The 72,089-nt window shown below is 45.9% G+C and overlaps 1 long non-coding RNA gene and 2 pseudogenes across 3 annotated transcripts; all 3 read left to right on the forward strand.

The window, feature by feature from the left end:
- The first annotated feature begins 4,837 nt into the window (after nt 1-4,837).
- LOC307070195 (phosphoethanolamine/phosphocholine phosphatase-like) lies at nt 4,838-6,984 on the forward strand (annotated as a pseudogene). Its single transcript has 3 exons — nt 4,838-5,571; nt 6,441-6,511; nt 6,969-6,984. The product of its transcript is annotated as a phosphoethanolamine/phosphocholine phosphatase-like (transcript).
- Nucleotides 6,985-26,128: 19,144 nt separating this feature from the next.
- On the forward strand, nt 26,129-27,774 carry LOC307058700 (putative ATP-dependent RNA helicase DDX28; annotated as a pseudogene). Its single transcript has one exon. The product of its transcript is annotated as a putative ATP-dependent RNA helicase DDX28 (transcript).
- Nucleotides 27,775-27,853: 79 nt separating this feature from the next.
- LOC307054998 lies at nt 27,854-32,827 on the forward strand. Its single transcript, XR_013810963.1, has 2 exons — nt 27,854-27,889; nt 31,857-32,827. It is a non-coding gene; the product is annotated as an uncharacterized lncRNA (long non-coding RNA).
- Nucleotides 32,828-72,089: the final 39,262 nt, after the last annotated feature.

The following is a 72,089-nucleotide window of genomic DNA, read 5'->3' on the forward strand; positions in this document are numbered from 1 at the left end:
GACCCCCAGTCCGGAAGTAGCACAGACATGACCCGCAAGTGACACTCAGACTTGCTTCTCCCACGAGCGGCTGGGGCAGTGGAAGGCTCGGCCGAGGCAGCTGAGCAGGCTGGGTCTGTACCCCACGACTGGGCAGGGCAGAGCGTGCTTGAGCCTTCAACTAGCCTCTGTGACAGATGCAGGGCCGTGACCATCTTTATTTCCCAGGGACCATCTGCTGTCTCCTCATTCTTGGGGAGGGTGAAACAAAAACAAACTTTGTGAAATTTCCTGAGCTTTTGTGTGTATGTGTGTGTATTACGTGAGTGTGCACAAGCATGTGCATGTGTGTACTGTCTGTGAACAGGTCTGTGTACATCCGAGTGCATGTGAGTGTGTTTATGTGCAGGCAGGCACATGTGTGTATGCACGTGTTTTTGCATGCGCAGCACGTGTGATTGTGTGCCTGTGTGTGACTGCAGTCCATCTTTGCATGTGTGTGTGTACATGTGTGTGAATGCTGGTATGCTTGGGCATGTACGTGCACATGTGTGTGTACCCATGCGTGCTGTGGGGGTATGAGGAAGGCATGGAGTTGTTGCTTTCTGGTGCCGCCTTCCCCCACCCTCCCTTTTGCTGTTGCCTCAGCACTTTGTGGTGAAGTGTAGAGACTCAAAAGGAGGACCACTCCCCGCTACCGTGAGTGATCTGCCTGCTCATCCTCATGGTCATCCATCTGACCAGTAAACATCCCTGAGCCTGTGCCATGTGCTGGGGCCTGGGGTCCACAGTGAAGCAGGCGCATGCTCTCAGCTCTGCTCAGCCCAGCCGGGCGTGGGACAGAGGAGCTGCAGGCCAGGTGTGTCTGTGGAGGGAGAGGTTACCTCTAGCTGGTGGGTCAGCGGAGGTGGCATCTGAGCTGAACTGAAGGAGCGGGATGGACGGAGCTTGCTCTAGAGGAGGGTGGGGGCAGGGGGCAGGGGAAGGGGCTGGGTGCCTGGCTCGCAGGGAGGACGCATCACAGAGGGGCTGCAAGGGTGGCCAGACAGCTAGCTTTGACTTCGTTTTATAGACAGAGAGAACAGTTTTGGAACCAGAGTGACAGGATTAAGCCCACATTTTTCCTCTGGTGGTGGCTGAGGGGTTTGATGGTAGAAGAGAGAAGCTGGGCCGAGGAACAGGGGTGACGGTAGGGGCTGTGCCTCTGCCAGGCTTCCAGCCTCTTTGTGGTGGTCCCTTGGGTCCACAAGGTTAGCACGCACCTTGTGTGAGGCCGGAATGGGGCTTCCTCTTCATTCCCTCTTTCCCAGAAGTAAACGCAACACAGTTTGGAGTTGGTGAGACTGAGGGGGCCATCTTGCAGGAAAGGCAAGTGTCAGCGTTGGCTGGGGTGCCTACCCGGGGTCAAGGGGGAACCCTTAGCCAGACCCGCAGACCCCAGGGAAGGACACGGTGTGCTCAGAGAGGCAGGGATAATCAGGAGAGCCAGGTGTGCAGAGAAGGCTCGGCCAAGGGGGCCCTGGGGGCTGAGGCACTGAGGGAGTGAGGGGAGGGGTGGCCAGACAGCCGTGAATGAGGCCCAGGGGTCGACGGACCAATGGTCGTGCTGTGTGCAGGGTGGACACACAGGGCCCGAGGCTGTTCTGTAGGGAACGTCTCCCGGCTGCAGTGGGCTCTGGAAATTGTCTGCGGGTTGCCATGCCTCCTGGGGCTCTCCGGCCCAGGCCTTAGCCGGGAGCTGCCTGTCCAGCCTACCCCGGCTCCACCTCCAGACTGCGCAAGGCTGGGCGGGCGGGATGGGCTCCTCGTGTCTCAGTTGCCATGACCTGTGATGTTTCCTTTCCAGTTGCCAGATTCATTATAAGGATATATGTACAGTTTGTTGCGTTGTTTTGCACCACCCGTTGGCTTAGGGAAGACCTGCCCTAGTAGGTTGGCCTGCAAGGTGTGCTACTTCAGAGCCTCCATCTGACATACTCTTCCCTGTCCGAAATGCAAACACAGCACACACTCCCTGCCTGGTTTGGGAATGATGACACCTCACCTCTCGCCCCTCCTACCCTGTCCTGCCCACAGTCCAACCTCAAGGACACTTTGGTTCCCCATCTGACTCCCGACCCCTCCAGCTGGCTGGGGACAGGCAGCCTCATGAGACAGTGTGCACAAAGCTTTCTGGCCGGGCTGTGAGGATGGGGACCAGGTCCCACCTGTGCCAATGAAGTAGGCGTCTCACCTGGATTTGTCTCCGGGTTCTTGAAGGTGGACTGAAGGTCAGACAGTCCAGAGGCCAAGGGCCCCAGAGGAGGGGGGTGTGGGCGCAGGTAGACCAGGAGCAGCTGCCCCTCTGGTCAGGAGAGTCCAACAACCCAGGGCTTTCTGGTTCCTGGGGGGAGGAGAGGGCAGAGGCAGTGGGGCCCCAAAGACAGGTCCTGCTTCACCTCTGGATGGAGCCACTCAGGTGAGCCCAGGTTTTGAGGAATTAGAGTTAAAGGATGCAGGCTAGAGGGTCAGGGTTAGAGGATCAGGTTAGATGGTCTGAGTCAGGGTCAGGGTAAGGGTTGGGAGTTTACAGGTCAAGGTCGAGTATCTAGGGGCTAGGGGTTAGGAGCCTTAGGGTTTAGGATTAGAGATGAGGAGGTTAGGGTTAGGGAGGGAACAGTAGAGATTTGGGCGTTAGGGTTAGTGGGTTAGTGTTAAGCACAACTGGCCCACGGCCCCCCTAACCCCACACCTCTGAGTCCTATAGGATGGACAGGACTTGCCCGGGGTCACTCACGAGTGTGGGGTTCACCTGGGCCGCTGGTTATCTACCCCCATCCTGGAACCTGAGAGCAGAAGAACGAAACGTCTGCTCTGGTCACTGACTGTTTCAAATCCACCTCAACCTCAGTCAACGACTGTTAGGGCCTCAGCAGCCCACAGGGTTTCCTCCTACCATCTGAACTGGAAAGAGTAGTGCTGGCCCCACTTGGCCTGGGCAGCCCGGGTCCAGCTCAGGCCTGACTGAGCTCACTCCATGGTCATGTTATGAATTTATACAGAACTTGGTGCAGCGACCTGCCAGCCCCCAGGTGCTGCCTCCTGAGGGCTGCTGGGGCCCTCCTGGGAGTGCAGGCATCCTTTGTCCCATCTGAGTGGGCATCAATAGACATCAAGTCTCAGGACAGCCCTTGACCTCTGACCATCCAGGCAGTCATCTGTGGTCCTCCAGCTCAAGCCAGTCCGGTCCCTGTCAAGTCTCTGTGGCCAATTACTGAGCTGACCTTGCTGCTGGGCAATTGAACAGCTACCTGGGCAGCACAGACAGCCCTTTGGGATGTTTCAGTTACTAACATCCTTGTGGTTGAGAAAAGGGCCTCCCCCTCACAGGCCCATAGCCTGCCAAGCGAGGTGATAACCGTCTAAACATTTGAGTGTGTCCCTGACACAACAACCATACAGCAGACTATGGCCTTGCAATCCTTTGGGCTTCCAGCTGTAACAAACTTTTGATATTCATACTCATTAAGAGTCAGAGATACGGGAGCAACTGGGCCACCCAATGGCCACACTGAGGCTGCATGGTCTTGGAGAGCCACGTGCACCCATGTGGTCTGTGAAAGCTGCCAATGATGGATTCCATGATACGGCATAATCCTTGAGCTTCCCACTGCTTCACTGAGCAAGAATTTCCTAACCACCATAGCATTTAGTCTCTGCTCTTTGTAAAGGAGGGAGGAGACTGGATAAATGAGCAGTATTGTTCTTGGGGGATGGGTGAGTCATGTGGCCAGGGGGCAGGTGTGACTCCTGGGCTCCCACCACCAGAGACATCAAGGAGGGCTGTGCCTTTTGCAAGAGGAAGAGGTTCTTGCTGTTGTGGACGGACAGCAAGAGCACTGGATGGGTGGCTGCAGCCCCTGACCCTAAATCAGCCCCTTCCTTCCTTGGCCTTCAGATCCCACAGCTGTGCAGTGGGCCGTCAGTGATGTGGAATCTGCCGCTTTCCCCAATCCAGCATCTGTTCTCATGCCAAAGTCCAGAACCTCAGCTTTCCTTTGGGAACTTCTTACCTGTTTCCAGTCCAAACAGTTCCAGAGGGCTGATGTACGTTCCACCCACCTTGAAGATGGGCATATGATCCACATTTAGCCAATCCCATGTTCCATCCTATGGGTGCTCTGATGGGTTCAAGGACGATGCTATGATCCAAACCAGGCCAATGACGTTTATTTTATTTTATTTTTTGGCCATACTGTGCACGCAGGATTTTAGTTCCCTGACCAAGGATCAAACTTATGGCCCTTACATTGGGAGCTCAGAGTCTTAACCACTGGACCACCAGGGAAGTCCCATCCCCTCATTTTCAAAACTGCTATGGATTTAAAGCACACAAGATGGTTGTGATATGAGTGGGCTTTTCAGTATGACTTCTTTGACTTAGAATGTTTTCAATGTTTATCCATGTTGTAACATGGATTATCAGTGTTTCATTCATTTTTTTAATTGTGGTTAAAAATACATAACATGGGGATGGGGGGCAAGTGGAGGGAACGGCCCAGATGCACACCATTCACGGACCCTCTGGACTGGAAGGACTCGTGAGAGCCGGAGCCCAGAAATCCGGGGATGGATAAGACGCAGCGTCCTCTCCATTTCCCGTGAGCACCCCTTGCTCCATCCTGCGCCCAAATACCTCAGCTAGGCCCTCTCCCCACTCTTGACACTCCAGACTCAGCCGGGACAGACCTCCGCAGCTGCCGCTCCCCGCCCTGCAGGAGAAGCTCAGAGGCCCTGTCCCCCTTTCCTCTGAGGGACTCTTTTTGGTGACCACAGAAGGATTTGGTCGCTCAGGACAAAGCTGGTAGAGGACAGCGGAATGGCTGCGCCCGGCGCACCACGCTTCCTCCTGACCTTCGACTTGGACGAGACTATCGTGGACGAAAACAGCGACGACTCCGTCGTGCGTGTGCCGCGGCGGGCCAGCGGCTGCCTGAGAGCCTGTGTGCCACCTAGCGCGAGGGCTTCTACAACGAGTACATGGAGCGCGTCTTCCAGTACCTGGGCGAGCAGGGCGTGCGGCCGCGGGACTTGCGCGCCATCTACGAGGCCATCCTCCTGTCGCCCGGCACGGGCGAGCTGCTGCAGTTTGTGGCCAAGCAGGGCGCCTGCTTTGAGGTTATTCTCATCTCAGACGCCAACATCTTTGGCGTGGAGAGTGCGCTGCTTGCCGCCGGCCACCACGGCCTGTTCTGCCGCATCTTCAGCAACCCGTCGGGGCCCGACCCTTGGGGGCTGCTGGCGCTGCGGCCCTTCCACGCGCACAGCTGCGCTCGCTGCCCCGCCAACATGTGCCAGCACAAGGTGCTCAGCGACTGTCTGCGCGAGCAGGCGCACGACGGCGTGGCCTTCGAGCACCTTTTCTACGTGAGCGACGGCGCCAACGACTTCTGCCCCACGGGGCTGCTGGCAGGCGGCGACGTGGCCTTCCCGCGCCGCCACTACCCCATGCACCGCCTTATGCAGGAGGCGCAGAAGGCCGAGCCCAGCTCCTTCCGCGCCAGGGTGGTGCCCTGGGAAACCTCCACCGAAGTGCGCCTACACCTGCATCAGGTGCTGAGGACGTGGCCTGCAGGGGCCACCCGGGCGGGGAGGGGGTGGGGCGGTGGGGGTCGGGAAAGAGAAAGCTAGTTTTATTACTCCCTTTCCCTTTCGTTTTGGTATATCCCTCCAGGATTTCCCGGAATCCCCGGTTGGTCCATTTGGGGACTGGAGGAGGGAGTTGGGAGCTGTCCCCATCTGTGCAGTTAACCGAGCTCAGCTGCCTCCCCCAGTTCCACTGCAAGCGAATTCTGGAGTCTGGCCGCAGCAGCGTGGCACGCATATCTGTTCAGGCAGCAGTGTTTCCACAAACGTTGTCCTCTCAGTTGGGAGGACGGGGTTCCCTGTCAGGGTAGAGAAGGAACATGTCCCGCCACATTGTGGTTAACTGTTGCCTTGGGCTGCGTGGCCTCCCTCCTCCAGTCTTCTGTCCAGAGGACCTAGGCCCTGAAATGTACCCCCCGACCTCCCCCGCATCGGACTCCCCACAGAGAGAGGTGTTCCCTGCCGACGTTCCCAGGCCTAGATCTTGCTTTACCTACTGTGACCCTACACTACACTCCTTGCCCCCCGCCCCCCCACCCTGTCAGCATCCCCACAGGATAAAAAGCTAGAGGGAACAGTCACCTCCTGTTGGTGGAAAGAGGTAGCACACTGTTCCGGGGCTCAGGTCTGGCCAGCCAGGGACCTCACAGAGCCCGAAGATGTCTCCTTGCACCACAGCCTCGTCTATGCAGCAAGAAACCAGGGACTTAACCAAAGTCGCCCCACTGACTGGGCCCTTTTGAGCCCCCCTCCTCCCGTATGGAAGAGAAAGCTATGATGCTTTAAAGTAGCGCCAGTGGAAACCCAAGGCCCACCTCCCTCTTCTGGGGTTTCAGAGCTGTGAAGGAGGTGAAGGGGCGGAGGTGAGCGAGGTGTCTCACGCTGCCGTCTGGGGGATGAGGGCGAGGTGAGCTCTGCTCTCAGAGAGCCCCACCTAAGTGAGGGAGCTGGTCCCCACTCTTGGAGGAGTGCGCAGCCTGGGGAACCAAGACTGAATACATAACAAAGCAGGCAACAGGCAAAAGAGCAGGGTGCGGCCCACCTTCGCAGAGGGGCACAGGGGTCTAGTGTGGAGGGCTCAGTGAGCACCGAGGAGATGGGAGATACTGCTGCTTAGGGTAGGCAGAGGAGGCTCAACTAGTGGGAGCCTTACAGGTGGGTTGCCTTTCAGTCCCTCGGCCCGCTAGCCCTGCAGGGCAATCATCAGGAGGTCATCAGAATTTTATTCAAAGTTGGCACTTGCAGCTGGAGACCCTGTCTTGCATGGCGTAAGGGTCCCCTGTGGGTAAGGTCACCAAACTCCTTGGCTTCCAGTTCTTTCCTGTGTCCAGCAGGCCTCTGGGTACCTCCTCTGTCTTTACCAGGACGCCTTCCCACTGAAATGGGGGGAAGGAACAGACACAGCTCACAGCCCAGGAGGCGTGCCGGTCTGGTCCAGTCTTGAGCAGGCTTTGGTGTGGGACTCAAGAGGCTCACTCAAGGCGGTGCTTGGGTCAGCATCCCAGAGATCCCAGGCTGTCAGCAGCTGGGCTGCACATAGTTCCCGGGGAAGAATCCAGACCCCTCTGAGCCGATGCCCTCACAGCAGCCATCGGAGTAGTGGCGGATGATGCAGATAATGGTGCCCTCAGAGAAGGAGAGTTCATTGTCCTTCTGGCGGGTGTATGGGTACAGTGTCATTACTGCAGGGCAGGAGGAGAGGGGTGCCATGAGATGTGCATCCTGCCCTGCCATAGGGATGCTTGTGCCCACATACTGGACTCTAGGGGGCAGTGTGGGGAGTGGGGCAGGAGATGCCTTCTTCAAAGCCCCAGGACTCCTCCCCAGCTGAGCTAATATTCAGTATCAGGCCAGCTGCTTCCCTCCTCTGTGGGGGTGCGGTGGGGTGGAATAAAAGGCTCCACAAGCCATCCCCTCCACTCCAAGAAACTTCAGTGTTTGAGAGCAGGGCCCCAGGATCTACCCATGTTTTGTAATCTGCTTTCAGCCCCCGTTCATCCTGGTCTTTCCACAATGTCTCTGGCAGGTGCTGGAGGTATTGCTCAGTAGATGCTCTAGTAGGTGTTCAGTAAATACAGTAACATTGAATAGTGTAGACTTGGTCGAGTGAGCCTTGGGCAAGTCACTTAGTTTAACCTCTCAGGCTCAGCTTCGTCTGTTAAATGGGAGTGTGAAGATCCTAGGAGGTTAAGTAAAAGTGAGAAAATGGATGAGAAGCTTCGACTCTGGGGTCTGGTATAAAGCAGGGGCTAAATTATGTTAAAACCCCCCACATAACATTTACCATTTAAATCATTTTGAGCATACAGTTCTATGGCATTAACTACATTCACGTTGTTGTACAAATATTCTCAGCATCCACCTCCGGAAGTTATTCATTTTCCCTATGGAAAATTCTGTATCAGTTTCTCTTAAATTTTTGCCAACATTTGTTATTTTTAGCTTTCTTGATTGTAGGCCTTCTAGTGTGTGGAGGGGTCGGCGTTGTGGTGTTAACTTGCATTTCATCACGACTAATGACGATTAACATCTCTTCATGTGCTTGCTGACCATTTGTATGTCTTATCTGGAGAAGGGTCTTTTGAAGTCCTTTTTCCATTTAAAACATTGGGTTGTTTCCCGAGTCCCGCCAAGTGCTCCTCCTGGCGGCGTTGGTGTCGATGAGTCCAGCCTGGAGCGGTCTCCGCGCCGCAGGGGCCCGCGCCCCGGGGCATCGCTAGCTGCCTCTCAGGAGAGGAGACGCCCGCCCCCCGGCGACCGTGCCTGGAGCGCCGAGATCCTGCTGCGCCTAACGGGGCGGGTCTTGCTCGGCATTGGCTGCGGGTCACCTGAGCGCGGCGGCAGTCTGCGCGCTTCTCCCGGAGGAGAGTGTCCCGGAAGTGGGCGTTCCGGCGCCCGTGCCTGGAGCGCCGATATCGTGCTGCGCCGCGCGGACGCGGCGCTGCCGGGGCGGGTCTTGCTCGGCATTGGCTGCGGCTCACCTGAGCGCGGCGGCGGTCTGCGAGCCTCTCCCGGAAGAGAGAGTCCCGGAAGAGAGAGTCCCGGAAGTGGGCGTCCCGGCCAGAGCGCACCTGGCGCGGGGCCTTCTTGGGGCTCCTCGTCGTCGGCGCCACGCGAGCCGGCGGGGGTCTAGAGGGCCAGCGCCCGGCGGCTGGGAACGACCCGTCCCGTGGGTCCCTGGCACCCCAGCGGCATCCGAGCGCGGAGCGGAGGGAGTCTAGGGAGCCAGCGCCCGGCGGCTGGAACGACCCGTCCCGTGGGTCCCTGGCACCCCAGCGGCATCCGAGCGCGGAGCGGAGGGCTGCGGGCCGCAGGTGAGGGGACAGGGGTTGGTGGGGGTGGGTGGAGGAAGGAATGACGAATTACACCAGAGCTGTTTGGTACAAGGGCAGAAACAGAAAACTCAGACGTACCACTGCAGAGGCCATGGGAGTTAAGTTGTAAATGCTGCTGGCTTTCAGTAGCCGGCAGCCATTCTCTTCCTGTAGCTGATGGGATACAAAGCTCTACTGGGTTGTTCTTTGCACGGGATAGTCTTGCTTTGCAGAAATTCAGCTCATAGCCATTCTTGTTGTGTAAGGGTAAGGTCGGATCTTAACAAACGGCATCGCGAAACAGAGGAAAGCTTCAAGTGAGCTTTATTAGGGGGAGCTCCCGGGCGAGCTTCACTGGTCCGAGAGAAAGGGGCCAGAGAAGTCGCCCCCGGGCGAGGGCTGGGCAAGATTTTATAGGGAAAGAAGGGAAAGGGGTGTGGTGAATCTGGGAGGGCGCAGGGAATTCCTTATCTGGTGGTCTCTTCCGGTGTCGTGGCACTATCTGGTGCAGGTTACATCAGTCTTGGGACCGCTAGTCCCGTCCCTCGAAAGGCGGGAAGGCTGGGCCGGGTGGAAAGCCCCCAGGTCAGTTCCTGGAACTGGGTGGTCCGGAATGTCTCTAGGTCAGTTTCTGGAACGGGGTGGTCCGGAGAGTTTCGGTCTGATGCAACCTGTGAATCTGATTGCGTTCCCCTGCCTCGGGCCAGTTGGCCTTACATCCCGACATCTTTGGTGTAATGGGGCGGCTTTCCGATCTCTGGCTACTTCATGCTGAATGGGGGCGTCGAAAGGGGAGTCGGGCGACCAGAGGTCCGAGGCTTAGGGGAGACCAGTGGGGTTTTCTGTAGGAAGCAAGGTGTAAGGACCGAGGAACATTTGGTTTGTGGCCACCCGAGAGACTTCCTCCATGCGCCGGCGAAGGAACCTAAGAAAACAGGGGGCAAGCATGAGCAAGATACAGATGAGAATTAAGGGGCCTCAGATTGGTGTTAGCCAGGTACAGAGGGTGGATCGCCACCAATCGGGAATTGGGGAGGCGGACTGTTGGTGTTTGCGTTGGAGTTCTTCTCTTAAGCGATGGAGGGCGTTTACAGCAGCATTCCTCCTGTAGGAAGAGGCAGGTACCTCCTTTGTCGGCCGTCAGGAGATCCAGGGCTCGTCGATTCTGGAGAGCGACTCGGGCTATGGAGGTGATTTGGCCCTGGAGAGAGGAGATGGAGGCGGCGGAGGCTTCAATGGCTAGCTGGAGTTTATGTTCTAAGTCGCGGGATGTTGAAACACTATGGGTTAGAGCTCCCCCCCGCCCCCCCCGAGGCCTGCAGCGACCAGGGAGGAGGCGAGAGAGATGCCTGCGACCAGAGGAAGAAAGATAGCTCTTTTTTGTCGGGTAAAGGGCGGCGTGATTAGCGAGGAAAATTCGTCTTGGCTATACAGTGTGAGTTGCGGGACGAGAGTAACGGGGATACATGGGAAGGGGGAGGAAGAATTGATCTCTTTTGTGAGGGAACCATTGCACCACAAAAACATGCCTGGTGGTGCTTCAATTGATGTGTTTACCGTGAGGGATGTGTTGCAAAGAAACCCAGTATCAGCTAGATTTGGGCGGCTGCCCTAACAGTGAGATTTTTTTGAATCGAGGAATATGGGGACTTTTAACGGGGAAAAAGGTGGGTTTTGGGATGTGTAGGAAGTAGAATTGAAGGGCTGGTCGAGTGGGACAGCAGCCAAGGATGGACGGCCAAGCGAGGCACATAGAAAGCAGTCGGAGATGTTACCTATTCCTGTGTGGTTGAGTATCTGTAGTGTTTGGTCAGTTCGGCTGCTGCTGCTAGGGCCCGAAGGCATGGTTGCCATCCCTGAATGGTTGGGTCTAGCTGTTTGGAGAGGTAAGCCACGGGGCGGTAGGAAGGCTCTACAGGCTGGGCAAGGAGTCCAGTGGGTATTCCGGCCTTTCATCCACTAAAATGTGAAAAGGTCGTTTTGGGTTGGGCAGAGAAAGGGGAGGAAAAGATATCAGAGCGTTACGGAGGGTGAGAAAGGCCTGTTGAACGGCGGAAGGAGAGGTGAGGAGTCCTTGAGGGGTTTCCTTAGCGGCTAGATATAAGGGTTTAGCGAGGAGAGCAAAGTTAAGGATCCAGTGTCGGAAAAATCCTATAAGGCCCAAAAAGGAGAGAATTTGTTCCGCTGTTTCCGGAGGCTGGAGTTCACGGATAATCCGGGTGCGATCGGCTGTTAGATCTTTTGTGGTAGGGGTAAGATGGAGCCCCAGGTAGGTTACAGAAGATACAGATAACTGAGCCTTGTCTGGGGAGACCCGATAACCGCGAGAGCCAAGGTAATTGAGGAGATCTGCAGTATGTTGTCTTGAGAGGCTGAGAGATGGGCTACAAAGGAGGTCATCTACATATTGAAGGAGTGTGCTGGGGGTACCGGAGCAGGAAGTGAGGTCCCGTGCCAGCGCCTGACCGAAGAGGTGAGGAGTGTCGCGGAAGCCCTGGGGAAGAACCGTCCAGGTGAGCTGACTGGAAGTATGAGTATCCGGATCTGTCCAGGTAAAGACGAAGAGGAAATAGGAGTCGGGATGTAGGGGGATAGTGAAAAAGGCATCTCTGAGATCCAGAACCGTAAAGTGGGTTGTGGATGGGGGGATACGGGAGAGCAAGGTGTATGGGTTTGGTACTACTGGGTGCAGAGGAATTATGGCCTCATTGATTAGTCGGAGGTCCTGGACCAGGCGATAGTCCTCAGAGGCCTTGCGGACAGGCAGGATGGGGGTGTTTCAGGGAGAGTCAGTGGGGATAAGGAGTCCCTGGCTTAGGAGTCTGGTGATAAAAGGTTGTAGGCCCCTAAGGTGAGTCTCAGAGATGGGAAATTGGGGCCTTGATGGAAATTTGGAGGGGTTCTTTAGGCGGATGAGGACGGGGGAATGGTGTGTTGCTATTATGGGCTTAGAAGTATCCCAGACTTGGGGATTGATGGGGTTGGTGTGATTGGAAGAGGGGGATAGGAGGGGGAGGGTTCTAGAGACAGGCCGAGAAGAGGAAGCAGGAGTTGGGAGGAGGGGACCTTAGGGTCAAGTCTAACCAGCTGGAGGGAGGCCCCTAAGTGGAAAAGGACATCTCGGCCTAGCAAGGGAACTGGGCAGGATGGTATGACTAAGAAGGAATGAGTAACAGGGAGTCCTTCGATATGACATGGGAGTGGACCGGTCTGGAGTGGGAAGGATGGTTTGCCATCAATACCCATGACCGAGATCTGGGAAGGAGTAACTGGCCCGGAATAAGTAGGCAGGACCGTATAGGTAGACCCCGTGTCCACCAGAAATGAGATGGACTTACCCGCTACCTGTAGCGTTACCCTGGGCTCGGTGAGGGTGATGGGGGTCTTCGAGTCCGGGTGTCGTCAGTCGTCAGCCAATCCCAGCAGTTCGAGTGGTAATGCCGTTGGGTCAGCCCGCCCCCCACGTGGAGACGCTGAGGGAGGGCCAGTCGTAGGGCAGTCGCTCTTCCAGTGGCCCGTTAACCCGCAGCTGGGACAGGGCTTAGAAGGAGGTCGGGGATTGGGACATTGGCGAGCCCAGTGGCCTTCTTTTCTGCATTTGAAGCAGGCCCCCGGCAGGGTTGCCTTTTGCGGACCCCACGGATGCTGTGATACATGGGAGATGGCCGGCCTTAGGGCGGCTACAAGAGGTTGGGTTTGGAGGGCCACCTTCTGGTGCATCCGAGCCTGTCAGCTGGATCCTGCCAAATCCTCACGGCCATTGTAGACTTTAAAGGCCATCTTTACCAGATCTCGAATAGGGGTTTGAGGGCCATCTTCTGCCCGTTTTAATTTCTTTCGGATGTCCGGGGCTGATTGGGTGATAAAATGGGTGGCTAGGACCGCTGCCCCTGCCGGGGTGTCGGGATCCAGCTGGGTGTAGAAAGTTAAGGCCGCGCTGTAAGGCGATTGAGAAAGACAGCTGGATTTTCGTTAGGTTCTTGGATTATCTCTTTAGTTTTTCAAAATTGACTACCTTATGAGCAGCAGCCTGCATGCCAGCCAGGAGGCACTGGATCATGAGGTCGTGTTTATGACGGCCATCTTGGCCATCCTGATAAGTCCAGCCTGGATTGGTACCAGATACAGCAGTCACTCCGACAGGCATGGAGTTGTCGGTAAGGTGAACCTGATCTGCATGGTTTCGGGCAGCAGTTTGAATTCTCTTTCCCTCTCATCAAGGGTCAGAGTAGAAGATAGGATCACAGAGATATCATACCAGGTTAGATCGTAAGCTTGAGAGAGGTAGCGAAATTATTTGATGTAGCGGGAAGAGTCGGCTGAAAAGGAGCCTAATTGCGTTTCTATTTGAGAGAGAACTTGGAGGGAAAAGGGAACATTAACTCTAACTAATCCTTCCGCTCCTTCTACCTCCCTCAGAGGGCAGAGGAGATTTGGATCTTGGGAGTCGTGAGAGCGTGTATGTGCACTAATTGGCGAAGCAAGGGGCGTGGGAGGAGAAAGCGCTGAGGGAGGCGGGGGAGTGGTTGGATGGGCCGGAGCGGCTGCGGGATGAGGAGGGACCGCTTCAGGGTTGGGTGGAGGCTGGAGAGGAGCTCTGGAGGGGGGAGAGGCGAGAGATTCGGGTGGGTCTCCTAGTGGAGAGGAGTCATCATCAAAGGAAATTAGGGGCTTGGATGTAGGAGATGTCTGTTTGGCAAGAAAGATCTGGGAAGTGGAACAATCGACTTAGAGGGAGGGGCGGGAGCGTAAATACCAGAAGGCCTGAACCTAGGGGACCTCGGATCGTTTGCCCATCCTGCGGCAGTAATTATCTAGATCACGGAGGATGTTAAAATTGAAAGTCCCTTCAGGAGGCCATTTGGATTGATTGTCTAGAGGATATTGTGGCCTGGCCACAGTGGAATAGAAAATAAGCCGTCGGCAACGGAGAACTTGGGAGAAACTGAGGACTGTAAAATTGGCTAGGAGACACCCCAGGGGTGTCTTAGAATCTGGTTTCGATTCTGAGGTTCCCATGACCCCCAGTCTGTCCCTGAGTGAATGGAGAAGGAGAGAGGCGTGCCTGGTCTCAGTCTCCAATTCACGGCAGGTCGGAGGGCAGTCAGGTGATTGGGACGTCTCCACAGTTCCATAGACCTCACTTGCTATATGGTCGGTCTTTTGATATATGTATTTAATAGGTATTTGTACACGTATGGTAACCCTAATCTTAATTTTTCCATTCACCCCACCTATCCTTTTAGATAAGCATACTTCTAAGTCTGTGAGTGTCTTTCTCTGTGGAAATATGTTCATTTGTGTTAGTTATTAGTTAACACCTATAAGTGATATCATAGGATATAGGTTTTTGCTTTCTGACTTACCTCATGTTCTGTGATTATCTCCAAGCTCATCTATGGTGCCTCACATAGCAGTGTTTCATTGTTTTCCATGGCTAATATTCTGTTGTATAAATAGACCACTTCTTCTTTATCTGTTCATCTGTTGATGGACCTTTTGGTTGCTTCACTGTCTTGGCTATTGTGAATAAGGCTGCAGTGCAGATTTTGCAGCCCGGGTCTTCTCGATTCAGGTCTCAGGTGAGAAGCCCAGTGGTGTGACTGCTGGATTGAATGGTACCTCAATTTTTATTTTAATTGCAGCTCCCTTCTGTTCTCATTATTGGCTGTTACCACTTTACATCTCACCAGAAGCTAGAGGGTACAGTGTTCTCTAAAGCCCCTTCAATATTTATTGTTTGCTGATGGCCAGTTGACTGGTGTGAGTTGAAACCTTTTTGTAGATTAGATTTGCACGAGTCTAATAATTACTGAGGTTGAGCTTTTATCCATTTTCCTTTTTTTAAAAGAGAGTGAGCCAAATTAACCTCTTCATATTATTTTCTTGAAAAATTTGCAGTTTTGAATTTTTTTGGCCATTCCCTACCTCCGCACAGTTGTTTAGGGCAGGTGTCCTTTACAGCCCTGAGTCCTTCTGAATGTTAAGTGACCATTAGCGGTGGGTTTAAAGCCGCTCTTGTGGGAAACGGCCACAAGGCGGCAGCATTTCTACATTGCCAACTCTGGGTTTTTGGGCAACAGAGCTTTCCTGGAAATTGTGTTAGTAAGCAGCAAATTAGAGTGGAATGTGCCAGCGCAAAGCGCCAAGAGCATATATATCCTAAATTGTTGTTTGCTTTTTAAATTTAATTTTTATTAATTATCAGAGCAAATTTGATAAAAATGTAGATTCTCCTAGGTGTACAGTCTCTGGTTCATCCTATCAATGTATCTGTCTGTTCCTCTTTGGATCCTTTCCCGTGTATGTTATTATAGAGTGTTGAGTAGACCTCTCTTCGTATTCCATAGGTATTGTGTGATTATATATTTCACATGTATTAGTACATGTCTGTTAACCCCCATATCCTAATTCATACATTCCTTACACCTTTCCATTTGGTTAAACATAATTTGGTTTTCTGAATCTATGTGTGTCCTTCTCTTGGAAATTATTTCACGGGTATCAATTTTTAGGTAACACCTATAAGTGATGTCATAGGATGTCTGTCTTTCGGTTTCTTTCTTACTTCATGTTGGGTGATTATCTGTAGATCCTTATATGGTGGTGCCAACGGCACTGTTCCATGCTTTTTCATGGCTAATAGTCCATTGTGTACATGGACGACTTCTTCTTGGTGCATTTTTCTGTTGATGGATATTTTGGTTTCTTCCAGGTCTTGGGATGGTACATGTTGCTGCAGTGCAGGATTGCCAGCCTGTGTCTTTTTGATTCTGGTCTAATCAGGTGATAACCCTATGAGTGGGCCTACAAGACCACATGGTAGCTCCATTTTTACCCCTAAACGCACCTCCAATCTGGTCTCACTACTGGCTGTTACCAGGTTTCATCCCACCAGCAGCTAAAGGGTACACAGTTCTCTAAAACCCCTTCAGCATTTATTCTTTTAGACTTTTTTTGCTGATAATCATTCTGACGGCTGTGAGGTGAACGTTTTCGCACACTGGACTTGCATGGCTTTATTAATTCCTGATGTTCAGCCCTTTTCCGTTCCCATTTTTTTAACAAAAAAAGAAGGGAAAAGAAACAGAAGCCAAATGTGCATGAATTATGCCTCTTGAAACTGTCGGTTTGAAATATGGACGTCTTTTGAATTTTTTGGTCTATATATGACCCCAGGATTTGTTTTCAGGGCAGGTGTCATTTACAGGCCTGAAATTATTTTGAATATCAACTGACCATTAGCGCTGGGATTAAAGCTGCTGTTGTGTGAAACGGCCACAAGGTGGCAGCAGTTCTCCTTTACCAAATCTTGTTACTAGGGCAACAGAGCCTCAATGGAAGTCGTGTTCTAGGTTATAACTTAGAATGGAATGTACCAGGAAAAAGCCCCTTAAGTTTATGTCTCACTACTTCTTGTTCGTTGTTTTTATTTAATTTTTATTTTTTATCACAGCAAGTTTGATTACAGGGTTTGGCTTGTTCTAGGTGTGCAAGATGTGGTTCTTTCACACATAAACATATGTCTATTCTTCCTGGGATCCTTATCCCATGTACGTTATGACAGAATGTTGAATAGTCTTCTCTTGGTATTCCGTAGGTCTTTGGTGATTATATATTTCACCTGTGTTTGTATACGTCTGTTAACCCCAATATCCTAATGTATCCAATCCTCACACCTTTCCATTGGTGAACCATAAATTTGTTTAATGAATCTCTGATAGCCCTTCTCTGTGGGAATATCTTCACTGGTATCAATTTTTAGGTAACACCTATAAGTGATATCATACGATATGTGTCTTTCTCTTTCTGACTTACTCCAGGTTGTGTGATTACATCTAGAATCATCTACGGTGCTGCACAGGGCAATCTGTCCTTTTTTTCCTTGGCTAATATTTTGTCTCTACTTGTACCAGTTCTTCTTTGTCCACTCATCTGTTGATGGACTTTTTGGTTACTTCCATATCTTGGCTATTGTAATACTGTGCAGTGCACATTTGCCTTCCTGTGCCTTTCCAATTCTGTCTTCTTTGGTTATAGGTCCAGGAATGGGCCTGCTGAATGATATTGTAGCTCAACGTGTACCTTTTAAAGGCATCTCCATTCTGTTCTCATTAGTGGATCTTTCAAGGGTACGTCCAACTGAAAGTTGAGGTTATGCATTTCTCCACAAACACTTCAGCATTTATTGTTTATAGGTTTCTTGCTGATGGTTATTCTGAGGTGTACCAGCTGAAACCTCTTTGTAGCTGAATTTGCGTGTGTCTCATAATCCGTTGAAATTAAGCTTTAAGGCATGTCCATTTTATTTTTCAAACTGTGATTACAGCTTAGCTCTTCAAAGTGTTTTCTTAAAGTATGTGTCACATTTTGAAATTTATTGGCCATTACCTCCCTCAAGGCATTTTGTGGGCAGGTCTCATTTACAGCCATGCAGTACTTGTTCACAAGAAGTGACCATTAGCACAGGTTTTAAAGCTGCTTTTGCAGGTAACGGCCAGAGGGTGGCAGCCTTTCTACGTTCCCCACGCTGGTACTAGGGAAACAGACCTTCCTGTCAGTGGTGTTCCTCGGTTATAAATTAGAGAGGAATGTGCCCGGATAAACCCCCAAATGCTTACGTCTCCTTACTTATGTTTGTTTTTAAATTTAATTTATACTTTTTATTGGAGTAATATTCCATTGTGTACATGGACCACTGCTTCTTGGTGCACTCCTCTGTTGATGGACATTTTCGTTGCTTCCAAGTGTTGGCTATGGTAAGTATTGCTGGAGTGCAGACTGCAGAATTGCCAGTCTGTGAGGTTTTGATTCTCATTTTCTCAGGTGACAGGTCCAGCAGTGGGTATGATTGATTGCCTGGTAGCGCAATGTTTCCCTTTTCAAAGCACCTCCATTGTGTTTTCATTAGTGGCTCTTACCACGTCCCCCTTAGAATGGAGGGTACGCACTTCTCCACAATTGCTTCAGCATTTATTGCTTGCAGCATTTTGTTAATGGCCATTCTGACTGCTGTGAGCTGATAGGTTTTTGTAATTTGGGTTTGCATGTCTTTATAAATTCCTAAAACTCATCATTTTTCCAAGCTTTTTTTGTTTGTGTTTTTAAAAAAAAGGAGAAAAAAGTATGCATACAATAAACCTTTTCAAATTGTCCTCTTGGAAGGTTGCCCTCTTTTCAATTTCTTATTCAATTTTCGACCCCAGGATTATTTTGGTGGACAGGTGTCATTACAGAACTGCAAGATTGGTGAATAGTTAGTGACCATTAGCAGTGGGTTTAAAGCTGCTGTTGTGTGAAATGGCCACTAGGAGGCAGCATTTCTCCATTCCCCAATCTGGGTAGTAGGGCAGGAGAGCCTTTCTGGAAGTCGTGTTCCTAGGTTGTCAATTAGAATGGAATGTGCCAGGAGAAACCCCCATACGTTTATGTCTCATTACTTCTTGTTGGTTGTCTCAATTTTTGTAATCGGGGTAATTATTAGAATATTGTTTGTCCTAGGTGTACACAATCTGGTTCATTTGTACATTTTATATGTCTATTCATATACAGATCCTCTTCCCATGCAAAATATTACACAGTGTTCCGTAGACCTCCCTTGCTATATGGTCGGTCTTTTTAACACATGTATATAATATGTATTGGTATACATAACACTGATCTTCATTTATCCATTCCCCCCACCTTTCCTTTTAGATAAGTATATTTTTTTCCTACATTTGTTATTGTCTTTCTCTGTGGAAATATGTGAATTTGGGTCAGCTATTAGATAACGCCTATAAGTAATATCATAGGATATAGGTCTTTTGCTTTGCAAATTACCTCATGTTCCATGATTATCTCTAAGCTCATTTGTGGTGCCTCAAAGAGCAGTGTTTCATTGTTTTAAATGGGGAACGTTCCACTGTGTACATGGACCACTACTTCATTATCCATTCACCTGTTGATGGACATTTTGGTTGCTTCACCATCTTGGCTATTGTGAATAAGGCTGCAGTGCAGCTGTTGCAGCCTCTGTCTTCCCGATTCGGCACTTCTCAGGTGAGAGGCCTGCTGGTGGGTCTGCTGCATCGAATGGTAGTTCAATTTTTGTTTTTCTAACGCAGCTCCCTTCTATTCTCATGATTCACTCTTACCACTTTACATCTCACCAGCAGCTAGAGGGTACACAGTCCTCTAAATATCCTTCAGTATTTATTGTTTGTAGAATTTTTGCTGATCGTCAGTTGACAGGTGTGAGTTGTAAACTTTCTGTAAATTAGAGTTGCATGAATCTAATAATTCCTAAGGTTAAGTTTTTATTCATTTTCCATTTTTTTAAAGAGAGTGAGTCAAACGTACCTCTTCATACTCTCTTCTTGAAACATTTGCCTGTTCTGAAATTTTTTGTCCATTCCCTTCCGCAGCACATTTTTTTTAGGGCAGGTGTCCTTTACAGCGCTGAGTCCTTGTGAATGTTAAGTGACCATTAGCTGTGGGCTTAAAGCTGCACTTGTGGGAAACGTCCACAAGCCAGCAGCATTTGTACATTTCCCACTCCATTTTTGGGCAGTACAGCCTTCCAGGAAATCGTGTTAGTAGACTGCAAATTAGAGTAGAATGTGCCAGGGAAAACCCCCAAGAGCTTATATCTCCTTTCTTCTTGATTGTTTTTAAATTTAGTTTTTATTAATTATCAGAGCAAATTCGATAAAAAAAATATTTTGTTTCTCCTAGGTTTACAGAATCTGGTTCATTATATCAATGTATCTGTCTACTCATCTTTGGAGCCCTTCCCGTGTAGGTTATTACAGAGTGTTGAGTAGACCTTTCTTGGTATTCCATAGGTATTTTGTGATTAAATATTTCATATGTATTAGTACATGTCTCTTAAGCCCCATATCCTAATTCATCCATTCCTTACAACTTTCCATCAGGTTAAACGTACTTTCATTTTCTTAATCCATGCTTTTCCTTCTCTTGGAAATAAGTTCGTGGGTATCAATTTTTAGCTAACACCTATAAGTGATGTCATAGGATGTCTGTCTTTCAATTTTTTTCATACTTCAAGTTGGGTGATGATCTTTAGGTCCTTCTATGGTGGTGCAAACGGCACACTTTTATTCTATTCCATGGCTAATATTCCATTGTGTACATGGACCACTTCTTCCTTTTACATTTTTCTGTTGATGGACCTTTTGGGTTCTTCCAAGTCTTGGCGATGGTAAACATTCCTGCAGTGCAGGATTGCCAGCCGGTATCATTTTCATTCTGGTCTGCTCAGGTGATAGGCGCATGAAAGGACCTACCAGATCACATGGCAGCTCAATTTTTACCTTTAAATGCACCGCCACTCTCTTCTTCCTACTGTCTCTTACCAGTTTATCTACCCGCAGCGGCTAGAGGGTACATAGTTCTCTAAAACCTTTTCAGCATTTATACCTTTGTACACTATCCTCCTGGTGATCATTCTGATGGCTGTGTGGTAAAGGTTTCTGTAGATTGGATTTGCAATCTTTATTAATTGCTGACGTTGAGCATTCCCATTCCCTTTTTCTTAAAGAAAAAAAAAGCAAGAAAAGACAAAATGTGCGTAAAATATGCCTCTTGACTGTGTTTTTGAAACGTTGACGTCTTTAGAATTTTCTGATTGATTTACGACCCCAGGATTTTTTTCTTTGATGGTAGGTGTCTATTACAGGCCTGCAATTATTTTGAATATTAAATGACCACTAGCGCTGGGTTCAAAGCTGCTGTTGTGTGAAACGGCCAGAAGACAGCATTTCTCCTTACCAAATCTGGTTACTAGGGCAAGACAGCCAAAATGGAAGTTGTGCTGTAGGTTGTAAATTGGAACGGAAAGTGCCAGGAAAATCCCCTTAAGATTATGTCTCATTCTGTCCTGTTCGTTTTTTAATTTAATTACTATTTTTGATCACAGCCAATTTGATTACAATGTTTTCTTTGTTCTAGGTGTGCAAGATGGGGATGTTTTACACATATACATATATCTAGTCTTCTTCAGATCCTTTTCCCAGGTAGGTTATGACACAATGTTGAGTAGTCTTCTCTTGGTATGCCGTACGTCTTTGGTGATTATATATTTCACATGCGTTTGTATATCTCTGTAAACCCCAATAATGTAATGTATCCAATCCTCACACCTTTCCTTATGGTGGACCCTACGTTGGTTTAATGAATCTGTAATTGCCTTTCTCTGTGGAAATATCTTCATTGGTATCAACTTTTAGCTCACACCTATAAGTGATATGATAGGATATGTGTCTTTCAGTTTCTCACTTACAACAACTCGGGTGATTACTTCTAGACTCATCGATGGTGCTGCAAATGGCATTGTTTCATTTTTTCCCCAGCTAACATTCCATCTCTACGTGTAGCAGTTCTTCTTTGTCCACCCATCTGTTGGCGGACTTTTTGGTTACTTCCATATCTTGGCTATTGTAATATGTGCAGTGCACATTTGCTTTCCTGTGCCTTTCCAATTCTGTCTTCTTTGGTTATAGGTCCAGGAATGGGCTTGCTGGTTTATATTGTAGCTCAATGTTTACCTTTTAAAGGCATCTCCATTCTGTTCTCATTAGTGGCTCTTTCCAGGGTACATCCCACTGAAAGTTGAGGGTATGCATTTCTCCACAACACCTTCAGCATTTATTTATTTGTTTATTTATTTTTGTTTGTTTGTTTTGCGGTACGCGGGCCTCTCACTGTTGTGGCCTCTCCCGTTGCGGAGCACAGGCACCCGCGGCATGTGGGATCTTCCCAAAACGGAGTACGAACCCGCGTCCCCTGCATCGCAGGTGGACTCTCAACCACTGCGCCACCAGGGAAGCCCCAGCATTTATTGATTATGGGTTTCGTGCTGAAGGTTATTCTGAGGGGTGTGAACTGATACCTCTTTGTGGTTGAATTTCCGTATGTCTCATAATCCCTTGACGTTAAGCTTTAAGGCATGTCCTTCTTATTTTTCAAACTGTGATTACAGCTTAGCTCTTCAAAGTGTTTTCTTAGAGTCACATTTTGAAATTTTTTGGCCATTACCTCCCTCAAGGCATTTTGTGGGCAGGTCTCATTTACAGCCCTGCAGTACTTGTTCACCTGAAGTGACCATTAGCACAGGCTTTAAAGCTGCTTTTGCAGGTAACGGCCAGAGGGTGGCAGCCTTTCTACGTTCCCCACGCTGGTACTAGGGAAACAGACCTTCCTGTCAGTGGTGTTCCTCGGTTATAAATTAGAGAGGAATGTGCCCGGATAAACCCCCAAATGCTTACGTCTCCTTACTTATGTTTGTTTTTAAATTTAATTTATACTTTTTATTGGAGTAATATTCCATTGTGTACATGGACCACTGCTTCTTGGTGCACTCCTCTGTTGATGGACATTTTCGTTGCTTCCAAGTGTTGGCTATGGTAAGTATTGCTGGAGTGCAGACTGCAGAATTGCCAGTCTGTGAGGTTTTGATTCTCATTTTCTCAGGTGACAGGTCCAGCAGTGGGTATGATTGATTGCCTGGTAGCGCAATGTTTCCCTTTTCAAAGCACCTCCATTGTGTTTTCATTAGTGGCTCTTACCACGTCCCCCTTAGAATGGAGGGTACGCACTTCTCCACAATCGCTTCAGCATTTATTGCTTGCAGCATTTTTGCTAATGGCCATTCTGACTGCTGTGAGCTGATAGGTTTTTGTAATTTGGGTTTGCGTGTCTTTACAAATACCTAAAATTCATCATTTTTCCAAGCCGTTTTTGTTTCTGTTTAAAAAAAAGGAGAACAAAGTGTGCATACAATATACCTCTTGAAATTGTCTTCTTGGAAGGTTGCCCTCTTTTGAATTTCTTATTCGGTTTTCGACCCCAGGATTATTTTGGTGGACAGGTGCCATTACAGAACTGCAAGATTGGTGAATAGTTAGTGACCATTAGCAGTGGGTTTAAAGCTGCTGTTGTGTGAAACGGTCACAAGGAGGCAGCATTTCTCCATTCCCCAATCTGGGTAGTAGGGCAGGAGAGCCTTTCTGGAAGTCGTGTTCCTAGATTGTAAATTAGAATGGAATGTGCCAGGAGAAACCCCCATACGTTTATGTCTCATTATTTCTTGTTGGTTGTCTTAATTTTTGTAATCGGGGTAATTATTAGAATATTGTTTGTCCTAGCTGTACACAATCTGGATCATTTGTACATTATATATGTCTATTCATATACAGATCCTCTTCCCATGCAAAATATTACACAGTGTTCCGTAGACCTCCCTTGCTATATGGTCGCTCTTTGTGACACATGTATATAATATGTATTGGTATACATAACACTGATCTTCATTTATCCATTCCTCCCACCTTTCCTTTTAGATAAGTATAGTTTTTTCCTACATCTGTGAGTATCTTTCTCTGTGGAAATATTTTCCTGTGGGTCAGTTATTAGATAACACCTATAAGTAATATCATAGGATATAGGCCTTTTGATTTCCAACTTACCTCATGTTCCATGATTATCTCTAGGCTCATCTGTGGTGCCTCAAAGAGCAGTAATTCATTGTTCTCCACGGTGAATATTCCATTGTGTAAATGGACCTCTTCTTCTTTATCCATTCACCTGTTGATGGACATTTTGGTTGCTTCACCATCTTGCTATTGTGAATAAGGCTGCAGTGCAACTGATACAGCCTGTGTCTTCCCGATTCTGGACTTCTCAGGTGAGAGGCCTAGCGGTGGGCCTGCTGCGTCGAATGGAAAATGTAGGGAGTAACCAGGCAACGTCAGTTACCACGGCAGCCCTGGGAAAAACATTACCACGTGACACTAACATTCCCAGGAGCCTACATTTGTTTCCACAATAGGTAAACCTCTCTCATTTCAAAGTACTATAATGTGAAATATGCATCTCAGTCAGAACTAGAGGTTACTCAGTGTCTGCTGTGATCGGAGGAAAAGAGAAGGGCCTTACGCAGTATCTAAAGCAATGACACGAAGAAACTAGGGGCCACGGGCAGAGACACACAGGCTTAGATAGGCTCCAATCTCTATGACATTCTGAGGAGATTCACTTTGTAAGGGCTCGAGCACGAGAAAACAGCCACTAAACAGCTACCCTGTCTCAAATATGTGGAGAAAGTCAATGTAAATGCTTACCTATGTATTATTCTTTTCTGATCATTCTTTCAGTGTATCCCTTCTGGCTTTGTGCAAAGCGATTCTTTGAGTGGCACATGTAAATGGATGAAACTTGTCAGAGCAGACATCCAAGGAGCTCTTCAGCTAACGAACGAGGAGCTCCGAGTTCTGGGAAAGAATCATAAAAGTAGTGGAGAATCACAATATCTTACGAGCATCCTTTATATGAAATCCCCTCTTTCATATCACCAGTCACTGGTCATCAGCCTATACATGAACTTTGCAGTGACAGAAAACCCAGCACTGTCTAGACAGGTCTAGGCGCTTCTAGTTGCTACAGCAGTCTATATCAAATTCAGAATCTGACTCCCTGTCACCCATCAGTCCCAGTCTGCCTTCTGCAATGGTACACCCCATGGCACACCTCATCTCTTTTCCATCTTTTCCATCTGGCCCATTTCCCAAACACATGAGGACAATTTTGTTCTTCCTGAAGCTCTCTTCTCCCACGTCACCCTCCTAAATCACTCCTTCCTGTGTTTATGACTTTGAGGAGCCCCCGAGGTTTTCTCATCCCAAGGCCATGACAAGCAATGGCATCAGTGTGCCTGCTACAGATTCTGGGAAAGGGGCAGGGCCACACGAGGGTCTGGCAAATGTGACTGACTACCTGAGGTGAGAGTACATGGGACAACCTCAGCCTCTCTTCAGTCCTCAGCCTCTATCCACGGTTTCTCCATAGCACACTATTGACATTTGGGGCCAGATAATTCTTTTGGGGTGGTGGGGAGGGCTGTCCTATGCCTTGTACGGTATGTAGTAGCATCCTGACCTCTACCCACTAGATGCCTGCAGCACCACCAACCCCACACCCTGGATGTGACAAAGAAAATTGTCTCCAGCCATTGTCAAACGTCCTGCAGGAAGGGTGAGGGCAAAATCACCCTCACTCAGGAGCCACTGCTCCATCCAATGACTCTGTTCACCCATGAGGACTCAAAACTCTCTCCTCCGCTGGCTTAACAGGTAACTCTCCAGAAAGTTTATCGGGTATTAAAATGCTATTTGAAATTTAATAGTATTTATCTCTATAACGGTATCTGATGAAAGTAAAACTCTTTCTCCAGATGTTAAGAACCTCCCAGGTGGTTAATCCACGTTTACCTTATCTCCTACCCCAGGCCCTGGAAATTACAGAAATGATCAGACACCCATTTTCGGGTTCCGTTCAATAAGTACCAGTAGCGTAAGGCTTTCTGGCAACCTGAACACTGAATTCAAGTAAACTATCCTGCCTGACCGTGGCTTTGTGAGACAGGCCACAAACCTGTAGCAGGACCCTCCTCGCTGCTATTTACGGAATTGAGGTATGTGACCGGAAAGCCGGTGGAGGTGAACTACCCAAGAAAGCAGTGGGTTCAGGATTAGAATTTGGAAAGGGTGACAAGGGAGGGGAGAATGAACCTCAGCTGAAAAGAAAGGGGAAAAGTACCAAGAGATGAGTTCTCTTGACTGAAGAGAAGATACGCTGAAAGCCATCAGCTTGCCCTCGGGGCCCTCAGCTCTCTGGGGAGCTCTAAGGGAAGGGTGAGCCTCGACCTACGACTCCGGACTCCTGGTCTCGGCCCCCAGGCCTGACCATTCACCCAGACTCTCAATAAATTCATCTATTCAAAGACCTTACACGGGGACCACATCTGGGAAAACATCGCCGCACCCTCATCATAAGTCACAGGGGGAGACCCGAACTGGCCAAGCCATGACAGGAGCTGTGAGGGCGACAAAAGAGCACGGCAGGGATCGGACATCGGATCGCCAGAAGCCCTCCGTCCTCCTGGTTCGTAATGCCAGGGCCCCATCGCCGCGTATCGCCGGACCCCGGCCCTGCCTCCGTCGCGCACCCTTCCCCAAGGTTGGCCGGGGTCTGGAGTCACCATCCCCGGTTCGGACCTACAGACCTCGCCGCTGCTGAGCTCTACACATCCCGCTCCTTCCACACAGTTCGCCGACTCCGCGGGCCTTACTGAGCCGCGCCGGCCACCGTCCGCGAGGCCTTGGCGCGCCTGTGACGTCACTGTCGTGCGCCTCTCCCGCAACAAGGGGTGTATGGCTCTCGCACGGCGGCTGCGGCTGTTGTCGCTCGCGGCTCGGTTGCTTCTGGCGCCTCGCCGGGACCTGACGGTCTGCGGTCCCATCGAGCCCCTGCCCGTGGTGCGCATCCCGCGGGCTCTACAGCGGCGGCAGGAAGAGCGGCAGAGCGGCCAGCGGAGCCCCCCCGTGGCAGATGCTGTCCCGTCCTGGGCTGCCGCTGATGTCAGCGCGGCGACCCGAGTTGAACCAGCCGGCTCACCTCACGCTGGGCTCTTGGAACCCGCGCCACTCTCTTCGCGCGCCTGGAGGAATCGGCGCACCCACGCGGACCATTTCTCCATCGAGTGCGCGCAACATGAGGCTCCAGCGCTGCGGAACCTTTCGCCCAAGTGCAGCTGCACTGAAGTGTGTCTGGAGCTCCCCGTTCTGAGCGCACTACAAGAGGCTGCTCCCGAAGTTGTTCGGCCCAGAAACGTGCAGTCGAGTACCATTCCCCCACTTCTTCGCGTCCGCCACATTCTCTGCGCCGCAGAAACCGGCAGTGGCAAAACTCTCAGCTACATGCTACCTCTCCTTCAACGGCTGTTGGGCCAGCCAAGCCTGGACCCCTGTCGTATCCCTGCTCCTCGAGGCCTGGTTCTTGTGCCTTCTCGAGAATTAGCCGAACTGGTGCGTGCCTTGGCCCAGGCCTTGGGCAGCTCCTTGGACCTCCAGGTGCGGGAGTTAGGGGGAGGCCATGGCATGAGGAGGATCAGGCTGCAACTGTCCAAACAACCTCCAGCAGTTATTCTGGTGGCCACTCCGGGGGCTCTGTGGAAGGCCCTGAAAACTCAACTGATCAGCCTGGAGCAGCTCTCCTTCTTGGTGTTGGATGATGCAGACACGCTGTTGGATGAAATCTTCCTGGAACTGGTGGATTACATCTTGGAGGGGAGCCATATAGCAGAAGGCCCAGCTGACTTAAAAGACCCCTTCAATCCCAAAGCTCAGTTAGTGCTGGTGGGTGCCACATTTCCCAAAGGTGTAGGCCAGCTGCTGAGTAAAGTTGCCAGCTTAGACTCTCTAACCCCCGTTACCAGTGCCAAGCTCCACTGCATCATGCCTCATGTCAGACAGACATTCATGAGGCCGAAGGGAACAGAGAAGGTGACTGGGTTGGTACAGATCCTTAGGCAGCATGACAGAGCATTTAGGACTGGTGCCGCAGGAACTGTTCTGGCGTTCTGTAATTGCTACAGCACTGTGAACTGGCTGGGGTATATATTCTGGATGACCACAAAATCCAACACTTAAGACTGCAGGGACAAATGCCAGCCTCAATGAGAGCAGGCATCTTCCAGTCCTTCCAGAAGGGCTCCCGAGACATTCTTCTGTGCACAGACATCGTCTCTCAGGGCCTGGACAGCACCCAGGTGGAGCTAGTCATCAATAATGATTTCCCTCTCACCCTGCAAGACTACATCCACAGAGCAGGGAGGGTGGGCCGGGTGGGGATCAAGGTGCCAGGCACTGTCATCAGCTTTGTGACCCATCCCTGGGACATGAGCCTGGCTCAGAAGATTGAACTGGCAGCTCGTCAGAGGAGAAGCCTTCCAGGACTGGGGTCCTCAGTGAGAGAGCCTTTTCACCAGCAAACCTTATTGCAGCAGGCTTATATATGATGCCATAACAGGGACCTTTCCCTCTGTGCTGGATGGGTGAGCACACTTGTCAGTAGGGTGCTCTGGGCTGCCTAGTCACCTTCTGAAGACCCGGGCTGCTGTCTGGCTTCAAAAGGTAAGTTGCTGGCCAACACTTGAGGGTGAACTACTGAGCTTGGTTCTCTGTAGTCTTTCACATGAAGAATAATGTCGATCTTGGCTCTGTATTATGTCATGGTTTCTAACAATAAGCGATGTTTCTATGGGTGCCCCTTAATAACAGTTTCCACTGGGGCAGAATTCAGTAGACCCTGAGAAGATTCACACTCCAAACTACCACACTTAGGACGAAGGCTCTTTCAATTGATGTTTTAGTTTAAATTTTGTTTCCTGCCCCCAAACATCCATTAAGCCTCCAGGAGAAGGAAAAGGGGATGTGACTAGCAATAAAGAGAAATTTTCTTCACAACAATGGCCATGGCAAGCTTAGGCACTTTTGGTGAAATCTCTCTGGGAAGTACTGGCAGAGGAATAAAAGGCAAACTGACACAGAAATATTGCTTGGTGTGCATTTCCAGGCTCTGCCTTCTTTCTCATCTCTTGGTGGCAGGTGGAGGAAGAGAAGAAAAGGTTAAACTTTTTTATAAACCAGCAGAATAAGCTTATAACATCCTCTCACTATCTCTGCATAGGTTCTAGTCTCTGCAGCATTATATAAGCTTTGCCCAAAGTAATGAACTGTTGAAAGTCAAATGTAATACTTCACCAAACAACTTAAAAATGCTTGCGCACTGGAAAGGGTTAAGTTGCAGAGAACACAGATGGACCCAGAGCAACCTTTGCCGAAAGAGAATATTGTGCTAAATGTACAGTCATAGCTCTTTTCCATATGAAGAAACAGTCAGAAGGATAAAAGAACTTGGTCAAAATCACACAAGTCAGTAGGAAAGAATCTGGTTTGTCTGTCCTCAGGGTTGTGTTCTTTAACCACCAGGCTAGCTTTTCTCAAATCTGATTCATGCATAGAATAACTATACACCTCTGCTTGCCTTGAATATTCCCTGTTTATACATATGCCTGCTGCAGTTTTTAATATTGCCCACTTTGACTCCCAAAAGCAACCGAGAATACACAATAATTTGGTCTCTCTATCCATGGACCACTGTGGTGGGACTGCCCAGGAAGCTTATTAAAAGTGCAGCTTCCTGAGCCCTACTCCAGATCTAGATAAGTTTTCTGAGGGCTGGCTCAAGAATCCAGGTACAAGGCTTTTTAAGTGGTTTTGTGGAACCCCCCAGGTGATTCTCTCACTCTCTTAAGTTAATAAACCGTTTATTCTGCCTCCCCCAGATGCCAAGCCAGGTCCTGTTAAGGTAGGAGTCCCCACACCACATCAGAGGGATGCTCCCAGCCAAGTAATCTCCGGAGCCTTGGAGATTCTGAATGGTCTCATGCTGGCCCACCTGCCGTGACAAACCTCCGCCAGAGCAAGCATTCCCCTTCACATTTACCTTCTACCACTCCAAAAGGCAGTCTGCTCCAATGAGGCCTGACTTCGTCTGTCCTAACGGGCACCCACTGATTCAAGCAGTTTAGGGATAGAAGGTGCTGTGGTTCTCAACCAGGGTGGCCCAACCTCTAAAAGGGTAGTCCAAGCAGTCTCTACCTCCTGGGCACATCCCCTCTGCAACAGCCCCAGTAAACGAAGTTCCCATCTTTGCTTTTTCAAGGTCGGCAACAGGGAGTCCCCTCCTAAAGAAGGTTCTCTCTCATTGCCACACTATCAAAAGCTGCCCCAAATGTGGTTCCTTCCTGTGGGCCTGATCAGGCTAAGGGCAGAGTTGCCTCTTTCCTTCTCTGAGTCGGACCAAGTTGTCTTAGTAACCCCTCTTCACAGTGTTGACCGTGATTTTCACGGGGGCTGCTGCTGAGCCTTTATCTCATCCTTTCATGGTGGAGAGAGAGAGGATTGTAATGACTTTTACTTCTAGGGGAGAGGGGAGTGTAATGATTACGTTGTCATTTTGTATTACGTCCTTTTGTCATGAATTTGTTTTGAATTTCATATTAAAATGGGCCCACCATCCCCACTTTGTGAGGTCATTCAGCACCCTCATTTTGCACCTTTAACATCTCTCTCAGTATCACTTGGAAATGTTTGAAACGGCATGAGCTTGTCCTCACATTCCTATCAGCTGTAAATCCGGAGCCCCGACATGAACGTAACCATGGAGCAGAACCCCTCTCCACTAGCTGTGTAACACTGGGTAGGCTCCTTAACATCTTGGTTTTTCTAAGCCCTCAGGTGTAAAAATGTGAGGGTTCTATGAATTTATATTTGGGGCAGGACAAGGTCGAGAAGAGTGTGTCTTTCCTTTTATTCTTCCAAACTGGAATGTCTTCCCTCTCTTCCCCATGGGTCCAAATCTCACTTGTCCTTCAGGCCCACTGCCAAGCAGCCTTCCCTGATTCCCCAGTCCACACAATTCTCTGCCTCTTAGGGTCAGTGCCATACAACCTAGCTGTCTCTTAACGTTAATCTTGCCTCTCAAGCCAATTTCAGAATGTGGGTCTCTCTTGCCCTCCTGGGGCCCCTGGGGCTGTACCAGCCCACCTGCACGCCCCATGTGGGGTGTCTACTAGACTAGGGCATGGGTGGGGAGGCCCAGGTGTGAGGGACCAGGCAGAGTACCTCTGCCTCCACCCTGCTCTCCTCCACAAAACTTCCCCTCCTCCTGAAGCCTGACCCGCAAGTCACAGGTTCCTTATTATGACCTCACTGGGTAGTGATGACCTCACAGGCCTTCTCACAGTTTCCATGGCAGTGTAACTATGGAAACGTGCTGCCCTCAGAGAAACTTCCCTACCAGTTCTCCACCAGATACCAATCTCTTTGGTTGTCTGAGAGAGAATGTCTTCCCGGATCATCTATATTTACTCAAACCTGTGCTCTGTTCCCTGGCTGGGCAGTGCAGCAGGTACACCGAGACCGGGCATCTGTAGAAGAGGCATGGTGTACACACAACCTCACCTGGCTTCCACGTGTTCCTGTGGGGCTTGCCCACTACGTAAACCTCAGCACTTTCCCAGCTGTAAGTAATACCAGTGACCTGGGACACCTTCAGGGTCCCACAGTGCTCACTGCTGAGGACAAGTGAAAGGTCATCCCTGAACTAGTGTGCAGGAAGCTTCTGATCTTTATAAATGTTGCCTTCCGCTTTGGGCTACAGGATGCTTCCATTCAGACCCTTTCCTGATTGGCCTCTTAGCAAAAGACAAGTGCATTTTCGTTGGCAGATGGTAAACCGAGCAGTTTGAGGAAGAGGGCCACTCTTGAACCGCACCTTCAAACCCAGGCACCTCTGTGCTGTCAGGTACACATCTATATCGGTCCCCTCAGACACATCCCATACTGAGCTGCTGAGTACTAGGGGAGAGGGTGGTGCCATATTCATGGGAATACCGGAAGAACCAAGGGGGGTGATGAAGTGCTAGTGAGACTGGAGGGCTGAGCAGATGGTGTCCCAGGAGGCTGGGTGGATGTGAGCCTACACTTGGTACCCAGAACCCGGTTCTGAGTCTCCTGATCACTCTGCCTCAGTATTTGGCCTTGTTCTAATCTAGATAAAAGTATCAGAGGGCTAGAGTTCAGTGTGGTTGTAACAGGCATTATAAATGAGGCCCAAGAGGGGTTGCCAAAGTGGGAGGGGTCCTTAACCAATTTATATTAGATTATCTTTTTCCAAAACTTGAAAGACGTTTCCATTAAAGCCTCAGAAGTGACACACTGCAAGAAATGTTTTCTCTGTTGTGGAAGGGAGAGATGGAGAGGATCATGATTGAAATTTCTTTCGGGTTCTACTGTTTTCCCTGGCAACGGTGAAGAGACTACCTCACCTGATGCAGCCGTAGGCTCTAGGAATTGCTTTTGCAGCCAGTGTCCCTTCTCTAGGGACTCACAGAGGTGATGGGCCAAGTCTGTGTTTTGGATGTCAAGTAGATTAAAGGTCTTCAGCCAGAAACTGGGAGAGACATGAGAGGGAAATTCTGGCAGGAGACTGTGTACAGCAGAAGTGACTGATCAGTTCTGATTTTCTTTGCAGCAGCTGTGGCTCCCATTTCTCCTCCTAAACCTGGTCACTACCATGTCCTCAACCGAGGGTGTGGAGAAACGCAGTTGGGCCGGCATGGGGAGACATACTGCCTGGTTGGTGGCTACCGGGCCTACGGGGATGCTCCTTTGGCCACGCCAGCAAAGGCGGAAGCCGAGAAGCCAGTCCCCAGATGTGCTCCCGAGAGAAAGCACGCTCCGGAAGAGTCGGACGAAGATCTCGGTTGCTCCAGACCCAAAATCCGGCGATTGTAGCATGGTGCCAGGAGGCAGACTCCACAGAATCTTGCTGGCTGAACCATTCTGAAGACAGGGCAATGGTTTAACTGCCTGAGACAGCGAATGCCTCTTCCTGCAGTGACCCCTCCCGCCCACCCCCCACTGCCCACTACCACAGATTAGAACCTGCGTCGTTCTGTCCGAGCCTTCCTCAGCCAGGAGCCTCCCTGCACACTCAATGGCCATAAGCCAGGAGCCTCAGAACGTGAGGTTTGAAATGAGAGTCTGCCCTGAACATCCCAGGGCGGAAGCTGGCCTGGAAGAAAACCTCGCATTCCTCTGCTCAATCCTCACGGGCCCCTTTGTGAGCTGGAGAAAGTGAAGTCTGCACTCTGCGAGCCGAGGAGGATGCAGGAGCAGAGACAGGGTGCAGAGAAGCCTTAGCAGTCTACCACATGGGCTCCTGCCCTGAGCCATCGTCAGCGGCCACCACCACAAACCAGGGGGGAGCTGGGCTTTTTGAAACTGAAAGCAGCAATCTGTGGCTTCCCAAAGAGCCTCCTGCCTGGGGTCTCAGGAGGCAGGATAGAGAGGCCCAGGAAGCCCTGCTCCCTGAAGCAAGAACAGGATGGAGAGTCAAGCAGCACGCACCCTGTCCCGAGGTTCACATGCTCCTTTATTGCCAGCCCTTTCCGTCCCCAGTGGGGTCCCTTACTGCTCAATAAAATGCTTTTCTGTAACAGATTTCTAGGGTCGCCAGTGCTCAGACTTAGGTCACTACCCCTGTGCTAGGCACTCCTGCCACCTGGGAAAGATTCCAAAGGTGGAACAGCTCCAGGGGGTGCCAGGGATCAGAGCAAAAACTTGAGAGGCTGGGGATGCAGGAGTTTGGGCACAGTCCCTAAATCATCTCAGTGGTTGAGCTGCTGTGAGAAGGCATATCCCCAGTGTGCGTGTGTGTGTGTGTGTGTTGGGGGGAGGGGGTCCCTAGAGGAGGCAGCTAGCGGGAGGGCCTGAGGCTGGAAATGGGGAATGGCGTGCGGCCTCTGAGCAAGCACAGGCACTTAGCCCTTGAGGTTTCTGGGAAAGCTAGAGCCACAAGGGCCATGAGATAAGGCAAGTGTAGCAGCAGAACCCAGGTGCCAGGTCTTTCTTCAGAACCTACACTTCACGAGGCCGGGCCTTCCACGCTGAGGTAGGAGGGATCCTGGCCAGAAGGTCAGCCAGCAGCTCTGGGACGAAGGTTGCTGCGGCGGGGGCTCTTCTGCCATGGAAGCGACTTCATTTCCTTCCACACAAATAGCCTAATGACTGAGTTCCTGCTCTGTTGAGTAAAAGGGTCGTTGACTCTCCCCAGAAGGTTGTTCAGTTCACATCCCAAAAGTCCCTCTATTCAGGCCCTGGGGAGGTGTAGCAACTCCTGAGGGCGCTCTCCTGAGGCTGGCTGACAGAAGTGGGGGAGGTTCCTGATAGTTCCCAGGTGCTGGTTCAAGTCCCCAGAGAATGGTCATGCAGGTTGGGGAGTCAAGTAGGAGGAGAGAGAAGGTTGGGGGCAGAAGGCCCCCTCCTGAATCCAGAGCTCACAAGGTTACCCCCCCATTTCCAGAAACTATCTCTTCCCCCACACCAGCCCCCATGGCCCAGTACCGGGAAACCGGGAGCCCAGAGCACTTGTGGCCACAGAGACCCTCGCACGCAGCCCTCGGGGTGGGCGGGGCCGGCTGCAGGCAGATGGGGACGAGGTGTGCTCCCGGGAGGCCACGGGCTGCAGGTGGCCCTCTGAGAGAAGCACCCCAGCTTGGACAGGAAGGTTAGAGGCGGGGGAGAGCAACATAGGGCACCCACTCGGAGCAGTGGGTGTGGGAAGAGGGGCGGGGGCGGAGGGAACCCGCGATGGGAGGCGAGTGGGCTCTCAGCAGAGGCCAGCTTAGCCCGCAGGAGCTGCCTCTGAGCAGGGGGCGGGAGGGCAGTGCCGCCCTGTGGCTGCCGAGCTTCCCGGATCGCGGCTCTCCGCACACGGGTCGCAGGGTCCTGTGACTCTGTATCCCCTCCCTCACCCCGCCCCCCTCGCGAGGCCGCGCCGCTGGGTGGCCTGTGTCGACGGGCAGAACCCCATCGCCCGCCCCTCTCAGACCCGCCTCTGCCCGCCTGCCTTGCCCTGCGCAGCTTGCGGCCCGGGGGCCTCGAAGGTCCCCGTGCACGCAGCCAGCGGCCTCTGCTGTGCCTGCTGCTCCTGCTGGGTCTGCTGCTGTGATCGGTAACCCTCGTGCAGACCACGCTGGGCACCTCCAGCACCCCAAGTCCGCGGGAGCGCACGCGGGCCCTGATGCGGGACTTCCCGCTTGTGGAAGGGTGGCTGCAGTGTGTGCGGGCTGCTGGGGGCCGGTGGGGGCCTAGCCTGGCCCTGGGCAGGGGAGGAGGTCCGGAGCATGTAGCGCTAGTGGGGAGGCTCCCTCACACCACCCCTGGATGTCCTCTCCATCATCTATGGATGCCCTTCCCCTTCTCTGTCATCCCCTCCCTGGTGGGAAACCCTCAGCCCAGGCCTCAGCTGCTCCTAGTATAGTCTGTGTGACAGTGTGAGGTGGGGGACCCCCAGGCTGGCCCAGGCTAGGCAATGTGTCCTGCCCGATCCCAAGACCTAAGGAGCCCACCCATTTGCCTTGACCTCCCTCCAGCCACAACAACATGCCCCTGGTCCTGAGGCAGTTTTACCACAATGGGCTACAGCATGTTAATCTGCGCAATTTCAGCCATGGCTAGACCAGCTTGGACAGGTTGAAAGATGGTCTCGTGGGTGGCCAGGTACCAAAGGGACAAACAAGGTGCCATCATGGCTGCTGGGGAATGTGGGGCAGTTTGGGGGCCACAGAGACCACAGGTTAGTCACATTGGAACGAAGTTACCATAGTGACCTAGAAAGTGCCATGCCATGGATGCTGGGGGCTACAGGGGTCACAGTGAGCCCACCTGACGGGCTTCCAAGTACCACAGAAAAAGCAACGCATTACATGTGACTTCTGGGCACAGTAAGTGCTGTGCCAGCTGAGGAGGCTATGAGAAGCCCAAGGAGTTCCAAAGCCCAAACTAAGCCCTGGCCTTCCCTCAGTTCTGGTCAGCCTACGTCCCATGCCAGACCCACGAATGGGATACTGTGCGCCTCACCCTGGAACAAATTGACCTCATCCGCCTCATGTGTGCCTCCTATTCTGAGCTGGAGCTTGTGACCTCAGTTAAAGGTAGACGGGGGACTTCCCTGGTAGTCTAGAGGTTAAGACTCCACGCTTCCACTGCAGGGGGGTCGGGTTTGATCCCCGGTGGGGGAACTAAGAGCCCTCATGCTGCGTGGCACGGCCAAAAAAAAGGTAAACAGACTGGTGGTAGTGGGTGTTAGGGACTTCAGTAAGCTACCCCTGCCTCTGAAAATGATCATCTGATCTACGTGCCCCCAGCTCTCAACAATACCCGGAAGTTGGCTTGCCTTACTGGTGTGGAGGGCGGCCACTCACTGGACAGTAGCCTCTCCATCTTGCATACCTTCTATGCGCTGGGTGTGCGCTACGTGACACTCACCCACACCTGCTACATGCCATGGTGAGCACCTGAATATATTCAGGAAAAAACGCATTCGCCCTTTTTGGCCAACCAAACAAGCGGGCAATGCAAATCAACACTGCAAAGAAGTCTCACTAGGCATTGGTCAAAAGGGCCATGCTGAAAAAGTGTAAAAACCAGAAATGCAGGGCAAGTCAAGGAGAAAAGGGAGCTTTTTTACGCTGATGGGCGTGATATAAATTGCCAACGGCCACCCTCGAAAATTGTATGGTGTTTCCTAAAACATCTAAAAAACAGAGCTACAGAGCACAGGGCACTTCCACTCATGGGCTTATATCTTGAGAAAACCAAAAATCGACAGGACACAGGCACCCCAAATTTTAGGGCTGCTGTGTTCACAAAATCCTTGACTCGGGTACACCTTAAGTATCTCATGAAAGAGAAAAATGGATAAACAAGTTGTAGTACTTATGTACAATGGAATATCACTCAGCCATGAAATCAATGTCGTAAGGCTAGTAGCAGCATAATGAGTGGATTTAGGTACGATGATTCTAAGAGAAATACGTCACACAGATAAAGAAACTTATCATAAGATATCAGTTATAGACGGAATGTAAAAATCGCTACATGAACTAAATTACAAAACAGAACAGAGTCACACATTTAGAAAACACACTTATGGCTGCTTAAGGGGAAAGGTGAGGTGGGGTGATGCATAAAACAATAGTTTGAAATTAGCACAGATACCGTTCCATCAACCAAATATGTAATAGAGAAGACCTACTCATTGCTCAGTGAACTGGACTCAACACACCTTATTCACCACAGAAGAATATATCCACGTAGTAAGAATCTTAAAAAGTATTTATTGATATTTCTCGGTAAGTGAATATAGTGGGTGTAAAGGGGCACAAACACAGCATTGAAAATCAGCTAAATCCCATTATAAATACAAGTTACAAAAAAAAGCAAAGATAGTGAAAGAGAGAGAAATTCTTACAAAATTCGTTCAGTGGCTGTGATGCAACCTGAATTGACCACATCTAGACCCACAGCTGGAAGAGACATAAGGCTGGACACTCTTGGGGGCGACCGGATTGGTGAGGTTGCGTGAGCAAATGCAGACCCTTTAAAGTAATACTGCGTGCTACCCATTCCAAGGGTCAGAAATCTCCAGGTTCAAGGGAATCTTCCTACAGCTAAAACATGCATGGGAAACCCAGACGATGGTACACCATATGATCGGGAAACGTTTCTAAAACGCACCTCATTTTTCATCTCGTGGTGCTCGGGTTCGCCATTCCAGCTGCTTTACCAACAATCTCCCCACTTGGAGAATCAGCACCTTTAACCTCCTGTTTCGTACAGTTTGCAATTTGTCCAGAGGTTGAACGGGTAGAGGGGGAACCAATGAGAGATCAGCTCTAGGTGTTTGGACTGACACATGTCACTCTAGTTTCCAATCAGGAAGAAGAATTAACCAAAGGCTCTGCCTGCCCCCCGGAACCAGAATAGGGCCTGAAGCAATCCTGCGGTTTGGAGGCCAGCTCCCAAAAAGGCGAGTTGAAAAATGGATCTCAGAGGCACTAAAATTCACAAACCTGCAGGATAATAAATGATAACTTTCGTACCTTATTGAGGTAAGGCAACGAAGAGGATTTGAAAACAAGGCAGAATTGCAGGAAACCGTTTTCAAGAGGTAGATCGGAGTCGCCTTTAAAGCACATGAAAAGCGGCAGAACTTCGACAATGATGCAGTTGGCCAAAAAGGGCGTACTTTTTTTTTCCTGAATATATTCAGGAAAAAACGCGTAGGCCCTTTTTGGCCAACCAAGCAAGCGGGCAATGCAAATCAGCACTACAAAGAAGTCTCACTTCGCATCGTTCAAAAGGGGTTTTACCATGTTTGAAATTCCAATATTTTAGCCTGACAAGTTTTTGGATTTTAGAAAAAAAAATATTTTAAATGAGACAAAAAATCTTTTTTATGACCCAAAAAGACAGCAATAGTTTTATATTTTTATCTATTTCACTTGCACACAAAAGTCTCATGGGGTTATGTAAAGCAGTCCGTTGGATGCTGTGCATGGTGCAAATATGGATTAAAGCTTTGGAATCTTAAGCTTCACTCACCTGAAACTTTTAAATTAGGATGCAAGCAATCCTTTCCAACATTTGAACAGAGAAAGACACTGTCTTTATTTTATTTGTCAGGTAATTAATCTGTCTTTTGCCCCAAGGAGAGAAACACCTGGCACTTCTATCAATGTGTTGTACAAAAATCTTTGAACACAGAGTGCAAGCAGAGGCTGATACAAGATGTGAAAAAAAAAAAAGAGAGAGAGAGAGACCCCTGTGGCATTTTCTCCTAACTTATTGCAATCTCCCATTTAAAATGTGGGAATAGGGGCTTCCCTGGTGGTGCAGTGGTTGAGAGTCTGCCTGCCGATGCAGGGGACACGGGTTCGTGCCCCGGTCTGGGAAGATCCCACATGCCGCGGAGCAACTGGGCCCGTGAGCCAAAATTACTGAGCCTGCGCATCTGGAGCCTGTGCTCCGCAACAAGAGAGGCCGCGATAGTGAGAGGCCCGCGCACCGCGATGAAGAGTGGCCCCCGCTCTCCACAACTAGAGAAAGCCCTCGCACAGAAACGAAGACCCAACACAGCCAAAAATAAATAAATAAATAAAGCAAACTGTCAACAAGTAAAAATAAACACTATAAAATGTGGGAATAATCAATCTTCTGAGGAAAAAGGCCCAAGGAAGCTTTTTGCTTTTGTGGAGTAATGCAATGCCTAAAGATTTCATGAGGCAAGAAGAATTAATGAGAATGACCATGAGAAATCAAGAAAAGTCAGATCCATGGATGAAGTGATGTTTACCTCTGTGAATCAATGAGAAGTAGGAGCAAATGAAAAGAAAGCTGAATACAACATTTTCTGAATAAATGTAACCTTTCAGCTGTCATAGACAAATTAATGCTCACTATGATACAACATATTTAGTTCAGAAAGTTAACTTAAATTTAAAGCTTAATAATTAGATTTATTGAAGAAACGAAAACATATTTGTGGTTTAGAATATATAATGTGTTCTGCAACAGATAAGAAGATTACATAAATAAATAGAAATAAGACTAAATAGAGGAAAATAACAAATTAGATGTTATTAACATTAAAAACTGACACTCATCTAAAGAAAGAGGAGAGGCAGAAAGAGAGAAGAACTTATATCAAGTATATATTTAAAACTCCTAAATAAGAAGTCTTCAGATGTTAAAAAAAAAAAAAAAGTCTTCAATAAGAAGATAATGTAATAGCAAAGATGGGAAAAATATACCAAAAGATATTTCAACAAAGAGAGTACAGAACGTTAAGTAAACATATCAAAAGATGCTTGGCTTCTTAGTAGTCAATTAAATGCAAAAAAGTCATACGTGGAATTATCACTCACCAACCAGAAAGTTCAAATGAAAATGACAGGTATTATCAAGTTTGACAAGAATGTGTGTAATCCTTGAATCTCATTCACTGCTGCTGAGGATGAAAAATCATACAAATGTTTTGAAAATATTTAGAAATATCTAAAAAGATAAACAGATAAAAGCTATGAGTCAAAAATTTTACTACTACATGTATATTGAACAATAATTTATACACATACCACCAAAGCTCAAGTTCTAGTATGTATATACCAGTGCAATTCTCAATAGACCCAAACTGAAAATCACTCATATTGTAATACATTTTGGAAAAAATTAATTAATAGTTAAATATTTACACTATGGAATCCTGTGCAACAGTGTCAGTGCATGACAACAACAACAGGCAACCATATAGGCGTATTCATAAACAACATAAAATAAAAAAGCCCAATCCAAAAGCGATTTTACTATGCCATTACATTTATATAAAATACAAAATACAGGTAAAGTGATCTTTTTGTTAGATACCAGAACAATATTAAACCTTAAAGGGAGTCACTAGAATTGGACAAGGGGGGCTCTGAGTATCTGGCAATTTTCTGTGTCTGTATCTAGAAGCTATGTATAGAGTGTATGCAGATTCTGAATTTTCTGAAATTTGTCATTTCCTTACAAACCATGCATATTTTTAGTTGTTTTTTATACATAACAAAAAGTAAAAACGATAGACTAGGGAAGGTAATTATATTAGCACTTTAATATCCATGCTTTTCAAGGTGGAAGTGAAAGGTATTAAATACTTGACATTGTGATTACTTCTTAAAAGTAAGGTGAAAATTTCAGATTAATAAATAAGACATACTTCTTCATACATCATCCTCAAAGAGGAGGGGTAGAAAGGAGTATTATTTTTTTTTATTTAATATAGAACAGTTAAGATAGAAAATAATGAAAACAGACTAGGTTTAAAAAAGAGCACACTGGACTTCCCTGGTAGCTCAGTGGGTAAGAATTTGCCTGCCAATGCAGGAGACAGGGGTTCAATCCCTGGTCTGGGAAGATCCCACAGGCTGTAGAGCAACTAAGCCCGTGTACCACGACTACTTGGCCTGCGTTCTAGAGCCTGCAAGCAACAACTACTGAGCCTGCATGACACAACTACTGAAGTTCATGCACCTAGAGCCCATACTCCACAAGAAGAGAAACCACAGCAAGGAGAAACCCATGCACCACAATGATGAGTAGCCCCTGCTCGACACAACTAGAGAAACCCTGTGCAGCATCGAAGACACAACACAACCATAAATAAATAAAATTAAGTATTGTGACTTGTGAGATGACTCACTCATGTGGCTGTAAGTAAGAGGCCTCAGCTCCTTGCCACATGAATCTCTCCTTAGGGCTGCTTGAGTGTCCTCATGACATGGCAGCTGGCTTACCCCAGGATGAGTGATCTAGCAGAAACCAAAGCAGAAGCTCCAATATCTTTTATACCTTTGGAAGCTGCACTTTGTCATTTCTGCAATGTCTTATTAGTTAAAACATCAGCCCTTTTCAACTGTGAGGAGGCACACAGGTGCATGATGACTGGGAGATAATTAGGGTATGATTAGGGCCTTCTTGGAGGCTGGCTACCAAAGTGGCTGACTCACCGAACACTGAATTTTGTTTTCTTCACTGATGGAGAGAAAATGGTGAGTGAATCTCATTGGTGTTCTTTGAGATGTATCAAAGCTAGCTCTTGCTCTCACCCCCAGCTGTGTGGCTGAGAGGGTCTTGGTGCTCCAGCCGGGTGTCAGGCCTGTGCCTCTGAGTTGGGAGAGCAGAGTTCAGAATATTGGTCTACCAGAGACCTTGGGCACCTTGTAATATCAAAATGGTGAAAGCCTCCCAGAGATATCCGTCTCAATGCTAAGACCCAGCTCCACTCAAAGACCAGTAAGATCCCGTGCTGGACATCCAATGCCAAACAACTAGCAAGACAGGAATGCAGGCCCACCAATTATCAGAGAGGCTGCCTAAAATCATAATAAGGTCACAGACACCCCAAAACACAACACCGGATGCGGACCTGCCCAACAGAAAGACAAGATCCAGACAAACCCACCAGAACACAGGCACCAGTGCTCTCCACCAGAAAGCATACACAACCCACTGAACCAACCTCAGCCACTGGGGGCAGACACCAAAAACAACGAGAACTACGAATCTTCAGCCTGCGTAAAGGAGACCCCAAACACCGTCCACAAAGCCAAATGAGAAGACAGAGAAACACAGAGCAGATGAAGGAACAAGGTAAAAACCCACCAGACCAAACAAATGTAGAGGAAATAGGCAGTCTACCTGAAAAAGAATTCAGAGTGATGATACTAAATATGATCCCAAATCTTGGAACTGGAATGGAGAATATACAAGACATGTTTAACAAGGACCTAGAAGAACTAAAGAGCAAACAAACAATGATGAACAACACAGTAAATGGAATTAAAAATTTTCTAGAAGGAAACAATAGCAGAATAACTGAGGCAGAAGAATGAATAAATGACCTGGAAGATAAAATAGTGGAAATAACTACCACAGAGCAGAATAAAGAAAAAAGAATGAAAAGAATTGAGGACAATCTGAGACACTTCTGGGACAATGTTAAACACACCAACATTCGAATATAGGGGTCACAGAAGTAGAAGAGAAAAAGAAAGAGACACAGAAAATATTTGAAGAGATTATAGTTGAAAACTTCGCTAATATGTGAAAGGAAATAGTTAATCAAGTCCAGGAAGTGCAGAGAGTCCCATACAAGATACACCCAAGGAGAAACATGCCAAAACATATATTAATCAAACTATCAAAAATTAAATGCAAAGGAATAATATTAAAAGCAGCAAGGGAAAAACAACAAATAACATACAGGGGAATCCCCATAAGGTTAACAGTTGATCTTTCAGCAGAAACTCTGCAAGCCAGAAGGGACAGGCAGGACATATTTAAAGTGAAGAAAGGGGAAAAGCTACAACCAAGATTACTCTACCCAGCAAGGATCTCATTCAGATTCGACAGAGAAATTAAAACCTTTACAGACAAGCAAAATCTAAGAGGATGCAGCACCACCAAACCAGCTTTACCACAAATGCTAAAGGAACTTCTCTAGGCAGGAAACACAAGAGAAGGAAAAGACGTACAATAACAAACCCAAAACAATTAAGAAAATGGTAATAAGAACATACATATCAATAATTACCTTAAATGTAAATGGATTAAGTGCTCCAACCAAAAGACATAGACTGGCTGAATGGATCTGAAAACACGACCGGTATATATGCGGTCTACAAGAGACCCACTTCAGACCTAGGGACACATACAGACTGAAAGTGAGGGGATGGAATAAAATATTCCATGCAAATGGAAATCAGAAGAAAGCTAGAGTAGCAATTTTCATATCAGAAAAAAGAGACTTTAAAATAAAGACTATTACAGGAGACAAAGAAGGACACTACATAATCATCAAGGGATCAACCTAAGAAGAAGACATAACAATTGTACATATTAATGCACCCAATATAGGAGCACCTCCATACATAAGGAAAAGGCTAACAGCCATAAAAGGGGAAATCGACAGTAACACAATCGTAGTAGGGGACTTTAACACCCCTCTTTCACCAATGAACAGATCATCCAAAATGAAAATAAGTAAGGAAACACAAGCTTTAAATGATACATTAAACAAGATGGACTTAATTGATATTTATAGGACATTCCATCCAAAAACAACAGAATACACTCTTTCTCAAGTGTTTGAGGAACATTCTTCAGGATAGATCATATCTTGGGTAACAAACCAAGCATTGGTAAATTTAAGAAAATTGAAATTATATCGTATCTTTTCCGACAACGCTATCAGATTAGATATCAATTACAGAAAAAATCTGTAAAAGAATACAACCACATGGACGCTAAACAATACACTACTTTATAACAAAGAGATCACTAAGGAAATCAAAGAGGAAATTAAAAAATACCTAGAAACAAATGGCAATGAAAACATGACGACCCCAAACCTATGGGATGCAGCAAAAGCAGTTCTAAGAGGGAAGTTTATAGCAATACAATCCTGCCTCAAGAAACAAGAAACATCTCAAATAAACAAGCTAAACTTACACCTAAAGCAATTAGAGAAAGAAAGAAAAAAAAAAAACCCAAAGTCAGCAGAGGAAAGAAATCATAACGGTCAGATCAGAAATAAACGAAAAAGAAATGAAGGAAACAACAGCAAAGATCAAAAAAACTAAAAGCTGATTCTTTGAGAAGATAAACAAAAGTGATAAAACCATTAGCCAGAGTCATCAAGAAAAAAAGGGAGAAGACTCAAATCAATAAAATTACAAATGAAAAAGGAGAAGTAACAACTGACACTGCAGAAATACAAAGGATTGAGAGGTTACTGCAAGCAACTATATGCCAGTAAAATGGACAACCTGGAAGAAATGGACAAATTCTTAGAAAAGCACAAACTTCCAAGACTGAACCAGGAAGAAATAGAAACTATAAACAAACCAATCCGAAGCACTGAAATTGAGACTGTCATTAAAATCTTCCAACAAACAAAAGCCCAGGACCAGATGGCTTCAAAGGCAAATTCTATCAAATATTTAGAGAAGAGTTAACACCTAACCTTCTCAAACTCTTCCAAAATATAGCAGAGGGAGGAACACTCCCAAACTTATTCTATGAGACCACCATCTCCCTGATACCAAAACCAGACAAAGATGTCACAAATAATGAAAACTACAGGCCAATATTACTGACGAACATACATGCAAAAATTCTCAGCAAAATACTAGCAAAAAGAATCCAACAGCACATTAAAAGGATCATACACCATAATCAAGCTGGGTTTATCCCAGAGATGCAAGGATTCTTCAATACATGCAAATCAATGTGATACACCATATTAAAAAACCAGAAGGATAAAAACCATATGATCATCTCAATACATGCAGAAAATGCTTTCGACAATATTAAACAGCCATTTATGATAAACCTCTAGAAAGTAGGCATAGAGGGAACTTTCCTCAACATAGTAAAGGCCATGTATGACAAACCCACAGTCATCATTGTTCTCAATGGTGAAAAAGTGAAACCATTTCCACTAAGATCAGGAACAAGACAACGTTGCCCACTCTCACCACTATTATTCAACACACTTTTGGAATTTTTACCTACAACAATCAGATAAGAAAAAGAAATAAAAGGAATCGAACTCGGAAAAGAAGAAGTTAAGCTGTCACTGTTTGTCACTAGATGACATGATACTATATATAGAGAATCCTAAAGGTGCTACCAGAAACCTACTAGAGTTAATCAATGAAGTTTGTAAGGCTGCAGGATACAAAATTAATGTACAGATATCCCTTTCATTCCCATACACTAAAGATGAAAAGTCTGAAAGAGAAATTAAGGAAACACTCCCATTTACCCATGCAACAAAAGGAATAAAATACCTAGGAATAAACCTACCTAAGGAGACAAAAGACTTTTACTCAGAAAACTATAAGACACTGATGAAATAAATCAAAGATGACACAAACAGGTGGAGAGATATACCATGTTCTTGGATTGGAAGAATCAACACTGTGAAATGACTATACTACACAAAGCAATCTACAGATTCAATGCAATCCCTATCAAAATACCAATGGCATTTTTCAGAAAACTACAACAAAATATTTCCCAATTTGTATGGAAACACAAAAGACCCCGAACAGCCAAAGCAATCTTGAGGAGAAAAACAGAGCTGGAGTAATCAGAATCCCTGACTTCAGACTATACTACAAAGCTACAGTAATCAACACAGTATGGTACTGGCACAAAAACAGAAATATATATCAATGGAACAGGAGAGAAAGCCCAGAGATAAATCCAGACACATATGGTCTCCTTATTTTTGATAAAGGAGGCAAGAATATAGAATGGAGAAATCACGGCCTCTTCAATAAGTGGTGCTGGGAAAACTGGACAGCTACAGGTAAAAGAATTAAATTAAAAGACTCCCGGGCTTCCCTGGTGGCGCAGTGGTTGAGCGTCCGCCTGCCGATGCAGGGGAAGCGGGTTCGTGCCCCGGTCTGGGAGGATCCCACGTGCCGCGGAGCGGCTGGGCCCGTGAGCCATGGCCGCTGGGCCTGTGCGTCCGGAGCCTGTGCTCCGCAATGGGAGAGGCCACAACAGTGAGAAGCCCACATACCGCAAAAAAAAAAAAAAAAAAGACTCCCTAACACCATACACAAAAATAAACTCAAAATGGATAAAAGACTTAATGTAAAGCCAGACACTATAAAATTCTTAGAGGAAAACATAGGCAGAACACTCTATGACATCAATCACAGCAAGATCCTTTTTGACCCACCTCCTAGAGAAATGGAAATAAAAATAAAAATAAAAACATGGGACCTAATGAGACTTAAAAGCTTTTGCACAGCAAAGGAAAACGTAAACAAGATGAAAAGACAACCCCCAGAATGGGAGAAAATATTTGCCAATGAAGCAACTGACAAAGGATTAATCTCCAAACTTTACAAGCACCCCCTGCAGCTCAATATCAAAGAAACAAACAAGCCAATCCATAAATGGGCAGAAGACCTATTAGACATTTCTCCAAAGAAGATATACAGATTGCCAGGAAACACATGAAAGAATGCTCAACATCACTGATCATTAGAGAATTGCAAATCAAAATTACAATGAGGTATCATCCCACACAGGTAAGAATGGCCATCATTCAAAAAATCTACAAACAATAAATGCTGCAGAGGTGTGGAGAAAAGGGAACCCTCTTGCACCGTTGGTGGGAATGTAAATTGATACACAGACACTATGGAGAACAGTATGGAGGTTCCTTAAAAAACTAAAAATAGAGCTACCATATGACACAGCAATCCCACTACTGGGCATATACCTGGAGAAAACCATAATTCAAAAAGAATCATGTTCCACAATGTTCATTACAACTCTATTTGCAATAGCCAGGACATGGAAGCAACCTAAGTGTCCATCAACTGATGAATGGATAAAAAAGATTTTGCACATCTTCAATATAAAATGGAATATTATCAGCCATAAAAATAAATGAAATTGAGTCATTTATAGTGAGGCGGATGGACCTAGAGTCTGTCATACAGAGTGATGTAAGTCAGAAAGACAAAAACAAATACTGTATGCTAACACATATATATGGAATCTAAAAAAAGAAAAAAAATGGTTGGGAAGAAACTACGGGCAGGACAGGAATACAGACGCAGACGTAGAGAATGGACTTGAGGACATGGGGAGGGGGAAGGGTAAGCCGGACGAAGTGAGAGAGTGGCATTAACTTATATATACTACCAAATGTAAAATAGATAGCTAGTAGGAAACAGCTGCATAGCATGGGGAGATCAGCTCAGTGCTTTGTGACCACTTAGAGGGGTGGGAAACGGAGGGTGGAAGGGAGATGCAAGAGGGAGGAGAAATCGGGATATATTTATATGTATAGCTGATTCACTTTGTTATACAGCAGAAACTAACACACCATTGTAAAGCAATTATAGTCCAATAAAGATGCTAAAAATAAATAAATAAATAATTTATACCTCCCCCAAATTAAGTCTTTTTAAAAATAAATAAATAGGGCTTCCCTGGTGGCGCAGTGGTTGAGAGTCCGCCTGCCGATGCAGGGGACGTGGGTTCGTGCCCCAGCCTGGGAAGATCCCACATGCCGCGGAGCGGCTAGGCCCGTGAGCCACGGCTGCTGAGCCTGCACGTCTGGAGCCTGTGCTCCGCAACGGGAGAGGCCACAACAGTGAGAAGCCCGCGTACCGCAATAAATAAATAAATAAATAAATAAATAAATAAATAAATAAAAAGGGTACTCAATAACATGGTAACTCTAAACCTAAGTATTTTCAATACTACAGCAAAGGTAAATGGATTAATGTCTCCTATTAAAGTGTAATTTTTTATATTATGTGCAACTAAAATTTTTTCCCAATATACAGGTAAAATAAAATAATTACTTTAGAAAGGTGAAAACATTCCATGTATTTAAAAACAGGAAAACAATAAGCATATGATATGCATCTTAGATAAAGTAGTGTTTAATTTCAGAACAATGTCATTATTGTAACTAGTACTATTATCCCAATTTCTTAAAAATATTTCAATACTTTTTCTATTTGAAAAAATACTTTAATATTTTTTTCTTTGCTCTTTTGTGGTCTAATACATGGTAAGTATTTAGCTGCTAACATAACTTAAAAATATATGTTGTTTTTTACAGCCAAACAAAACTGAATCAAGAAGAAATAGATAACTTGAACAGACTGATCACTACAAGCAAAATAGAAACTGTAATTTACAAAAACTCCCTACCAACAAAAATCCAGGATCAGATGGTTTCACAGGCAAATTCTACCAAACATACAAAGCAAAACTTACACTGATTCTTCTCAAACTCTTCGAAAAGATTGAAGATTAAGGAGTACATCCAATGACATTCTATGAAGCCACCATCACCCTGATATCAAAACCAGATGGGGGGGGACTTCCCCGGTGGCAGAGTGGTTAAGAATCCATCTGCCAATGCAGGGGACATAGTTTCAAGCCCTGGTCCGGGAAGATCTCACATGCCGTGGAGCAACTAAGCCTGTGTGCCACAACTACTGAGCCTGTGCTCTACAGCCCACGAGCCACAACTACTGAGCCTGATAGCCACAACTACTGAATCCCACGCACCTAGAGCCCATGCTCTGCAAAAAAGAAGCCAGTGCAATGAACAGCCCGCACACCACAACGAAGAGTAACCCATACTCGCCACAACTAGAGAGAGCCCGTTCACAGCAACAAACACCCAATGCATCCAAAAATAAAGAAAGAAAGAAATTTACTGAAAAATAAAAAAACACAGATGGGGACTTTTCTGGTGGTCCTGCAGTTAAGATTTTGCCTTGCAGTGCAGGGGGTGTGCGTTCAATGCCTAGTGGTGGAGCTAAGATCCCACATGCCTCACAAATAAGAAATCAAAACATAAAACAGAAGCAAACTGTAACAAATTCAATAAAGACTTAAAAAAAAAACAACACAGAGAAAGACACTAGCAAAAAAGAAAATTGCAGGCCAATATCTCTGATAAATATGGATGCAAAAATTCTCAACTGAATATTAGAAAACAGAATCTGACAGCACATAAGAGGATCATACACCATGATTGAATTTGATTCACCCCCGTGTCACAAAGTTGTTTCAACATATGCAAATCAATCAACATGATACACTCCATCAACAAAAGAAAAACACAAAACAAATAATCATCTCAATAGATGCCGAAAAGGCATTTGAGAAACTTCAACATCCATTCATGATAAAAACGCTTACTAAAATGGGTATAAAGGAAACATATCTCAACATAATAAAAGCTATTTATGACAAACCCACAGCCAATATAATATTCAATGCTCATGACAAAATATCAAAGAAGCACGGGAAAGTGATGGAGGAGATGGAGAAACTTCTCAGTGTGCAGGTGCAGGATCAACATCAGTGCTAAATCCTGCTCAGCTTATGGTGATTCAAGAGAAAGCTAAAAGCCTTTATGAAGACTTGAAGAAGAAACACGGGAAAGAATCAGAGGGCATATTTTTTAATGCCAGCCATGGCTGTTTTCATCGGTTCAAGAGTAGAGCCAACCTCAACAAGGTAAAAGTAAGTGGAGAGGCAGCAGGTGCAGATAGGGTAGCTGTCCAGGAACTTCCTGAAACACTTTGAGAAATTATTGATAATGGTGTGCATTTACCCAACCAGGTGTTTAATGTGGATGAGACACAACTGTACTGGAAGAGGATGCCAGACCGAAGTTACATCAGTAAGAAGGAGAAGTTGATGCCAGGCTGTAAAGCAGCAACAGATAGGCTAACTGTTGTTTGGTGGCAATTCTTCCAGTGATATGAAGCTGAAGCCTCTCTTAGTTCATCATTCAGAGAACCCAAGAACCCTTAAAAACATAGCCAATGACTCTCTTCCTATTGTGTGGAAGTGTAACCCCAAATCCTGGATTACACAGGCCACGTTCCAGGACTGGTTTTGCCAACACTTTATCCCAGATGTAGAGAAATATTGCTTGGAGAAGGACGTCCCAGAAAAACATTCTTTTGCTGCTTGACAATGCTCTGGGCCACCCCCCTTTCATGGATGACTTTTCCCAACGTCAAAGTAGTGCATCTGTCACCGAATACTGCATTGCTCATCCATCCTATGGACCAGGAAGTTATAGCGACTTTCAAGAAATATTATTTATGTCACACTTTTTGTCAGGCAGTAAAGGTAAGTGAGAAATCAGGAAGAACCTAGGGACAATTTTGGAAGGACTATAACATCTACAAGGCCATAAAAAAACATTGACTTTGCATGGTGTGAGTGTATGTTGGTCACCATGAATGGGGTTTGGAAGAACCTTTGCCCAGTTTGTTCATGATGTTTGTGGATTTCAGAAGGCAGATCAGAAGTCTGAAGAGGTCTTCAGCAACGTAGTGACCCTCAGCGAGAAGCTGGAGCTAGATCTGCAAGAGGACGATTTCATTGAACTCCTTGCTGTGCAACATGAGGAGCTTACTGATGGAATTGGAGGCGCAGAGAAAGGATGAAGAGGGACAGGAGGAAGAAGAAGTAACTGAAGAACTGAAGAGATTCATGACACAGAAAATGCCAAGGGAATCTTCTAAATTTGAGGAGGCACTGTTAGTTTTTGAGGCACAGGGCTCGAACCTACAATGGTACCCAAAGGTGGCAGCAGCCATTCAGAATGCAAACCAGTGCTGCCATGTCATCATCTATGATGAGAAAAAACGAGCTACAACCCAGACATCAGTGGATCATTTCTTCAAGAGGGTAGATAGAATAAATCCAGCAAGGAACCAGAACCTGCGTCATCAATGTCAGGTACGAGTGAAATTGGAGCGTGCCCCCTGTCTCCCACTGCTGAGAATCCTTCACCTCTACCATCTCCCACCTCGTCTCCCTCCTCCAATCAGTAACTCTTCTCGCCTGTTCCCTCGATGCCAGCCCGAGTATCCCAGTTGTTGTACTGTATTACTGTACTTTTCAAGTTACTGTACTGTAAGACTAAAAATGTCTTCTTTGTTTTTGTGTTTGTTTCTTATATACTGTTTGTGTGAAAAGTATTATAAACCTATTATGGTACAATACCATATAGCCGACTGTGTAACCTGGGTACCTCGGCTAACTTTGTTGGACTTACAAACAAATTGGACTTACAAACGCACTCTTGGAACAGAACTTGTTCATACGTAGCGGACTTACAGTAAAAGCAAAAAAGAAACAGGAACTAATCAAACTTATAAGCTTTTGCACAGCAAAGGAAACCATAATCAAAATGAAAATACAACCTATGGGCTGGGAGAAAATATTAGCAAATGATGAGACTGACAACGGCTTAATTTACAAACAGCTCCTACAACTCAATAACAATATAACAAATAACTCAATAGAAAAATGGGTAGAAGACCTAAATAAACATTTCTCTAAAGAAGACATACAGATAGCCAATAGGCGCATGAAAAGATGCTAATCATCACTAATTATTAGAGAAATGCAAATCCAAATTACAATGAGGTATCACTTCACACTGATCAGAATGGCCATCATTAAAAAAAATCTACAATTAACATATGCTGGATGGGGTATGGAGAAAAGGGAACCCTTCAGCACTGTTGGTGGCCATGTAAGTTGGTGCAGCCACTGTGGAAAACAGTATGGAGGTTCCGCAAAAAAACTATAAAGAGAGTTGCCATATGATCTAGCAATCCCACTTCTGGACATATATCTAGACAAAATTATAATTCAAAAAAATATATAAAACCCTATGTTCATAGAAGCACTATTTATAATAGCCAAGACATGGAAACAACCTAAATGTTCATTAAAAAATGAATGTATAAAGAAAGTGAGGTATACGTATACAACAGATATTACTCAGACATAAAAAAGAATGAAATAATGCCATTTGCAGCAACATGGATGGACATAGAGATAATGATACTGACTGAGGTAAGTCATAAAGAGAAAGACAAATACCATATAGTATTACTTACATGTGGAATCGAAAACAGGACACAAATGAACATGTCAGCAAAACAGAAACAAACACACAGATATAGAAAACAGAGTTGTGGTTGCCAAGGAGAGAGTGATGGAAAGATTGGGAGTTTTGGAATAGCAGAAGCAAACTATTCTACATAGGATGGACAAGCCACAAAGACCTACTGTACAGCAGAGGAAACTATATTCAGTATCCTGTGATAAACCATAATGGAAAAGAATATATATATATATATATATGACTGAATCACTTTGCTGCACAGCAGAAATCAATACAATAATGTATAAAGGCTGCAGAGGGTGTGGAGAAAAGGGAACCCTCCTGCACTGTTGGTGGGAATGTAAACTGATACAGCCACTATGGAGAACAATATGGAGGTTCCTTAAAAGCTAAAAATAGAACTACCATATGACCCAGCAATCCCACTACTGAGCATATACCCGGAGAAAACCATAATTCAAAAAGATACATGTATCACAATATTCGCTGTAGCACTATTTACAATAGCCAGGACATAGAACCAACCTAAATGTCCATCGACAGATGAATATAGAAAGAAGATATGGCCTATATATATAATGGAGTATTACTCAGCCATAAAAAGGAATAAAATTGAGTTATTTGTAGTGAGGTGGTTGGACCTAGAGTCTGTCATACAGAGTGAAGTACGTCAGAAAGAGAAAAACAAATACTGTATGTGAACACATATATATGGAATTCAGAAAAATGGTACTGACAAACCTAGTGACAGGGCAGGAATAAAGACACAGATGTAGAGAACGGACTTCAGGACACAGGGCTGAAGGGGAGACAGGGACGTAGTGAGAGAGTAGCACTGACATATATACACTACCAAATGTAAAAGAGCTAGTGGTAAGCTGCCGCATAGCAGAGGGAGATCAGCTCGGTGCTTTATGTCCCCCACAGGGGTGGGATAGGGAGACTGGGAGGGAGCCTCAAGACGGGGGGATATGGGGATATAAGTATACATATAGGTGATTCACTTTGTTGTAAAGCAGAAACTAATACAGTGTTATAAAGCAATTATACTCTAATAAACATGTATTTTAAAATACCACAACATTGTAAATCAACTACACTAGAAAATGTTTCTTAAGTGAAAAAGATTTTTTGAATGTATGTTTTATTGTGTGTGTGTACCACAGGTTCAATATATATCAATTATGTCAAATTGATTACATTGTTTTTCAAAATAAAGAATTTTTGATATTCTACATCAGCTGCATAATATAAATGCAGAAAAATTATATTATTTTTTTCTAAAGTTCAGAAATACCCATTTTGCTCATTCGGTATACTATAAAACACTAACTGTTAAAAAGGGATTCATGACCTCTTTATTCCAAAGAAATATTTCTGCACTCACACAAGTTTAATAGAATGTTCCACCATGAACTGGCTTCCCACCTTAGAGACACGAGATTTGCATCCTGAAATCTCTTTCTTGCAAAAATGTCCAATTAGCATCCTAGCATTACAGAAAAGAAATGCTTTTTGCCAGATCTCAAATTACATACAACTTTATCACGACATCATGTATGTTTTTTTTCCACACACACAGACTGCATTTTATTTTTACAAGAGAAAAATCAACTGACACCAAACATTGTAAATGGATGACCACAGCAAAAGCAACAATGATTGTAATTACCAAACATGAAACACACTCATACTATTGTCATAATATTGACATTCATTCCAGGAATCCTCCACAGTTCCTTTATTTTGCAGTGAAAGACACCATGGTTTTTTGTTTGTTTGTTTGTTTTTTTGCAGTACGCGGGCCTATCAGTGTTGTGGGCTCTCCCATTGTGGAGCATAGGCTCCGGACGTGCAGGATCAGCGGCCATGGCTCACGGGCCTAGCCGCTTCATGGCATGCGGGATCTTCCCGGACCGGGGCACGAACCCGTGTCCCCTGCATCGGCAGGCGGACTCTCAACCACTGCACCACCAGGGAAGCCTGACATCATATATATTTAAATTATCAGCACTCACCTGAGATCTTCAAAAATCAACAAAAACATAATTTTGTGCTCTCTTTCATTTATTCTGGTTCTAAGTGGTCATTTCTAAACGAAAGTATTTAAGTATGTTAACGTCATCTTATAACATCATATTTCAAATGACTACTGTCTCTCCAAAGATGCAATATGAGGAACTCATAAGTAGGCTCTCCAAAGTTTTACTCTTTGAATCTGTATTACACTTCTGCTGAACTTCACACTGTTCATTATTCTCTGAGAATATTCTTTTCCTTGTATGCCCATCTCAAATGCTCTTTCATTTCATGAAGTTTTTTCCTACAATTTTATGCCTAGTTTATTTCTGAGAAAATGCATTATTCCAGATTGATAATTATAGACACAAAGACTTCTATATAATTCCCTGAGAGTTTCAAAAACTCCTTCTTCTTTTTTTTTTAAATACCTAGATTCTGAAGCTCTCCACAAAGCATTACTAAAATTGCATTTACATAGTATCTACATATTAATCACACATTAATGCATTTACAATTGTATTATGCTTTATTGCTAATTTTGGAGCATAAACGTAGCTGTCTTATTTACCACCCTCTTGGAAATCACTTTAATATTTGCACTTAGGACTTGAAAGAGAATGGATAAATAAAAACCTGAAGAATATGCAAGTACAATTTATATATTTCTCATAAAATTAGGTGATTATCTAACCTTTATCCAGAAAAAAGAAGAGCCCACATACTCTGCAGTCATGATACTCGAGAATGTGTGGTCTTCCAGCAGGAAAACATGCAGTAATCCACGTGGCAGAGTTTACCTGTGACCAGCTGGGGTTAGTGTCCTATGCATTCCTTACATGCAACATATCAGGAGTGGCCAAAGTGAATTTGTCAGTTGTGGCAATAAGTATAATGAAGATTTGTAGCAGGTCATGCTCATATATGCAGCACAAGTACAATCAACATTTTGCTCAATTCTGGTAGATCTAAATCTGTATCTGTTACCTTGTCTTTAATGAGGAAATGTCAGAGCTGACTTACCAAAAAAAAAGTGTTTTGTTTGTTTGTTTGTTTTAATTACAGTCACGGTGAGTAAGACATAGCTCAGAACAACTAATGTGACTTAGTGATTCTCTCATCAGGAAATGCAGTTTCTACTTCCCTGTTTATTCTCCACATCTTGTAGTAAGTTAAGTTTCAGTGAAAGATAAATCTACAGGGTGAAAGGAAAAGAAAACTTACATGCGTTGATAAGATCATTCTGACAGGTTTTACCACGTATGTCAGTGTTTCTGGTGATGGACACAAGCTAGAGCCCCCTACTCTGACATTTTCACTGATGTCATTCCCCTTGATCCTCAATTTGAAAGTGGGTAAAAATGTTTTCTATGTTTTCTTCTTTAAGAAATTAAATAAAGAATGCTGTCTAGACATGATCCTCTAATGACTTTCAGTCAGTGGTCATCAAGAGAAGAAAAGCACAGAATCTCATCCCCACAGAAGGGTGACATTCAGTCAGGTAAGAAAATTCTCCCCAAAATCAGAGCTTCATCTTTAACACTCAATCAAAGGCTTTCACAGGTTCTTCATACTCTGCGCTCAGCCTTACCATATGGGATTGGCTCTGAGAATCTCACACCAGATGACTGACAAACATGTCATAGTACACTGATCTGGGACCAGATCCTGCCTCTCTTAATGATCTCCCTCAGGGACATTGCAATATTCTAGGATATTTCCTGGAGCCCTCTACTCTATACAGGTACACTTCCAAGTAGAAACAGAAGCTTTGATTCTCACTGGAACCCCTGCTCTGTCCAACCAACCTCTCTAGAAATATGATATTCTAATCTCTCCTGATTAGAACATTGCACGGTCTCTCACTGTGCTAATTTAGTAAAGGTAAAAGAGAAACAAGAAAGAGCAAACTATGCAGGGAGCAATATATAAGATTCCTTTACTTAATGTATTTATCTGATATACACAAATATTGAGAAATAAAGATTCATTTCATAATGGTCAAGAAAAGAGGAGGAGGAACCTCCATGCCAACAGTATATATAAATTGGAATCAATCCTGCATAAGCTCCAGCTAAAGCTTAGCTACAAGGTACTAACTCTTCTCATAAAGAAGCAATAGTTCGCCATCATTTGAAGCACACTGGGGACTCAGACAGCTGGACGCTGAGGGTGTAGTCTTCTCACTCGAATTCTGTACCTGCATCACAGAGCAATGAAATATTCCCAAAGAATTATTAAGGATGAGGTGGGGATCCGAAATAAAAAAGATGAAACCACAGTCTGCCCTACCATCCGTTCTGCTGGATATTACCACCATCTTGGCCCAGTATGACCTTCCCACTTTTCTCTGGGCCTCCCTACTTCCCACCTCCATCCTCTCATTATATCTTACCTACACTTGGAAACGACTCTAGTTTTTCCACTGATCTTCATCAACAAGCAATCCAAATAGCAACTGTGTATATAACTCCTTAGAAACCTCAGGTATGACTCAGTAATACATGACCTTCGAAGTCAAAAGTTTTCCTAATTCCCTTTATTATTATTTTTTCCAATTTCCATGTACCTACACTCTCAGGACCTCCACTGTTCTCAGGTTCGTCTTCCCTGCAAAATCTGTCAATTTAGACATAGACTTAAGTACCACCCTCTAATTATCTCCTAGGGAATCCAGTTTTTAAAAACGCGTCAGCAAGCCTTATGGACTTTATTAAAGACTCTTAAAGATAACCCATGGGAGATAGCAGTACACCCACAGATATCTATTTAATACACCCTCAGAGTAATTTTTTTTCTTTTTTATTAAGTCTCTTCTGTCCAATGAAGACTCTCAGCTCTTCTTCTTCAACATATGCAGTGTCTCACCCTTCTGATTACTCTCTGCTCTATCCCAGGGCCACTCCCTTTCCTGATATTACATTCTTTCCCAATTTTGTACGTTAGTAACATCAAATAACATAAAGTATAACGTTAATTATTATAAAGTGCACCGTTCAGTGATATTAAATACATTCATATTATTGGGCGATCAACATCGCCATTTATCTTTCTAATTCTTTTCTATGTTTTAAAACTGTAACTCTATATCCTTTAAACATAACTTTCCTTTTTGTTCCATAACGACCTGAAAAGCATCATTACCCTCCCAATTTCTATGGTTTTGACTACACTAAGTACCCCATATAATTGAAATAAGTAGTTACATTGTTATGACTCACTAAAAGTCACAAAAATGGCATATTTGGCAGCTAAATTTCCTCAGGATTCATCCATGTTGTAGCATATTCCTAGATGTTTTCCTTCTTAACACTGAATAATATTGTATTATATGGGTATACCACACTTTGCTTATCCAGGAACTAGTGGATGAACATTTAGGTTGCTTTCATATTTTAGCTACTGTGATTATTACTGCTCTATACACTGGAGTACAAATATTACTTTAGAACCCTGATTTCAATTCCTTTGGGTATACCTCATAGTAAAAATTTCCTGGATCATGTAGTAGTTCTATTTTTCAATATCTGAAAAATTGCCATACTCTTTTGCAAAGCAGCTGTATCATTCTACATTCCCACTGACAGAGCACAATGCTTCCAACTCCCTCACATCCTCACCAATACTTGTTTTCTGCTTGTGTATGTGTGTATGTGCTTGTGTGTGTATGCATGCACACAAATATATAAACATGCATTTAATGATATGGAGCATCTATTCAAGTGCTTAGTCATTTGTACATCTTTTTGAAGAACCATCTATTCAAGTCTTTTATCCATTTTTGAATCAGGGTGTTTGCTTCTTGTTGAGTTGTAGGAGTTCTCTGTATATTCTGAATAGAAATCTCTTGTCAGATAGATGGCTTTCAAATATTTTCTCCCATCTTGTGGGTTGCCATTTTATTCTGTTTACATTCCATTGATACACATTTTTTTAAATATGTACTGCAAATTGTTTATTTTTTTGTTAGCTGTGCCTTTGTTGTTCCTTCGTTTCATATTGAGGAAATCACTGCCAAATACAATGTCATGAAGCTCTTCTCCTGTGTCTTCTTCTAAGACTTTTTATTTTATTAGGTCTTATTTTTAGTTTTTTGATATGTTTTCATTAATTTTTGCATATGATGTTAGGTAAGGGTCCATCTTCCTTCTTTTGCATGTTAACAACAAGACTTCTCAGCATCATTTGTTGAAAATACTCTCCTTTCTACTTTGAAAAGACTTGGCAACTTGTCAAAACCCATTTGGCCATATATCAGGGTTTATTTCTGGGTGTTCTATTCTATTCTATTGGTCTTGAATAAGGTAAAAAATAGTATAACCTATCCAGGTTGATGAAGGACATAAAGAAAGACCAGGACTGAGAATTAGGAGGGAAATATAAAAAAGCAGGGAGTAAAAGACAGTGTGAGAGAAGATCTTGTACTTGCAAGTTCATGGAAATATGATCATGTTAAATCACTAAACGCCTGACTTTGAACAATACCGTAAATGCGCTAGCAAGAAACGTAACACTTACCCATCTCTGGGAAATATAGTATGGGCAAAAAGATAAACTACACACAAATATATTAAAAAGGGAAGGGTTTTCATGGTGTGAGAATATTGTGGGATTTGAAATACAATTTACTTCTGCTCTACCATTGTCTCTAAAATTTATCAAAGTGTATATAGAAGCAATTCCAATTCTGGTAATGTGCTTGACAGGTTTAATATGAACTTCAGCAGACCAGTAAATGTACATTCATAGTAGGACTGTTCCCTAATCCAAAAAAAAACACAAAAACTGGAAAGACTAGAGTTCACTTTGTCAACACACATACAGACGCAGCGATGGTTAACGGTCCAAAAAAAGAAGGTGAGCATGGGTGCAAGAGGTTAATCCCCAGTCTGGTGTGGGGTGCAGAGTTTGAGGGTAAAACCGGCAGAAAATGCTTTTGTTCTATCCTTGATTTTTGAGGTATGGAAATTCACAGGTCACTACCTTCATTTCAAAATGAATGAATGCACTATTCAATTTTTTTTAAAACAGGAGAAGAAAACATGAGTGATAATAAATTTTAAACTGTCGCTAGTCAAATAAGATACTAAGAAAAATTAAATCATATGATTTAAGAATGAAGTGGAGAGATTGTCTAAGATGGTAGCATTCAAAGACCCAGAGCTTGATGCCTCTCATGGGCACACCAAAGTCACAACTGTTTACAGAACAGCAATTGATGAAAAAGGCCGGGACCTACCATAAAAGATGTTTTAGAGCTAAAGATATAAGGAAGGCACCCCGGCAAGACAGGAAGGAAGGGCAAAATCTCAACAGAGTCAAGACCCATCCCCCCGGCTGGGTGGCCCACAGATGGGAGAATAATTACAATTTCTGAGGTGCACCCAGGTGGCAAGGGGTATGAACCCAACATCAGGCTCCCAAGCCCAGGGACCCTGTGCTGGAAAGAAGGGTTCCTAGAAAGTTGGGCTTTGAAGACCAGTGGTGCTTATTTTCCGGAGAGCCAGAGGATTGTGGGAAATAGAGATTCCACACTTAAAAGATGCTCACAGGGCTTCCCTGGTGGCTCAGTGGTTGAGAGTCCACCTGCTGATGCAGGGGACACGGGTTCGTGCCCCGTTCCGGGAGGATCCAACATGCCGCGGGGCGGCTGGGCCCGTGAGCCATGGCCGCTGAGCCTGCACGTCCGGAGCCTATGCTCCGAAACGGGAGAGGCCACAGCAGTGAGAGGCCCGCGTACTGAAAAAAAAAAAAAAAAATGCTCACAAAATCCCACATGACCCGAGAATCAGAACAGAAGCAGTCATTTGAACGGATCCTGGATCACACCTACCTCCTGATCTTGGAGAGTCTCCCAGGGAGTCCAGAGGCAACTACAGCACAGCCTCAGGGACATAGACACTGGCAGCAGCCACTTGGGGGAGCTCCTTCTACCTCGTGGCCACTGGTACCAGCAAGCATAATTTCAGAGTCCTTCCTCTATCTTTTTAGCCTCAGGGTCTAGCCCTACCTATTTCCACCAGACTATAGACACAAGTACTAGGATGCTGCAGGCCAAGCAACTAACTGAGCAGGGGCATAGCCCCATCCACCAGCAAACAGGCTGCTTTCAGACCCTCTCAATGCACAGCTGCCGCTGGACATGGGCCCAGCAACCAAAAGCCCCAGGACCAGCCTCCACACCTAAGTGGAGAGGCACCAGCCCCAGAATCCTTGGGCCCTCTGACAAGTGAGCCTGCTCTGGCCTTGGAATCAGTCTCACCGTCGGCAGGTGATTACTGCACAGGGACTGGATGGAGCTTGGACCTACCCAACAGCAAATCTGCTCTAGCAGTGGGATCAGCCTCATACACCAACAGGCACACACCAGCTCCAGGAATACCACAGCGCAGCAGCCTGTGTGACCAGAACACTCACTTGCAGGCCAGAAGCAGCCATGGACTCACTTGGGTCTTGACCCTGCCCATCAGAATGACAGCACAAGATTAGGGATACCCCAGACCCTGCAGATAGTTGTGTCAGGAACAGTGATCCAACACCAACTCTGAGACTCCTGGGCCCTGCAGCCAGAACTCAGGACATGTGTCTTCCTCCCAGTAGCCAGCATCACCCCAGTGACTGGGCACTAGCCCTGATATCACCTGGACTGCAATTCTACCCATAAGTGAACCAGCACTAGATTTGGTGTCCCACAGAGTCGTGCAGCCAACTGCCTTATGATTTAGCCTCACCAAGCAGCACAGACAGCCTCCATACAAGGCAGAGTCTGTCAAACAAGCAGTCTGGGGGCAGCCAAGCCTACCAGACCACCCACAGTAGTCAGCCCACCACAATAGAAGAGCCCAAGTAGCCAACATAGAGGGTACACCTAGAACAAATAGTTCTAGTGACCAGGGGACAGTGGGCTTCTGGGACACATAGGACCTCTCCTACAAAAGGCCACTTCTAGAAGGTCAGGAAATGTAACGAGCCTACTACATACATAGCAATAAAAACAGCAAGTTAAGAAAAATGAGGTGACACTGAAACACGATCCAAATGAAGGAACAAGATAAGAACTCAGAAGAAGATCTAAGTGAAGTGGAGGTAGCCAATCTCCTCAAAAAATAGTTCAAGGTAATGACTATAAAGATGATCAAAGAACTCAGGAGAAGAATGGACGACCAGAGCAAGGAGGTAGAATTTTTTAAAAAAGAGTTAGAGCATTAAAGAACAACAAAACAGAGATGAGGAATACAATAACTGAAATGAAAAATACACTAAAAGGAAACTACTGTAGACTAAATGACACAGAGGAATGAATCAGAAAACTGAAGGACAGAGTACTGGCAATCACTGAAGATGAACTGTAAAACAATAGATTAAAATGAAATGAAGAAAGTTGAACAGACATGTGAAACATCAAGTGTACTAATATTTGCATTATACTGGTCCCAGAAGCAAAAAGGAAAGAGAAAGCAGTGTAGAGCATACCTGAAGACATAAGAGCTGAAAACTTCCATAACCTGGGAAAGAAAACAGACATCCAAGTCCAGTAAACACAGTAAGGCCAAAACAGGATCAACCCAAAGAGGACCACACCAAGACTCATTGTAATTAAAATGGCAAAAAAATAAAGATAAAAAGACACTATTAAAAGGAGCAAAGGAAAAGCAACAAGTTACAAACAGGAGAACTTGCATTAAGTTCTCAGCTGACTTTTCAGGATAACCTCTGCATGCCAGAAGGGAGTGGCATGGTATATTTAAAGTCATGAAAAGGAAAAGCCTATAACCAAAAATACTCTACCCAGCAAGGCTCTCCTTCAGATTTGATGGTGAGATCTAAAGTTTTACAGAGAAGCAAAACTAAAAGAGCACAGCATCGCCAAACCAGCTTTATGAGAAATCTTAAAGGGGCTTTTCTCAGTGAAAAAGAAAAGGCCATGACTGAAACATAAAAATTAGAAAAGGAAACTTACTAAAGGAAAAACCTCATTGGATAAGGCAAATATTCAACAAAGGCAGTAAATCAACCATGTACACAGCTAATAGGAAGGATGAAAGAAAACAGTAATAAAATCATCTATATTCACAATAAGAAGTTAAGAGACACACAAAACAAGTCGATGTAAAATATAAGGTCAAATTCAGTAACTGGGGGGGAGCAGAGTAACAATGCAGGGTTGTTAGTGTCCACATGAAATTAAGAGCTCAGCCACTTAAATAATCACACACACACACACACACAACTGAAAGAAATCCAAACAATATTAAAGATAGTCCTCACATCACAGATGAACAAAAGGGGAAGAAAGGAACAGTGAAGAAATTAAAGAGGGATTCTAAAAATACCCAACAGAAATGAAAATGAACACACAGTGATCCAAAATCTATGGGACAAAGCCAACGCAGTTCACAGGGGGAAGTTATAGTGATACAAGCTTATTCTTAGGAAACAAGAAAAATATCAAATAAACAACCTAACATTACACCTGAAGGAATTAGAAAAAGAAGAAAAAAACAAAACTCAAAGCTGTCAGAAAGAAAAAAATTAAGAAAACAATACCATATGCAATCACACTAAAAATAATAAGATACCTAAGAACAAACACACCTAAGCAGGTAAAAGACATGTACTCAGAAATCTATCAGCCATTGGTGAAAGAAGTTGAAGGCAACAGAAAAAGATGAGAAAATATAGCAGGTGCATGGACTGGAAGAATTAATACTGTTAAAATAACCATACTGCCAAAGACAATCTACAGATTTAATGCAACCCCTATCAGAATACCAAAGCATTTTCATAGAACTTGAAAAAGTAATTTTAAAATTTGTATAGAAACACAAAGACCCCAAATAGCCAAACAATCTTGAGAAAGAACAGAGCTGGAGGCATCAAGCACCTTTACTTCAGATTATACTGCAAAGCGACAGTAATCAAAGAGCATCGGACCGGAGCAAAAACAGACACAAAGATCACTGGAATAGAATAGAGATCCCAGAAATAAGCCCACACACGTATATTTAATTGATTTATGACAAAGCAGGCAATAGGAGAAAGAACTGTCTCTTCAATAAGTGGTACTAGGAAAACTGGTCAGCTACATGGAAAAGAATAAAATTAGAGTATTTTAGCACACCATATATAAAATTAACACAAAACTGAATAAAGACCTAAATGTAGGACCATAAAACCCGGAGAGGAAAATACAGAACATTCTTCAACATAAATGATAGCAACAGTTTTGGGTTCAGTCTACTAAGGCAAATGAAACAAAAGCAAAAATAAACAAATGGGACTTCACTAAACTTAAAAGATTTTGCACAGCAAAGGAAACCAAAGACAAAATGAAAAGACAACCTGCTGAAGGAGAGACAATATTTGCACATGATAAGAGGTTAACACCAAAAAGATGACCAAGCAAGGGTTCATATCTAAACTACAGAAACAGCACATACAACTCAATATCAGAACTGCACCCAAAATATTTTTTTAAAAAATGAGAAGACCTAAATAGACATTTTTCCAAGGAAAAAATACAGATAGACAGCCAGAATGCACAAAGATGCTAAACATAGCTAATCGGCAATAAAATGCAAATCAAAACTATGAGATATATCACCTCAGTCTTGTCAGAATGGCTGTCATCAAAAAGGTCACAAATAACAAAGGTTAGTGAGGATGTGGAGAAAGGGAAACTCTTGTAAACTCTTGATGTGAATGTGAAGTAGTGCAGCTACTGTGGAAAGAAGAATGGAGGTTCCACAAAAAACTAAAAATAGAACTACCATAATATCCAGCAATTTCCCTCTTGGGTATATCAGAAGAAAACAAAAACACTATTTTAAAAAAAATAACTGCACACCAATGTTCATAACAGTGTTATTTGCCATAGCCAAGATATAGAGTCAAACTAAGTGTTCATCAATAGGTTAGGGGATAAAAAGTGATATTTATGATGACTTCAGCAAAAAATGAAATTTTGCTATTTGCAAGGACATGGATGGACTTGGAGGGTATTATGCTTAGTAAAATAAGCCGCAGAGAAAACAAGCCTGGTAGGTTATCACTTACACGTGGCATCTAAAACATTGAATACAACAACAACAACAATGAAACAGACTCACAGATTAAAGAACAGACTAGTGGTTACCAGCAGGGAGAGACAGGGTGGAGGAGCAAAGTAGTGGTAGGAGATTCTGAGGAAGAATCCACTATGTATAAAATCAATAATCTACAGTGACGTTCTGTATAGCATGGGGAATAGAGCCACTCTTTTATAATAAGTATAAATGGAGAAGAACCTAAACATTTATGAATCACTATGTTGTACCTCTGAAACTAATATAATAATGTAAATTAACTATAGATCAATAAAATATAAAGTAAGAAACAATAAAGGAGAGACAGATTATTAGATAGAAATCAATTAAATAAACACAAGCTTTGGAAATCAAGGAATTAAAAAACAACATGTAAGACAACATTGGCCTTTAAAGTGTACGATCTATTCATTTAAAAGAAATCATTTAAGTGGTGAAAAATGGTACCTATTCTCACAATTTTGTATATCTAGGATAAATTATTATCTACAAAAATATGTTACAAATATTCACTCAAAAAGAAAGAGAAAATTTGGATTAACCCATTTTAGTATACAAATTTAATATCAAAGTCTCTATGTAACATTGATGTGAATAAGTTCTGTTAGCCACTTCTAGTTTCTTTGTGATGTAAAATCTTTTAAAGCATAAAAATCAGCCTTTCTACATCATTCCATTAGACATATATAGAAGTTAAAAGAAATAAGAAGACAGAAAAATCAACCAGGAAGGTAAATTTACTGAGAAACAGCCATTCGTTCTCCCTCCTCCTTTGCTTTTCCTCCTTTTCCAGGTCTCTTTCGGTTCCAATCAAGAGAAGTCTTGAGAATTCTGAGAATATTTCCTTGAGGGCTTCAAACCACCATACCTATGTCCTCTGCCACAACTACACACACGGGAACAAAAATAAACCTCTGCTATCTACTCATGTAGGAGAGATTCATGCAAAATAAACTCCTACATGGAGACCAACAGGTGAGTTTTCTACCTGTTCTTTATAATGTCCTTCCATTATAGTAAATCCCACACATTATGAGGCAGAAGGGGTTATGTGAGCTCTTCCTTGAAGTCAAAAACCTTGCATTCATTTCAAGTACCTGGTGATCATAGGGTACAGCCAGGGAAGGTGCCATCACCCTCGGGGGGGGCGGTGAATGGGCTTCCGCAACCATGCACCTCCTGATGAACAGATTCTGAAGAAACAAAGGGCGGTCACACCGCAGCCAGCCTGTCAGACTGTCGGGCCACTGGGCAACCCCACCAGTCTGGAAGTGCCCCATAAGTTGCTCAAAGCAAAACTCTGCCCACCCTGTGAAGCCAGGCAATTTGGGCCAGGGAGTCAGAGGAGACCGGTAATCAACTCCTCCTCTCTGCTCACCTCCTTGGGGTTACAGCAACCCCATCTCCAAACCCAACTCTGATCCTGGAGTGCCAAGGTGGGAGCGCAGGTGGGCTCTGCCGGTGCTTCAGCGCCTTCTGGGAAGCCCCCTAATTTGAATATGATTTGAGTGTGATCCGGTGAAACCATCAGAACTTCCCACCGGAGATAAATGAGGAGATCCTGGCCTTTATTAGTGTGCACGGTGAGCCCGGTTGTCCTGGCTGTACTTGCCAACCCTCCTGTTTTACGCACCTACGTTTATCCACCTTCCTCCCTGTGAGTACCTTTGACTAACCCTGAGCTCAGACTCCTGACCTATTACAGTGACTTTTTCAGTCTTTCTTTAAAAACGTACAGGTAGGGCTTCTCTGGTGGCGCAGTGGTTGAGAGTCCGCCTGCAATGCGGGGGACACAGGTTCATGCCCCAGTACGGGAGGATCCCACATGCCGCGGAGCGGCTAGGCCCATGAGCCATGGCCGCTGAGCCTGTGCGTCCGGAGCCTGTGCTCCACGACGGGAGAAACCACAACAGTGAGCGGCCCAAGTACCGCAAAAAAAAAAAAAAAAAAAGGACAGGTAATAAAATGAATTTAACCTAGAAGCAGCAGCTCAGTAAGGGAAATAAAATCATCAGAAGTTATCTAATCACAGCCACAGCCATCCAGGGCCCTGTCTTATCTGCTGGGGCATAAGAATGGGACCTTCCTGGGCTTCCCTGGTGGCGCAGTGGTTGAGAGTCCGCCTGCCGATGCAGGGGACACGGGTTCGTGCCCCCATCTGGGAAGATCCCACATGCCGCGGAGTGGCTGGGTCCGTGAGCCATGGCCGCTGAGCCTGCGCGTCCGGAGCCTGTGCTCCGCAACGGGAGAGGCCACAACAGTGAGAGGCCCGCGTACCAAAAAAAAAAAAAAAGAATGGGACCTTCCTAAACTTGAAGGGCATCCAATCAGATAAGTTGATTACGCTCACCTCTGGCTCTTGGAGGGACTGCTAGGCAGTCTACCCAGTGTATAGTGACTGCAAAACATGGTCATGGTTTTGAAACACCTATGCTCCAGGAAAGATTTTTGCGGTGCATGGGGAAGGTTTCTTTTTGACATCAAGCAAAAAATAAGTCACCAAGCCCTTTGAGCACAGGGCTTCTTAAGAGGGAAGTAGAAGGAAGGAATGGGCAGAAAACATGATCTCGTCGGAACTGCAGGGCGTTTTTCCAAAAGAGTAGGATTTAGTCTCAGTTTAAGGAGAACACCTTTAAATAGCTGGGACAGCTCCAAACTGCAGTTTAGGGAACGAGTGCTCCAAAAGAACAGTGCTTTACAAGTCCTGGCCAGGCAGCAAGAGGATGAAGGGTTGGTTTTGCATAGTTTTGAAAGCAGGAGTAAAGAAACCGAGGCATCTCTGACTAAAAGGGCCTGAGATCCTGTGGCATCAGTGGGTCAGTCAGTTGCAGGGGGCAGGGGGTGTGGGGGGCGATATTTCTCTCTCAACGTCTCCCAGGGCAGCCACCCCTCCCAACCCCACCCCCCTACTCCCTTCACCCTTCCTCCCTCCACTGTTGGGTCCCCAGGGACAGCACTTCTTAAGCTGGAGCGCTCAAGCACCATCTCTGCAGTCTGGATTCTTCCTGGAGCCTGGCAAGTTCTGGGACAGGAAGCCAGGTCTGCAAGGCCGCTGGGGTGCAGTCAGCCCTGGAGGTCTGGAGGGGAAATGGAGCCCTGAAGCCCACCCACGTCCTTGAAGCCGAGGGAGGAACACATCCTTCTAACAGTACTTCTCAGGGGTCAGCATGCTCCCCACCCGACGGTGATCCATACTCACTTGAGGCAACAAGGACTGCCTCTGACTGGCCCCCTCGATTGCGCCTTAAGGGTCCTCGCACATGTGTGATAGTGCAGGCCCTGGATCTCTTTAGTCAGCCTAGGCCAGTGCTGCCGGGGTCCCTCCAGTCCCATCCCCCAGCCCCTCCCTCTGGGACTGTATCTAATAGAAGAAAGAGCACAGAGGAATTGGCTAACTCAAGGGACCTGGGAGCCTGGGTATGAGTTTGAAGACCGAGAACCTATGGCACAATTACATATCATTGGAGACTCTTGTGGGGTGTGTGGGGTGAGGTCAGGAGGCTGAGAGGCTGAGTCGACCTGGTGAGTCCAGCCCCAGGACACCACACAGCCCCGCCCCCCCTTCCCTGCCATCAGACAAGGGGTGCCGCAACTCCAGCCGGGACTCTGCACTTCCCCCTCCCTGATTCTCCTCCAGAAGAGCAGGTGGTCCCGCTCTGAGGGCAGCGGCAAGACAACGGACCAAGTCCCCCCGCACTAAGGCACTACTGGAAGCTCTTCCTGCACAGCAGTGCTGGCTTGGAGCAAACCCGAGCAGCGCCAAAGTTGGTCTCGTCCTGCAGCGGAGGGACGCAGGGTTTAAGTCAGCTGCCCTGGTTTTAAAGCAATCAGCCCCCCCCCTTTAAGTCAGGTGACCCGACTTTAAATCACTGTGTGCCCCTCAAGCCTGCAACTTCAAAAGTTGGGAACTTCACTTTGATCCCAGCACCTCACATAGCTGAATGCACACTAGTCACCCCCAAGCCTGGCTTAGAGGCAGGATATAAGGTAAGGGGATGGGCGTGCACTCATGGTGATGAGGGTGTACTTCATGTACCAGAAGGGTCTAGGCACTCTGGGGTACAGCTAGCAGTGCACGATACAGCAGCTCCCTGGCAAAGCTGGTGAGGCCCAGGGAGAGCAGACACACCCATGCGTGCAGAGGTTCCAGGACGGGAGCTGGGGCACAGCCAGCCGGGAGGGTGTGAAAGTGGAGGATCTGAGCCTTTTGTGAAAGGCAGACACAGAGGATGGATGAGAAACAAAGACCAGATGAAATATGGATTTGAAAAACACACCCTGCTCTTGAAATTGGGGTGGGGGGGCACCCCAGACTTGAGACTTCTTACTCCCCAGTACCTAGTGCTTTGGCCTTTGCCCAATTACTTATAAAATTTACTGATAATATCTAACCCATAGAATACTGCATTTGTAGTGGTATTGCATGTTAATGTTTCTATAGTGGAAAAATCTTTTCTACAAGAAACATGTACACTATTTGAAATCAATTAAAACCCCTCTTTATAAAGTACTATATTGGACTTCCCTGGTGGCGCAGTGGTTAAGAATATGCCTGCCAACGCAGGGGACATGGGTTCGAGCCCTGGTCAGGGAAGATCTCACATGCTGCGGAGCAGCTATGCCCATGCGCCACAACTAGTGAACCTGCAGGCCACAACTACTGAAGCCCGTGTGCCTAGAGCCGGTGTTCCACAACAAGCGCAGCAAGAGAAGCCACTGCAATGAGAAGCCCGCGCACCACAACAAAGAGTAGCCCCTGCTCGCCGCAACTGGAGAAAGCCCGCGCACAGCAACGAAGACCCAACACAGCCAAAAATTAATTAATTAATTAATTAATCTTAGAAAGTACTATATCCTTCTGTACAACTTCTCTGGGAAGAACAGAGATGGCGTGGGAGAGTGAGAAAGACCAATATTTAGTGCACATCTCTCATGCAGGTGCTCTGCTGGCTCAGATACATTTATCCCCACTTTACAAAGGAGGAAATAAGCTCAGAGAGGTTTAGTAATTTTCCCAAAGCCAAAAAGCTATTGAGTGGCAGAACCAAGATCTGAACCAAGTCTGTTACCTCCAAAGCCTAAGTCCTCATCACAACAAAACTCAATTAATATTTACATTTATCGAATTACATTGCAGCCTGGGAGTTCTTGGCACAATCCTGAATAAGAGTGAGAAAGAAAGAAATAGCATTGTTCCTACAGTCAACCAAAATTTTTGGAGCAGCGGCTAGATGCCTGGTCCTTTTTGGGGTTCAGCAGTGATCCACGACAGGAAGAGTCCTGCTTTCATGAACCATGTAGTGGGGAGGAGAGACGGGTGCAACTTGGGTGAGGGATTTCACCTTGCTGGGCCTCTGTTTTCTCATCTGGAAAATGGGATGGGTGTTCCTCGTTTTCTGGGATTGTCCGGCTGGACATTCTCTGATTCCATAAGAAGCATTTGTTTTCCTGTTTCTTTAAAATTCATTCAAGCCATGAGCCGTGATGCATGTTGTTAGCTGCTCCCCAAATCACTCTTCCCCACCCTTTTCCTGTGATCAGGTCTTTCCCGAAACTTGACTCACAATCAGTCAAGTCACAGAACCTAAGGGGCACCCAGCAGAAAAATACCAACCCTTGCTTCTCAGGAGCTCTGCGGTCTACCTGCCAGGTAAACTTAACTCACCTGGGACAAGGTGGCCATCCCTGGTTTCACATCAACATGATCTCAGGCACAAACCTCCTTTTTTTCCATTTTGTCTTTAAGTTACTTGTTGAAACAACTGTACAAATATGACAAAGGTATAAAATCAGGCATCTTCTGCCCCCAGCGCCTACTAATACATGATGTTCTGCCACTTTAAGGATAAAGATAGAACATTTCAACATTCTGCTGCCCTCATTATTTGTCATTTTTGTTGATATTTCTATTGAATACATCTTTCAATATTTTAACAATGGGACATTTATTTAGGTTGCTCCAGACCCAGCCTTTAGTGGTAAGGGATTTGTTGTTATATTTCTATTATGTTTCCTTTAAAAACCATTATCCTATTTAAATGGACTAAGTCAATTCTATAGGCATTTATCTTATGATATTCATGAAATTAATACATAGAGGGCAGTAGTACAAGTTGATTGGACTTGAGAGCCTCTATTAGCACAGTTAAATATAAATATTATATATGTATACAAGCTAAATTACATGCCGAGTGAGATTCTCCTACCCTTTTCACTCTGTGCCCCTCAAGCCTGTGAGAAATGGAATATTTCTTGCCATCTCAGTAAACAAAGGATATCACAGTCATCAGCCCTTGCAGCCCTCTAGTGTGAGCCGCGAGCCCTGAGGATCTCAGGATATGCAAATACAGAATGCAGGCCCCAGAGCGCTGAGGTGCATATGAAAGGAAGGAATTCAGGGAGCCCAGACTCTGGCATCTCCGCAAACAAAGAAAAGCGCTGCATTCCTCACGTTGGGAGAGCCGGGTTTCCTTAGTTAACAATCACCTGCTGATGGTCCACATTACCTGCGCCAGTGCCCTGCCCTATCCCCTCCCCCCGGTACTTTAGCTCAGGGAGGAAGGAGGGCAGAGGGACTCCGCTGAATAAGGGGCCTGCGAGCCTCGGGAGGAGTTTTTAGCCGCTTTCCCCGCAGTCGGGGGGAGGCGCGCTGACGCTGCAGCCGGGCCCTGCGCCTCGCTTGCCCCGTTTCCCCTCAGGACACTCAGGCCGACCCCTCCCCACGCCCCCCGAGGGCAGGGCCGAGAGGAGGGACCGAAGTTCCCGGGACCAGACGCTGGGGGCCGCCCTTTCTGCACAGCAGCGGCGGGTGGCAGCGAACCCCTGCCCCTCAGAAGCTGGTCTTGCCCTGCCGCCAGGGCACCGTACCAGGCGGAGGGTCGGCGCCCACTTACCCGGCCCGCCGTCCGCACGACTGTCGCGGCTTCGGCCTCCGGGGCCCCTCCAGAGCCGGCAGCGTCAGTAAGGCCGCCCTCGCCGCGGGCTGCGGGGCAGTTCCGTGAAGGCGGAGGGAAGAGACCCCGAGCCGGGAGCTCCAGCTCTGCGGAAACGCGGGCTCCGTTCTGGGAGCAGCGGGTGGGACCGCTCTGCCCCGAGGCCTTCTGGGAGGGACGGAGGCGCCGGGGGAGGGAGCCGCCAGGAGCGCAGGGCCCAGTCGGGGGTCCTGGAGGGGCGGCCCGGCCTGAGGGCCCCGCCCACTGTGACCGCAGCCCAGGCATTTTTCCTGGAGTCCTACACTACAAAGTTAGAAAGATACACGGTCTATAGTAAATATTCACAAATGATTGTTGCTGCTGTGCTTACTATCCTATTTATTTATTTATTTATTTATTTGCGGTACGTGGGCCTCTCACCGCTGCGGCCTCTCCCGCTGCGGAGCACAGGCTCCGGACGCGCAGGCCCAGAGACCATGGCCCACGGGCCCAGCCGCTCCGCGGCACGTGGGATCCCCCCGTACCAGGGCACGAACCCACGTCCCCTGCATCGGCAGGCGGACGCTCAACCACTGCGCCACCCGGGAAGCCCCCTTACTATCCTATTAAAGGTGTAAAATCCATAAAACACTTTTAGTTCAAAATTAAATATGAATTTTTACCTTTCTAATTATGTCTCTGCTATTCACAATTGTCGTTAATGAATCAGAGACTGTGGCATCACTAGTTAAAAGTGAGCTTGTTAAAAAAATAGAACTCAGGCCCACCGGACCTACTGAATCACAATCTGAACTTTTACAATCTCCCCAGTGTACTTGTGTACCCATGAATAGTTGAAAGGTACATTTCTACCTCGACACGTCTTTTCTGAGAAATACACACATTTTATCCAATTTGATATAAATAAAACACTCAAAAATGCATATGCCTGTGTTGAAACCATCATTTTATCATTTCTTTTCCAGATAAGTATAGTCTCTATACTGGTTTTGTGGATCACATGCCACACTCTTTTCTCGTAGTTAGAAATAAGATAGAGAAACTTACTTTGTAAAAAAAAAAAAATGTATATATATATATTAGTGGGTAATTGAAGACACTGTTCTAAATTAAAACCAGTTCTCTTAACTTGCTCTTTTCTTCTTGGGTCACATTATGAACTCTTCCCGTGGCCACACAGTATGTGTACTTTTAATTTCAGGGACTGCTGACATTCAAGGATATGGCCATAGTTTTCTCTCAAGAGGACAGGCAATGCCTGGACCAAGATCAGTGGGAACTGTCCAGGTATGTGATGTTAGACAAGTATAGGAACCTGCTCTCCTCGGGTGAGGATACCTTCCTTCCAGAATTCCTTATCCAACCACAGGGTTTAGAGTCCTTCATTTGTAGAATGTCTCCTGGAATCTTCTGCTTCCTACAATAGGGTTCCAGATTGCAACGTTTCAGGAAAGATTGGGAGTTTGTGGGTATAATTTATCTTATTCTTTTAACATTGCAGCCTCCCTCGGTCGCATAGCACAGGGAGACCAGCTCGGTGCTTTGTGACCACCTAGAGGGGTGGGATAGGGAGGGTAGGAGGGAGGGAGATGCAAGAGGGAAGAAATATGGGAACATATGCTTATGTATAACTGACTCACTTTGTTATAAAGCAGAAAATAACACATCATTGTAAAGGAATTATACTCCAATAAAGATGTTAAAAAATAATAAAATAAAATTGCAGCCTCCCTTTTAATATACTTTGTAACTGCTTGGGCTGTGTCTATATGAACTGTGTACTATATGCTTCTGTTACAGTCCTTACAATATTTTATTGTCTTATTTTCTGTAACAATTCTCCA

The sequence above is a fragment of the Hyperoodon ampullatus genome (assembly GCF_949752795.1).
Source record: "Hyperoodon ampullatus genome assembly, chromosome: 1".
Taxonomy (NCBI): domain Eukaryota; kingdom Metazoa; phylum Chordata; class Mammalia; order Artiodactyla; family Ziphiidae; genus Hyperoodon; species Hyperoodon ampullatus.